The following is a 72,089-nucleotide window of genomic DNA, read 5'->3' on the forward strand; positions in this document are numbered from 1 at the left end:
CTCCATCACTCTGCTCTGAAAGGTTACGCTCCATCACTCTGCTCTGAAAGGTTACGCTCCATCACTCTGCTCTGAAAGGTTACGCTCCATCACTCTGCTCTGAAAGGTTACACTCCATCACTCTGCTCTGAAAGGTTACACTCCTTCCATCACTCTGCTCTGAAAGGTTACACTCCATCACTCTGCTCTGAAAACCACTGACACACATCCACAACAGATCCAATGCCTTTATATGTCTTTATGTTCGTTCATATGGACAAGCTGTGGACAGGTCAACAGCCTAATGATCACATTGTCAATCAAAAAATAGGTTTTAAAACAGTTGTATGTTTCATTTTAACATTGTTACAGTACTTCAGGCCTGCCTAACTACAATCATTTTTGTGCAAAAATTCTCCTGAAAGCATGAGAGAGGAAAACAAGCTAACCTTTTATTCAAACAATACAGTGTATATCAAAAGTTACAAAAGCCTTTTATACTGTCCCCTGTCATAGAAACCATATACTGTCCCCTGTCATAGAAACCATATACTGTCCCCTGTCATAGAAACCATATACTGTACCCTGTCATAGAAACCATATACTGTCCCCTGTCATAGAAACCATATACTGTCCCCTGTCATAGAAACCATATACTGTCCCCTGTCATAGAAACCATATACTGTACCCTGTCATAGAAACCCTATACTGTCCCCTGTCATAGAAACCATATACTGTCCCCTGTCATAGAAACCATATACTGTCCCCTGTCATAGAAACCCTATACTGTCCCTTGTCATAGAAACCATATACTGTCCCCTGTCATAGAAACCATATACTGTCCCCTGTCATAGAAACCATATACTGTACCCTGTCATAGAAACCATATACGGTCCCCTGTCATAGAAACCATATACTGTCCCCTGTCATAGAAACCATATACTGTCCCTTGTCATAGAAACCATATACTGTCCCCTGTCATAGAAACCATATACTGTCCCCTGTCATAGAAACCATATACTGTACCCTGTCATAGAAACCATATACGGTCCCCTGTCATAGAAACCATATACTGTCCCCTGTCATAGAAACCATATACTGTACCCTGTCATAGAAACCATATACTGTCCCCTGTCATAGAAACCATATACTGTCCCCTGTCATAGAAACCATATACTGTACCCTGTCATAGAAACCATATACTGTACCCTGTCATAGAAACCATATACTGTACCCTGTCATAGAAACCATATACGGTCCCCTGTCATAGAAACCATATACTGTCCCCTGTCATAGAAACCATATACTGTACCCTGTCATAGAAACCATATACTGTCCCCTGTCATAGAAACCATATACTGTCCCCTGTCATAGAAACCATATACTGTACCCTGTCATAGAAACCATATACTGTACCCTGTCATAGAAACCATATACTGTCCCCTGTCATAGAAACCATATACTGTCCCCTGTCATAGAAACCATATACTGTCCCCTGTCATAGAAACCATATACTGTCCCCTGTCATAGAAACCATATACTGTCCCCTGTCATAGAAACCATATACTGTCCCCTGTCATAGAAACCATATACTGTACCCTGTCATAGAAACCATATATTGTCCCCTGTCATAGAAACCATATACTGTCCCCTGTCATAGAAACCATATACTGTACCCTGTCATAGAAACCATATACTGTCCCCTGTCATAGAAACCATATACTGTTCCCTGTCATAGAAACCATATACTGTCCCCTGTCATAGAAACCATATACTGTACCCTGTCATAGAAACCATATACTGTCCCCTGTCATAGAAACCATATACTGTCCCCTGTCATAGAAACCATATACTGTCCCTTGTCATAGAAACCATATACTGTCCCCTGTCATAGAAACCATATACTGTCCCCTGTCATAGAATCCATATACTGTCCCCTGTCATAGAAACCATATACTGTACCCTGTCATAGAAACCATATACTGTCCCCTGTCATAGAAACCATATACGGTCCCCTGTCATAGAAACCATATGCTGTCCCCTGTCATAGAAACCATATACTGTCCCCTATCATAGAAACCATATACTGTCTCCTGTCATAGAAACCATATACTGTCCCCTGTCATAGAAACCATATACTGTCTCCTGTCATAGAAACCATATACTGTCCCCTGTCATAGAAACCATATACTGTCCCCTGTCATAGAAACCATATACTGTCCCCTGTCATAGAAACCATATACTGTCCCCTATCATAGAAACCATATACTGTCTCCTGTCATAGAAACCATATACTGTCCCCTGTCATAGAAACCATATACTGTCCCCTGTCATAGAAACCATATACTGTCCCCTGTCATAGAAACCATATGCTGTCCCCTGTCATAGAAACCATATACTGTCCCCTGTCATAGAAACCATATACTGTCCCTTGTCATAGAAACCATATACTGTCCCCTGTCATAGAAACCATATACTGTCCCCTGTCATAGAAACCATATACTGTCCCCTGTCATAGAAACCATATACTGTCCCCTGTCATAGAAACCATATACTGTCCCCTGTCATAGAAACCATATACTGTACCCTGTCATAGAAACCATATACTGTCCCCTGTCATAGAAACCATATACTGTCCCCTGTCATAGAAACCATATACTGTCCCCTGTCATAGAAACCATATACTGTACCCTGTCATAGAAACCATATACTGTCCCCTGTCATAGAAACCATATACTGTACCCTGTCATAGAAACCATATACTGTCCCCTGTCATAGAAACCATATACTGTCCCCTGTCATAGAAACCATATACTGTACCCTGTCATAGAAACCATATACTGTACCCTGTCATAGAAACCATATACTGTCCCCTGTCATAGAAACCATATACTGTCCCCTGTCATAGAAACCATATACTGTCCCCTGTCATAGAAACCATATACTGTCCCCTGTCATAGAAACCATATACTGTCCCCTGTCATAGAAACCATATACTGTCCCCTGTCATAGAAACCATATACTGTACCCTGTCATAGAAACCATATATTGTCCCCTGTCATAGAAACCATATACTGTCCCCTGTCATAGAAACCATATACTGTACCCTGTCATAGAAACCATATACTGTCCCCTGTCATAGAAACCATATACTGTTCCCTGTCATAGAAACCATATACTGTCCCCTGTCATAGAAACCATATACTGTACCCTGTCATAGAAACCATATACTGTCCCCTGTCATAGAAACCATATACTGTCCCCTGTCATAGAAACCATATACTGTCCCTTGTCATAGAAACCATATACTGTCCCCTGTCATAGAAACCATATACTGTCCCCTGTCATAGAATCCATATACTGTCCCCTGTCATAGAAACCATATACTGTACCCTGTCATAGAAACCATATACTGTCCCCTGTCATAGAAACCATATACGGTCCCCTGTCATAGAAACCATATGCTGTCCCCTGTCATAGAAACCATATACTGTCCCCTATCATAGAAACCATATACTGTCTCCTGTCATAGAAACCATATACTGTCCCCTGTCATAGAAACCATATACTGTCTCCTGTCATAGAAACCATATACTGTCCCCTGTCATAGAAACCATATACTGTCCCCTGTCATAGAAACCATATACTGTCCCCTGTCATAGAAACCATATACTGTCCCCTATCATAGAAACCATATACTGTCTCCTGTCATAGAAACCATATACTGTCCCCTGTCATAGAAACCATATACTGTCCCCTGTCATAGAAACCATATACTGTCCCCTGTCATAGAAACCATATACTGTCCCCTGTCATAGAAACCATATACTGTCCCCTGTCATAGAAACCATATACTGTCCCTTGTCATAGAAACCATATACTGTCCCCTGTCATAGAAACCATATACTGTCCCCTGTCATAGAAACCATATACTGTCCCCTGTCATAGAAACCATATACTGTCCCCTGTCATAGAAACCATATACTGTCCCCTGTCATAGAAACCATATACTGTCCCCTGTCATAGAAACCATATACTGTCCCCTGTCATAGAAACCATATACTGTCCCCTGTCATAGAAACCATATGCTGTCCCCTGTCATAGAAACCATATACTGTCCCCTGTCATAGAAACCATATACTGTCCCCTGTCATAGAAACCATATACTGTTCCCTGTCATAGAAACCATATACTGTCCCCTGTCATAGAAACCATATACTGTACCCTGTCATAGAAACCATATACTGTCCCCTGTCATAGAAACCATATACTGTCCCCTGTCATAGAAACCATATACTGTCCCCTGTCATAGAAACCATATACTGTACCCTGTCATAGAAACCATATACTGTCCCCTGTCATAGAAACCATATACTGTCCCCTGTCATAGAAACCATATACTGTCCCCTGTCATAGAAACCATATACTGTCCCCTGTCATAGAAACCATATACTGTCCCCTGTCATAGAAACCATATACTGTCCCCTGTCATAGAAACCATATACTGTACCCTGTCATAGAAACCATATACGGTCCCCTGTCATAGAAACCATATACTGTCCCCTGTCATAGAAACCATATACTGTCCCCTGTCATAGAAACCATATACTGTCCCCTGTCATAGAAACCATATACTGTCCCCTGTCATAGAAACCATATAATGCACCACATTGCTACTGTTAAATGAAATGAGTGCAAATCACATGGAGGTCATTCAAGCCCTGCATTCATACACTGTGATGTAAAGACTAAAGACCTTTTATAGCATGCATGTTTACATTGCGGCACAAGTCAGTAATGATCTATTTAAATTAGAACACTAAGAGAGAGAGAGAGAGTAATTATCTATTGAGATTAGAACCCAGAGAGACAGAAAGCAGTCACGTAGCTGCATGAAAAGTGACTTTTTCAAAATGCCTTTGCTGCAGCAGAGATGCATCCACTTTGAAGCAAATGTTTTTACCTGTTGTGCAGCAACGGCTTTTTAATGTCACTAACTATAGGTTTACCAAATCAGCTCTTAATTAATAAACCAAGCTACTCCGCTGTCACTGACACCTTCCCGGTGGAGATCCTCAGAGGATGTCTCTTGCAGGTGTTGGAGAAGTAAGGGAACACTCTCTGGGTGAACTTGTGTTGGAACTTGTAGATGAGCGTGTTGTCTGAGGCGTCGGAGAAGATGACCCTGCCTCTGTCCCAGTCCAGCTGCACTCTGACCTCCAGGGGCCTTCTCTTCAGGACCAGGGGGGTGGCGGTGGCCGTGCGGGCGCGGTATTCACCTCCATAGTAACAGATGGTCCACAGGCCCCTCTCTAGAATAGAATGCAATAGAATGGAATAGAATAGAATAAAATAGAATGCAATAGAATAGAATAGAATGCAATAGAATAGAATGCAATAGAATAGAATAGAATAGAATGCAATAGAATAGAATGCAATAGAATAGAATAGAATAGAATGCAATAGAATAGAATGCAATAGAATAGAATTCAATAGAATGGAATAGAATAGAATAGAATGCAATAGAATAGAATGGAATAGAATAGAATGCAATAGAATAGAATTCAATAGAATGGAATAGAATAGAATAGAATGGAATAGAATAGAATAGAATGCAATAGAATAGAATATATATATATATTTTATTTATTTAATCTTTATTTAACTAGGCAAGTCAATTAAGAACAAATTGTTATTTACAATGACAGCCTACCCCAGCCAAACCAATAGATACTTTATTGTCCTTTTGAGAAAAGGTTTCTTTTTGCAGAGCTTAACCGCTACACGTACACACATTCACAACGATTGGCACAGGGTCAGCCACAGAGCGGCGCCTCTGGACGGAGAGCTGTTGTTTTGTTGTTGAAGTTATGTGCCTTGCTCAATGGCACAATGGCAGGAGACAGTACCTGGGCTCGGGGGGAACCACTCCTTCCTCGAGACCGTCTCCCGTGCCACGCCCACGGCCCACTCGCTGTTCACGCCCACCTCCACGTCCCAGGTGTGTCGTCCGGAGTTGAAGCCCTCGGAACCCAGGACACACTCATAGTAACAGAACCTCTCTGGGTTGTCAGGGAGTCTCTCCTCCTCCTCTGTGTACCGCAGGCTGGTCAGATCATCAGACAGAGACAGGCAGATATCAGCCGTGTTGGGGTCCAGAGTCACAGGAGCTGGAAGTGAGCGAGGGAGGGAGGGAGGGAGGGAGAGGGAGAGGGAGAGGGAGAGGGAGAGGGAGAGGCAGAGAGAGAGAGAGAGTACATTGAGTTATCATTCCTACAGTACTCAAAACACACATGTATTGTGATCTTATCGTCTCCCTCTACTCACTGTATGTAATGACGTCCTGCATCTTCTCCCAGACTCTGTAGTTGAGACAGCCCAGGTGTTTGGCGACGTCCAGCAGAGCTCCTGCCACCTCCTCTGGCTCCTGTACTGTCACCTGAGTTCTGTCAGAAGAAGGTTCATGTCTCAACAGGTTTACAAAATGTATAATCTCTTGTGACAGACAGACAGAGGTAGCCCATACAAAATGTGGTTATAGGTGAGATTTGGTTGTAGGTGAGATTAGGTTGTAGGTGAGATTAGGTTATAGGTGAGATGTGAGATTAGGTTATAGGTGAGATTAGGTTATAGGTGAAATTAGGTTACAAATGAGATGTAAGATTAGGTTATATGTGAGATTAGGTTATAGGTGAGATTAGTTTATAGGTGAGATTAGGTTATAGGTGAGATTAGGTTGTAGGTGAGATTAGGTTATAGGTGCTGAGATTAGGTTATAGGTGCTGAGATTAGGTTATAGGTGAGAGTAGGTTATAGGTGCTGAGATTAGGTTATAGGTGCTGAGATTAGGTTATAGGTGAGAGTAGGTTATAGGTGCTGAGATTAGGTTATAGGTGCTGAGATTACAAAATGCACAACTACGAAGGAAAAGAATAGAGCAACACACCCACCTCTCAGAGGTCCTCTTGAAGTTCTAATGGAAAAGATGACGTCTTACTTGAAAGGCAAACAATAATATCCTTATATTACAACCTCTTTTCATATCGTGATCTTGTTCTCTGATGAGTCCGTACCTTGAGGAAGGATATGTCATCACCAGTGTCCATGGCCTCCACCGTCGCCTCAATGGCCTCAGCTAGAGAGTTGATCTGGTCTGTTGTTCTGTCTATCCAGTCCCTCATCCTCTGGGTCTTCTCCTGCTCCTCTTCCTTCAGAGCAGAGATCACAGCAGCTTCCTCGTCTCGGAGGAACTGGTGCAGCTTCTCAAACTGCTGCTGCACCAGGCGCTCGGTCTGCTGTGCCTGGCTCTGCAGGGGTAAACGGGGATAAGGGACGACAGGATAAAGAAGGAATGAAAGGAGGAGATGCAGGAGAATCTGAATGACCTCATCTCCATCAATACTTTAGCAGTTTATCAAGTGGGATTAGGAGTAGCTCAGGAAATGATGTAAATGATAATGTATTCTACTGGATCTACTGTCTGATATCAGTGATAATGTACTTCAACTGGATATACTGTCTGATATCAATGATAATGTACTTTGACTGGATCTACTGTCTGATATCGATGATAATGTACTTCTGCTGTATCTACTGTCTGATATCAATGATAATCTACTGTCTGATATCAATGATAATGTACTTCTGCTGTATCTACTGTCTGATCAATGATAATGTACTTCAACTGTATCTACTGTCTGATATCAATGATAATGTACTTCAACTGGATCTACTGTCTGATATCAATGATAATGTACTTCTGCTGTATCTACTGTCTGATATCAATGATAATGTACTTCTGCTGGATCTACTGTCTGATATCAATGGTAATGTACTTCTGCTGTATCTACTGTCTGATATCAATGATAATGTACTCTACTGTATCTACTGTCTGATATCAATGATAATGTATTCTACTGGATCTACTGTCTGATATCAATGATAATCTACTGTCTGATATCAATGATAATGTATTCTACTGTATCTACTGTCTGATATCAATGATAATGTATTCTACTGTATCTACTGTCTGATATCAATGATAATGTATTCTACTGTATCTACTGTCTGATATCAATGATAATGTATTCTACTGGATCTACTGTCTGATATCAATGATAATGTACTTCTGCTGTATCTACTGTCTGATATCAATGATAATGTACTTCAACTGGATCTACTGTCTGATATCAATGATAATGTACTCTGACTGTATCTACTGTCTGATATCAATGATAATGTATTCTACTGGATCTACTGTCTGATATCAATGATAATGTACTTCGACTGGATCTACTGTCTGATATCAATGATAATGTATTCTACTGGATCTACTGTCTGATATCAATGATAATGTACTCTACTGGATCTACTGTCTGATATCAATGATAATGTACTTCTGCTGGATCTACTGTCTGATATCAATGATAATGTACTCTACTGGATCTACTGTCTGATATCAATGATAATGGACTTCAACTGAATCTACTGTCTGATATCAATGATAATGTACTCTACTGTATCTACTGTCTGATATCAATGATAATGTATTCTACTGGATCTACTGTCTGATATCAATGATAATGTACTTCTGCTGTATGATATTAATAATGTATTTTGACTGAATCTACTGTTTCAACATCAATCCCAGTTATTGTGCTGTTACCATTTCACAGTCCTGATGGAAGTATATTTGATCAATGGTATGACACACAACTAGTCACATTCAAACCCAGAAATGATCCATTGTTCTGTCTATCGGATGGATCTGACGCCTTTTGACCCCTCCTAACCTTGATGTGTTCAGCTGACTGCTCGCAGGTCTGTTTGACAGTGTTCAGAGCCTCCAGCTTCTCCTGTAGAGGTCTCAGGGCAGACGTCAGCTCCCTCTGGGGTCAGAGGTCAATGGTTAGAGAGAGGTCAGGGGTAAGTCAACATACACATATGTGTGACAGTGATCAACCCAAGATTGTCTCCATCTCACTTGGTTAGGGTTTCTAACAGCCACGTCAGATCAGTTGTACTGTAGGGGAGAGTGGGGTAAATTGAGCCAAAGGGGTAAGTTGAGACAACCTTGTTTCTAGGAAATGATACAAAAATTTATAATTTGACAGTATATTTAGGAAGAGGTCCTAATTTCATGGAGTCTGTGAAGGAAGAAACCACGTGGGAAAAGTGATAAGAAAGAGGTCCAAAAAACTCGGTTTCATGAAGTTTATATCTAAACCAAAGTAGATAATTTTAAGATTGTTCTATACATCAGCTGGGGTCTCTATCAGCGTCAATATGAGGTCCTAAACCTGGCATTGTTAGATTGTTCTATACATCAGCTGGGGTCTCTATAAGCGTCAATATGAGGTCCTAAACCTGGCATTGTTAGATTGTTCTATACATCAGCTGGGGTCTCTATCAGCGTCAATATGAGGTCCTAAACCTGGCATTGTTAGATTGTTCTATACATCAGATGGGGTCTCTATAAGCGTCAATATGAGGTCCTAAACCTGGCATTGTTAGATTGTTCTATACATCAGCTGGGGTCTCTATAAGCTTCAATATGAGGTCCTAAACCTGGCATGAAAGTGCATCCTTGTAGATGTGTGGGCTAATATAGTCAAAATGTTTTCCTTGTGGTAAGTTGAGCCAATGGTTGAGCCAATGTCAATGTGAGCAAATTGAGGTGTTTTCTTCCCAGGCGTAATCCAAGGCATTATATCTGGGATATGAGGTAACAACAGGGCCTGGCCCGTGTTAAAAGTGTTTTCAAAAGTACAACGTGTTTGTTAGGTGTTAAGCCTGAGTTCAAAGATGCTTAAAATGTTTTTTTTTTAAGTGATTGTGATTTGGGAGAAAAAAAATTGACATGTTTTTAACAAGGTAGTGGTAATATTTAATTCAGTTCATAAATTTGTAGGCGGCTTAACTTACCCTGTCCCAGGCTCAATTTACCTCATACGTGTGCCAAGAGACCAGTTTTTTTTGGACAAGCTATATTTTCAAAACTGTGATGTTATATGAATTCTGGTTATATTCATGGAGCCGTGTTGGTTGGGAGTGTTGGGATGGTGTGCGGCTGGGCTGTGCTTCCCCCGAAGAGCAGATGTAACTATGTCACAATTGGCCAGTCAACTATTGCAGCTCTGCGTTTGTGGACTCTGAATTCCGCTTTCGTCTCTGAGTATCTGTGTAGGTAGTCAGTCACAACACTCTCACCTTGCAGTCGTGCACAGCCTCCTCCGTGGGACGACACCTGTGGTCGTCGTGCTCCTCGCTCTGACACTCCACACACACCATCTCTTTGTCCTCCACACAATACAATGTCAGCCTCTCCCCATGCAGAGGACACATCTCCCTGTCCCCGTCCTCTACCCCTCCATCCCTGGCCCGCCGCGGCTGCCCTTGGAACAGGGAGTCCAGCAGTCTCTTCAGGACGCAGTCCAGCAGGTCTTTGCCGTAGCAGATCGTACAGCCCCCCTGGCCCAGCTCGCCCTCACACAGCCCCAGGCAGGCCTCACACAGGCTGTGGCCACACGGCAGGACCAGGGGCCCTGATCCCTGACAGCCCGGGCACACGGCCTCTTCCCTGGGGAGAGAGGGCTCATCACCCCCTTGCTGCTCAGACGCCATGGAAACAGATTGATCTCTCCTTGATCACTGGATCTTTGATAGGTGCCTCTTGCTACAGTATTATGGTCTGTTGCTCTGCTACTCTCTGCAGCAGCTTGCTTAATGTTTAATGCGTAGCAATGATTACACAATCACTGGTGCTGTTTGGCCACAACAGGAAACCCCCTGGTGGCTATTTATAGTCAGGTGTTACTGTTTTTAGACAGACGGACGGACAGCGCTCAATGGCTAGTCTCAGAAACACGACCCCTTAAACGGAAATGTCAAAATGTTACAACTACGTATTCATCATTTCCAGCACCACCCCAACATCAACATCTGGGTAAACGGTGTGTTTCTAGGTTTTCTAGTAAACAAGATAGAGGAAGATACAGCACACATTCTGAAAGTTTTCAGACTTTTTTCAACATTTTGTTACGTAAGAGTTTTATTCCAAAATGGAATAAATAACTAAATGTCTTCATCAATCTACACACAATACCCCTTAATGACAAAGCGAAAATTGTTTTTTTAGAAATGTATTAAAAACATAAATACCTTATTTACATAAGTATTCAGACCCTTTGCTATGAGAATCGAATTTGAGCTCAAGTGCATCCTGTTTCCATTGATCAGCCTTGAGATGTTTCTACAACTTGATTGGAGTCCACATGCAGTAAATTCAATTGATTGGACATGATTTGGAAAGGTACACACCTGTCTTTTTAAGGTCCCACAGTTGACAGTGCATGTCAGAGCAAAAACCAAGCCATGAGGTCAAAGGAATTGTGCTCCGAGACAGGACTGTGTCGAGGCACAGATCTGGGGAAGGGTACCAAAACATTTCTGCAGCATTGAAGGTCCCCAAGAACACAGTGGCCTCCATTATTCTCAAATGGAAGAAGTTTGGAACCACCAAGACTCGTCCTAGAGCTGGGCGCCCGGCAAAACTGAGCAATTGGGGGAGAAGGGCCTTGGTCAGGGAGGTGACCAAGAACCCGATGGTCGCTCTGACAAAGCTCCAGACTTCCTCTGTGGAGATGGGAGAACCTACCAGAAGGACAACCATCTCTGCAGCACAACACCAATCAGGCCTTTATGGAAGAGTGGCCATACGGAAGCCACTCCTCAGTAAAAAGAACATGAAAGCCCGCTTGAAGTTAAAAAAAAAAAAAAAGCACCTAAAGGACTCTCAGACTATGAGAAACAAGAATCTCTGGCCTGATGAAACCAAGATTGAACTCTTTGGCCTGAATGCCAAGTTTCACGTCTGGAGGAAACCTGGCACTACGGGGAAGCATGGTGGTGGCAGCATCATGCTGTGGGGATGTTTTTTAGCGGCAGGGACTAGAAGACTAGTCAGGATAAAGGGAAAGATGAACGGAGAAAAGTACAGAGATCCTTGATGAAAACTGCAACAAACTGCAGCAAACACTCAAACTGGACAGTTTTATCTCAATCTCTTCATTCAAAGACTCAATCATGGACACTCTTACTGACAGTTGTGGCTGCTTTGCGTGATGTATTGTTGTCTCTACCTTCTAGTCCTTTGTGCTGTTGTCTGTGGCCAATAATGTTTGTACCATGTTTTGTGCTGCTACCGTGTGCAGCTGCCATGTTGTGTTGCTACCATGTTGTTGTTATGTGGTGTTGCTACCATGTTGTTGTTATGTTGTGTTGCTACCATGTTGTTGTTATGTTGTGTTGCTACCATGTTGTTGTTATGTTGTGTTGCTACCATGTTGTTGTTATGTTGTGTTGCTACCATGTTGTTGTTATGTTGTGTTGCTACCATGTTGTTGTTATGTTGTGTTGCTACCATGCTGTTGTTATGTTGTGTTGCTGCCATGCTGTTGTTATGTTGTGTTGCTAACATGTTGTTGTTATGTTGTGTTGCTACCATGTTGTTGTTATGTTGTGTTGCTGCCATGCTGTTGTTATGTTGTGTTGCTACCATGTTGTTGTTATGTTGTGTTGCTACCATGTTGTTGTTATGTTGTGTTGCTACCATGTTGTTGTTATGTTGTGTTGCTGCCATGCTGTTGTTATGTTGTGTTGCTGCCATGCTGTTGTTATGTTGTGTTGCTAACATGTTGTTGTTATGTTGTGTTGCTACCATGTTGTTGTTATGTTGTGTTGCTGCCATGCTGTTGTTATGTTGTGTTGCTACCATGTTGTTGTTATGTTGTGTTGCTACCATGTTGTTGTTATGTTGTGTTGCTACCATGTTGTTGTTATGTTGTGTTGCTGCCATGCTGTTGTTATGTTGTGTTGCTGCCATGCTATGTTGTCGTCTTAGGTCTCTCTTTATGTAGTGTTGTGTTGTCTCTCTTGTCGTGATGTGTTTTGTCCTATATTTTTATTGATTTATTTTAAATGTTTAATCCCAGCCCCCGTCCCTGCAGGAGGCCTTCTGGTAGGCCCTCATTATAAAGAACAATTTGTTCTTAACTGACTTGCCTAGTTAAATAAAGGTTAAGTAACTGCCTTGTTCAGGTGTATAACGACAGATTCTTTCCTTGTCAGCTCGGGGATTCGATGCAGCAACATTTCTGTAACTGGCCCAACGCTCTAACCACTAGGCTACCTGCCGCCCCCTCTAACCACTAGGCTACCTGCCCCCCCCTCTAACCACTAGGCTACCTGCCGCCCCCTCTAACCACTAGGCTACCTGCCGCCCCCTCTAACCACTAGGCTACCTGCCGCCCCCTCTAACCACTAGGCTACCTGCCCCCCCCTCTAACCACTAGGCTACCTGCCGCCCCCTCTAACCACTAGGATACCTGCCGGCCCCCTCTAACCACTAGGATACCTGCCGGCCCCCTCTAACCACTAGGATACCTGCCGGCCCCCTCTAACCACTAGGATACCTGCCGCCCCCTCTAACCACTAGGATACCTGCCTCCCCCTCTAACCACTAGGCTACCTGCCGCCCCCTCTAACCACTAGGCTACCTGCCCCCCCCTCTAACCACTAGGCTACCTGCCCCCCCCTCTAACCACTAGGCTACCTGCCGCCCCCTCTAACCACGAGGCTACCTGCCGCCCCCTCTAACCACTAGGCTACCTGCCGCCCCCTCTAACCACGAGGCTACCTGCCGCCCCCTCTAACCACTAGGCTACCTGCCCCCCCTCTAACCACTAGGCTACCTGCCCCCCCCTCTAACCACTAGGCTACCTGCCGCCCCCTCTAACCACGAGGCTACCTGCCGCCCCCTCTAACCACTAGGCTACCTGCCGCCCCCTCTAACCACGAGGCTACCTGCCGCCCCCTCTAACCACGAGGCTACCTGCCGCCCCCTCTAACCACTAGGCTACCTGCCGCCCCAGTATCCACCACTGTGTTGATGAGAGTGCAACACATTTCTACTCAAGCTCTCCCTGGTAAACTGCCATTGACACTATAATTGAATCATGTAACACTGGCAAATACCTGATATATTCGCCAACTTATTCAAGGAGGGAAATCTCTTATTCAAAACGAGTAAAGACAGATCAGAGCAGAGGTGTCTGGTTCACATGCTAGCACAGTACTCATCAAGGCTATGTTTATTGAATCTCAAAATAACAATGCACGCACACTGCAGAAAAATAGCTTACAAAAATCACATTAACAATTCAGATGAAAAAGTACTTAATGAATTTATGTTCACATACATTCAGTAGGCCGACCTACATTCACCGTGCATTGAAATGTTTCTATATATATTTATGTTCTAATACATGCTTCAGCTGACGTACACTGAGTGGATAGAACATTAGGAACACCTTCCTGATATTGAGTTGCCCCCCCTTTTGCCCTCAGAACAGCTTAAAATCTTTGTGCATGGACTCTACAAAGTGTCGAAAGTGTTCTACAGGGATGCTGGCCCATTTTACACTTTAGCAGACGCTCTTATCCAGAGCGACTTGAGATAAGTGCCTTGATCAAGGGCACATCGACAGATTTATCCCCTAGTCAGCTCGGGGATTCAAACCAGTGACCTTTCAGTTACTGGCCCAATGCTCTTAAGCGCTAGGCTACCTACAGTACCACCCTATGCTTCTCCCAGTTGTTCTCAAGTTGGTTGGATGTCCTTTGGGTGATGGGCCATTGTTGATACACACGGGAAACTGTTGAGCCTGAAAAACCCAGCAGAGTTGCACTTCTTGACACAAACCGGTGCGCCTGGAACGTTATGGGCGGTAGGCGTTATGGGCGGGAACTAGGGGGGCTGGCCCGCCCTACCTACCTCCTTGCCCGTCCAAATAAAATATATAAATATTGAACATTTATTTGACCAAGACGCGCGCCGACAATAAGAGGCATCAATCTCAGATAAAGCATTCGAGCGAGCGAAAAAGCGTCCCTCTGTCTCTGTAAATGATGCTGTCTGGACAAAAGGAGTATGGCATGTAGTACTTTTTCCTGCCAGATAGCATCAGATACATGGTCTACACCTCAGGAAACAGAGGGGCGCTGTTTCTCTCTCTAGTTTCAGCACAGAGGATTAGGGGAAGCGAGAGGGCTCCCTCTCGCCAAAATATATCCTAAATTAACCCAATGCGTTTCTATGGGTATGATATGCAGACCTAAGCTTGTAGCCTACAATCCCGCCTTTGGGACGACTCACATTGTTAGGGCGGAGACATCAGCATCTCGTCATTATATATACTGTATTTATCTCTGGTTTCAGCCACTTGCGAATTAGAAAGGAAAGTTAGCGGGTGCACGGTGCACTGTTCAGATGCTGGCTTCCCCTAAAGTAGTTGATGTTTTACCAACATTATAGAATTACTCCTGTCTAAATAAAATAATTCAAAATACTTTACCAGAGAGCTTAACTTAGCCACAGAGCATCATAAGCGGCAGGTAGCCTATGGCAATAGGCCTAGCTGATTATTGAGTTGTGGCTGCCAGTGAAAAACATCTCAAAGGTGTGAAGCGAATGTGTCTTTGAGACTAATTTAAAATGATGCAACAAGAAGAAGGGGAGGGATGTGTGGCGAAGATATGGGCGTCTCTCTCCAGAATGCATGCTCTCAGCTCTCCAGAATGTCCCCTCTGCTCTCAGCTCTCCAGAATGCATGCTCTCAGCTCTCCAGAATGTCCCCTCTGCTCTCAGCTCTCCAGAATGCATGCTCTCAGCTCTCCAGAATGTTCCCTCTGCTCTCAGCTCTCCAGAATGCATGCTCTCAGCCCTCCAGAATGTCCCCTCTGTTGTCTCCTGGCAATTCTTGCACTTTCATTGTTGTGAATTGTGTGCTCTTCGATTGTTTGTTTTGTTCAATTCTCCATTATATATGTAGCCAGTAGGCATAGTAGATGTACCGTTCATCCCGTCATGTGGTTACATTCATATTAATGCATGTATTACAGTCATTTACCGTTCTCCTTCCCGGAGTGGAAACGTTATTTGCAGAGTTCACAACCTGATACACTTGTGAGAAACAACAAGTACCGGTTTATTTTCTATCCAACTGAGAGAACAAAGAGCATGTATGTGGTTTCTCTGTCCTGACAACGTTGAGTCATAGCTCAAGTCAAGACAGAGAGAGAGGCTGAGTAGAGAGATTCATGAGAACCTGCACTTTCATCAGGATGTTTTACTGTTTTTATTTGTCTTTTATTTTGTCGCTTTAGAACTATGATTTGACTGTTTTTATTTGTCGGCTTTAGGCCTATGATTTGACTGTTTTTATTTGTCGGCTTTAGGCCTATGATTTGACTGTTTTTATTTGTCGGCTTTAGGCCTATAATTTGACTGTTTTTATTTGTCGGCTTTAGGCCTATAATTTGACTGTTTTTATTTGTCGGCTTTAGGCCTATAATTTGACTGTTTTTATTTGTCGGCTTTAGGCCTATGATTTGACTGTTTTTATTTGTCGGCTTTAGGCCTATGATTTTACTGTGTTAAGGTGTTCTTAACGTTTCGTATACTCAGTGTATGTTTATACAGTAAAATCATGAAAGCAGTTTCTCTATGACTGATCCATAGAGGTAAGAGATGGAGGTCAGGGGTTAGTCCTGGGGGGTGTCTAGGGTCTCCAGCGTCAGCCACAGCCCCCCCTCGGCCCTGAGCACCAGCTGGGGTAGCCTCCTCACCTCCACCCCCCCAGGGGTCAAACGGAACCTCCTCAAGGTCAGCGCCACCACCACACGCAGCTCTGCCATGGCAAACTTCTGACCTATACAGTTCCTATAGCACAGAATGATCGGTGACGGTTAATACTGGTCTCCGGATCTGTTTGGACTGTCATGTCAGCACAAACGGATCAGGGAACAGGTTATAAACATTAGGCTGTGTTATGCCTGGGCTGTGATGACGATGTGTATAAAGATAATGTAAATTAGAATCCATACCTAGGTCCTGAAGAGAAGGGTATGAAGGCATGGGATGAACGGTCCTTTGAGTTCTCAGGGTCAAAGCGCATGGGGTTGTAGACCTGGAGAGGAGAAGAGTGAAATGCCATCAGCCTAAAGTGAGCCTGTCAGCGGCACTGTGAGAGGATATTAGGAGCTCGTCAGAGCCCTGAGTGTAGATGTTGTAAACTGTACTAACGTCTGGGTCAGGCCAGATCTCAGGGTTGTGATGGGTCCCATAGATGCTCACCAGACAGATGCTACCTGAGGTAGCAAAAAGACATTAGACAAAAGACATTAGTATTAGCAATGCACATGCTCCGCCCTCCTGAGGATCTGTCTCGTTCAGCTATCTATTTCCTGTGTTTACGTTGCCTTTCCGTTTAGTCTATAAGAACGCTAAAGCTTCGTCAGGGATTTAACGCATCGTCTCCACACGTACAGTACCAGTCAAAAGTTTGGTCACACCTACTCATTACAGGGTTTTCCCTCTTTGCTTATTTGAGCTGTTCTTGCCATAAAAAGGACTTGGTCTTTTACCAAATAGGGCTATCTTCTGTATACCACCCCTACCTTGTTACAACACAACTGATTGGCTCAAACGCATTAAGGAAAGGAATTCCACAAATTCACTTTTAACAAGGCACACCTGTTAATTGAAATGCATTCCAGGTGACTACCTCATGAAGCTGGTTGAGAGAATGCCAAGCGTGTGCAAAAAAACTGTCATCAAGGCAAAGGGTGGCTACTTTGAAGAAACTCAAATATAAAATATATTTTGATTTATTTAACACTTTTTTTGGTTACTACATGATTCCACATGTGTTATTTCAAAATGTTGATGTCTTCAGTCTATTCTACAATGTAGAAAATAGTAAAAATAAAGAAAAACCCTTGATTGAGTAGGTCTGTTCAAACTTTTGACTGGTAGTGTATGTCATAAGAAAGAGAATACATTTTTCGTGGAATTTAAAAAAGTTACAATTTAATATAGTTGAAATGTTTACAAATTAGAGCCGCTGAAATGAAAGCATCTTCGGAAAATGAACACTCGTATTGTTTAAGTAAAGCATGTTTAGATAGGTGTAATCTAGACCCAAGTGTGTTGATTTCTAATCAGAGTGTATACTGCTAATGACACGTTTGTTGAATTATGCAAGAGAACGTGACAACAACAGTAATTCATGAGGTAGACAGAGCAGGTAGGGTAGACAGAGCAGGTAGGGTAGACAGAGCAGGTAGGGTAGGTATGGTAGACAGAGCAGGTAGGGTAGGTAGGGTAGACAGAGCAGGTAGGGTAAACAGAGCAGGTAGGGTAGGTAGGGTAGAGAGAGCAGGTAGGGTAGGTAGGGTAGACAGAGCAGGTAGGGTAAACAGAGCAGGTAGGGTAGACAGAGCAGGTAGGGTAGACAGAGCAGGTAGGGTAGGTAGGGTAGACAGAGCAGGTAGGGTAGACAGAGCAGGTAGGGTAGGTAGGGTAGACAGAGAAGGTAGGGTATACAGAGCAGGTAGGGTAGGTAGGGTAGACAGAGCAGGTAGGGTAGACAGAGCAGGTAGGGTAGGTAGGGTAGACAGAGCAGGTAGGGTAGGTAGGGTAGACAGAGCAGGTAGGGTAAACAGAGCAGGTAGGGTAGACAGAGCAGGTAGGGTAGACAGAGCAGGTAGGGTAGACAGAGCAGGTAGGGTAGGTAGGGTAGACAGAGCAGGTAGGGTGGACAGAGCAGGTAGGGTAGGTAGGGTAGACAGAGCAGGTAGGGTAGGTAGGGTAGACAGAGCAGGTAGGGTAGGTAGGGTAGGTAGGGTAGACAGAACAGGTAGGGTAGGTAGGGTAGACAGAGCAGGTAGGGTAGACAGAGCAGGTAGGGTAGGTAGGGTAGACAGAGCAGGTAGGGTAGACAGAGCAGGTAGGGTAGACAGAACAGGTAGGGTAGACAGAGCAGGTAGGGTAGACAGAGCAGGTAGGGTAGGTAGGGTAGACAGAGCAGGTAGGGTAGGTAGGGTAGACAGAGCAGGTAGGGTAAACAGAGCAGGTAGGGTAGACAGAGCAGGTAGGGTAGGTAGGGTAGACAGAGCAGGTAGGGTAGGTAGGGTAGGTAGGGTAGACAGAGCAGGTAGGGTAAACAGATCAGGTAGGGTAGACAGAGCAGGTAGGGTAGGTAGGGTAGGTAGGGTAGACAGAGCAGGTAGGGTAGGTAGGGTAGACAGAGCAGGTAGGGTAGACAGAGCAGGTAGGGTAGGTAGGGTAGACAGAGCAGGTAGGGTAGGTAGGGTAGACAGAGCAGGTAGGGTACACAGAACAGGTAGGGTAGACAGAGCAGGTAGGGTAAACAGAGCAGGTAGGGTAGACAGAAGGTAGGGTAGACAGAGCAGGTAGGGTAGACAGATCAGGTAGGGTAGACAGAGCAGGTAGGGTAGGTAGGGTAGACAGAGCAGGTAGGGTAGACAGAGCAAGTAGGGTAGGTAGGCTAGACAGAGCAGGTAGGGTAGACAGAGCAGGTAGGGTGGACAGAGAAGGTAGGGTAGGTAGGGTAGACAGAGCACGTAGGGTAGACAGAGCAGGTAGGGTAGGTAGGGTAGACAGAGCAGGTAGGGTAGACAGAGCAGGTAGGGTAGGTAGGGTAGACAGAGAAGGTAGGGTAGACAGAGCAGGTAGGGTAGACAGAGCAGGTAGGGTAGGTAGGGTAGACAGAGAAGGTAGGGTAGACAGAGCAGGTAGGGTAGGTAGGGTAGACAGAGCAGGTAGGGTAGACAGAGCAGGTAGGGTAGGTAGGGTAGACAGAGCAGGTAGGGTAGGTAGGGTAGACAGAGCAGGTAGGGTAAACAGAGCAGGTAGGGTAGACAGAGCAGGTAGGGTAGACAGAGCAGGTAGGGTAGGTAGGGTAGACAGAGCAGGTAGGGTGGACAGAGCAGGTAGGGTATGTAGGGTAGACAGAGCAGGTAGGGTAGGTAGGGTAGGTAGGGTAGACAGAACAGGTAGGGTAGGTAGGGTAGACAGAGCAGGTAGGGTAGACAGAGCAGGTAGGGTAGGTAGGGTAGACAGAGCAGGTAGGGTAGGTAGGGTAGACAGAGCAGGTAGGGTAGGTAGGGTAGACAGAGCAGGTAGGGTAGGTAGGGTAGACAGAGCAGGTAGGGTAGGTAGTGTAGGTAGGGTAGACAGAGCAGGTAGGGTAGGTAGGGTAGACAGAGCAGGTAGGGTAAACAGAGCAGGTAGGGTAGGTAGGGTAGACAGAGCAGGTAGGGTAGGTAGGGTAGACAGAGCAGGTAGGGTAGGTAGGGTAGGTAGGGTAGACAGAGCAGGTAGGGTAGACAGATCAGGTAGGGTAGACAGAGCAGGTAGGGTAGGTAGGGTAGGTAGGGTAGACAGAGCAGGTAGGGTAGGTAGGGTAGACAGAGCAGGTAGGGTAGACAGAGCAGGTAGGGTAGGTAGGGTAGACAGAGCAGGTAGGGTAGGTAGGGTAGACAGAGCAGGTAGGGTACACAGAACAGGTAGGGTAGACAGAGCAGGTAGGGTAAACAGAGCAGGTAGGGTAGACAGAGAAGGTAGGGTAGACAGAGCAGGTAGGGTAGGTAGGGTAGACAGATCAGGTAGGGTAGACAGAGCAGGTAGGGTAGGTAGGGTAGACAGAGCAGGTAGGGTAGACAGAGCAAGTAGGGTAGGTAGGCTAGACAGAGCAGGTAGGGTAGACAGAGCAGGTAGGGTGGACAGAGCAGGTAGGGTAGGTAGGGTAGACAGAGCAGGTAGGGTAGACAGAGCAGGTAGGGTAGGTAGGGTAGACAGAGCAGGTAGGGTAGACAGAGCAGGTAGGGTAGGGTAGACAGAGCAGGTAGGGTAGGTAGGGTAGACAGAGCAGGTAGGGTAGACAGAGCAGGTAGGGTAGGTAGGGTAGACAGAGCAGGTAGGGTAGACAGAGCAGGTAGGGTAAGTAGGGTAGACAGAGCAGGTAGGGTAGGTAGGGTAGACAGAGCAGGTAGGGTAGACAGAGCAGGTAGGGTACACAGAGAAAGTGTTTGGTGGTTGTAGCCCTGTTCCTCCCCTTTATGTTAATGTATTTAAATATGCAAATATACCCACATACACCCTGTGGTATGACCCATCCACCTGCCCTCGCCCTGTGGTATGACCCATCCCCTTCCCCTCACCCTGTGGTATGACCCGTCCCCCTGCCCTCACCCTGTGGTATGACCCGTCCCCCTGCCCTCGCCCTGTGGTATGACCCGTCCCCCTGCCCTCACCCTGTGGTATGACCCATCCCCTTCCCCTCACCCTGTGGTATGACCCGTCCCCTTCCCCTCACCTTGTGGTATGACCCATCCCCTTCCCCTCACCTTGTGGTATGACCCATCCCCTTCCCCTCACCCTGTGGTATGACCCGTCCCCTTCCCCTCACCTTGTGGTATGACCCATCCCCTTCCCCTCACCTTGTGGTATGACCCATCCCCTTCCCCTCACCCTGTGGTATGACCCGTCCCCTTCCCCTCACCTTGTGGTATGACCCGTCCCCTTCCCCTCACCTTGTGGTATGACCCATCCCCTTCCCCTCACCCTGTGGTATGACCCATCACCTGCCCTCACCCTGTGGTATGACCCATCCCCTTCCCCTCACCTTGTGGTATGACCCGTCCCCTTCCCCTCACCTTGTGGTATGACCCATCCCCTTCCCCTCACCCTGTGGTATGACCCATCACCTGCCCTCACCCTGTGGTATGACCCATCCCCTTCCCCTCACCCTGTGGTATGACCCATCCCCTTCCCCTCACCCTGTGGTATGACCCATCACCTGCCCTCACCCTGTGGTATGACCCATCCCCTTCCCCTCACCCTGTGGTATGACCCATCCCCTTCCCCTCACCCTGTGGTATGACCCGTCCCCTTCCCCTCACCCTGTGGTATGACCCATCCCCTTCCCCTCACCCTGTGGTATGACCCATCCCCTTCCCCTCACCCTGTGGTATGACCCGTCCCCCTCCCCTCACCCTGTGGTATGACCCGTCCCCTTCCCCTCACCCTGTGGTATGACCCGTCCCCCTTCCCTCACCCTGTGGTATGACCCGTCCCCTTCCCCTCACCTTGTGGTATGACCCATCCCCTTCCCCTCACCTTGTGGTATGACCCGTCCCCTTCCCCTCACCCTGTGGTATGACCCGTCCCCCTCCCCTCACCCTGTGGTATGACCCGTCCCCCTTCCCTCACCTTGTGGTATGACCCATCCCCTTCCCCTCACCTTGTGGTATGACCCATCCCCTTCCCCTCACCTTGTGGTATGACCCATCCCCTTCCCCTCACCCTGTGGTATGACCCGTCCACCTGGCACCGTGATGTCCTTAGTGTATCGTCTGGTGACAGCAGACACGGGGGAGTGCAGTCTCAGAGACTCTTTGATACACATGGTGGTGAAGGGGAGGCTGCTCAGGTCCTCCCTACAGAAACACAACACACCACTCTTTTATGGATCATTCACACATACAGAAAGGACTGGTCTGTTTTGGGAGTCTTGGACTACAGAGATACCAGACTTGACCCGGCCCCCTCGCCCTGTGGTATGACCCGTCCCCCTCCCCTCGCCCTGTGGTATGACCCGTCCCCCTCCCCTCGCCCTGTGGTATGACCCGTCCCCCTCCCCTCGCCCTGTGGTATGACCCGTCCCCCTCCCCTCGCCCTGTGGTATGACCCGTCCCCCTCCCCTCGCCCTGTGGTATGACCCGTCCCCCTCCCCTCCCCCTGTGGTATGACCCGTCCCCCCCCCCCTGTGGTATGACCCGTCCCCCTCCCCTCGCCCTGTGGTATGACCCGTCCCCCTCCCCTCGCCCTGTGGTATGACCCGTCCCCCTCCCCTCGCCCTGTGGTATAACCCGTCCCCCTCCCCTCACCCTGTGGTATGACCCGTCCCCCTCCCCTCGCCCTGTGGTATGACCCGTCCCCCTCCCCTCACCCTGTGGTATAACCCGTCCCCCTCCCCTCGCCCTGTGGTATGACCCGTCCCCCTCCCCTCGCCCTGTGGTATGACCCGTCCCCCTCCCCTCGCCCTGTGGTATGACCCGTCCCCCTCCCCTCGCCCTGTGGTATGACCCGTCCCCCTCCCCTCGCCCTGTGGTATGACCCGTCCCCCTCCCCTCGCCCTGTGGTATAACCCGTCCCCCTCCCCTCGCCCTGTGGTATGACCCGTCCCCCTCCCCTCGCCCTGTGGTATGACCCGTCCCCCTCCCCTCGCCCTGTGGTATGACCCGTCCCCTTCCCCTCGCCCTGTGGTATGACCCGTCCCCCTCCCCTCGCCCTGTGGTATGACCCGTCCCCCTCCCCTCGCCCTGTGGTATGACCCGTCCCCCTCCCCTCGCCCTGTGGTATGACCCGTCCCCCTCCCCTCACCCTGTGGTATGAACCGTCCCCCTCACCCTGTAGTATAACCCATCCCCCTGACAGAAACAAAGACAGACAGACAGACAGACAGACAGACGGACAGACGGACAGACAGACAGACGGACAGACAGGTGCTGACCAGTTTAAGTCCTCTGTCTTTCGGTCTTGTAGCAGGTCGTTGACCTCGGCTCTACAGCGGTCCTGGTAGTCCTGATGCTGAGACAGGTTATACAGAACCCAGCTGATCCCGCTGGCCGTGGTGTCATGACCTGAGAGAGAATAAAGTCTCAAATTAAGTAGTTTATGATAGGATATACTGCCAGGGTAAATACAGTAGTTTATGACAGGATATACTGCCAGGGTAAATACAGTAGTTTATGACAGGATATACTGCCAGGGTAAATACAGTAGTTCATGACAGGATATACTGCCAGGTTATATACAGTAGTTTATGATAGGATATACTGCCAGGGTAAATACAGTAGTTCATGACAGGATATACTGCCAGGTTATATACAGTAGTTTATGATAGGATATACTGCCAGTGTATATACAGTAGTTTATGTTAGGATATACTGCCAGGTTAAATACAGTAGTTTATGATAGGATATACTGCCAGGGTAAATACAGTAGTTTATGATAGGATATACTGCCAGGGTAAATACAGTAGTTTATGTTAGGATATACTGCCAGGTTAAATACAGTAGTTTATGATAGGATATACTGCCAGGGTAAATACAGTAGTTCATGACAGGATATACTGCCAGGTTATATACAGTAGTTTATGATAGGATATACTGCCAGGGTAAATACAGTAGTTTATGTTAGGATATACTGCCAGGTTAAATACAGTAGTTTATGTTAGGATATACTGCCAGGTTAAATACAGTAGTTTATGATAGGATATACTGCCAGGTTAAATACAGTAGTTTATGTTAGGATATACTGCCAGGTTAAATACAGTAGTTCATGATAGGATATACTGCCAGGGTAAATAAAGTATTTGTGATAGGATATACTGCCAGGTTAAATACAGTATTTGTGATAGGAAATACTGGCAGGTTAAATACAGTAGTTGTGATAGAATATACTGCCAGGTTAAATACAATAGTTGTGATAGGATATACTGCCAGGGTAAATACAGTAGTTGTGATAGGATATACTGCCAGGGTAAATACAGTAGTTTATGATAGAATATACTGCCAGTGTAAATACAGTAGTTGTGATAGGATATACTGCCAGGGTAAATACAGTAGTTTATGATAGGATATACTGCCAGGTTAAATACAGTAGTTTATGATAGGATATACTGCCAGGGTAAATACAGTAGTTGTGATAGGATATACTGCCAGGGTAAATACAGTAGTTTATGATAGGATATACTGCCAGGGTAAATACAGTAGTTTATGTTAGGATATACTGGCAGGTTAAATACAGTAGTTTATGTTAGGATATACTGCCAGGTTAAATACAGTAGTTTATGATAGGATATACTGCCAGGTTAAATACAGTAGTTTATGTTAGGATATACTGCCAGGGTAAATACAGTAGTTCATGATAGGATATACTGCCAGGGTAAATACAGTAGTTTATGATAGGATATACTGCCAGGGTAAATAAAGTATTTATGATAGGATATACTGCCAAGGTAAATACAGTAGTTTATGATAGGATATACTGCCAGTGTAAATACAGTAGTTGTGATAGGATATACTGCCAGGGTAAAATACAGTAGTTTATGATAGGATATACTGCCAGGGTAAATAAAGTATTTATGATAGGATATACTGCCAAGGTAAATACAGTAGTTTATGATAGGATATACTGCCAGGGTAAATAAAGTATTTATGATAGGATATACTGCCAAGGTAAATAAAGTATTTATGATAGGATATACTGCCAAGGTAAATACAGTAGTTTGTGATAGGATATACTGCCAGGGTAAATACAGTAGTTTATGATAGGATATACTGCCAGGGTAAATAAAGTATTTATGATAGGATATACTGCCAAGGTAAATACAGTAGTTTGTGATAGGATATACTGCCAGGGTAAATACAGTAGTTTATGATAGGATATACTGCCAGGGTAAATAAAGTATTTATGATAGGATATACTGCCAAGGTAAATACAGTAGTTTATGATAGGATATACTGCCAAGGTAAATACAGTAGTTTATGATAGGATATACTGCCAGTGTAAATACAGTAGTTGTGATAGGATATACTGCCAGGGTAAAATACAGTAGTTTATGATAGGATATACTGCCAGGGTAAATACAGTATTTGTGATAGGATATACTGCCAAGGTAAATACAGTATTTGTGATAGGATATACTGCCAGGGTAAAATACAGTAGTTTATGATAGGATATACTGCCAAGGTAAATACAGTATTTGTGATAGGATATACTGCCAAGGTAAATACAGTAGTTGTGATAGGATATACTGCCAGGGTAAATACAGTAGTTTATGATAGGATATACTGCCAGGTTAAATACAGTAGTTGTGATAGGATATACTGCCAGGGTAAATACAGTAGTTTATGATAGGATATACTGCCAGGGTAAATACAGTAGTTTATGATAGGATATACTGCCAGGGTAAATACAGTAGTTTATGTTAGGATATACTGGCAGGTTAAATACAGTAGTTTATGTTAGGATATACTACCAGGTTAAATACAGTAGTTCATGATAGGATATACTGCCAGGGTAAATACAGTAGTTTATGATAGGATATACTGCCAGGGTAAATAAAGTATTTATGATAGGATATACTGCCAAGGTAAATACAGTAGTTTATGATAGGATATACTGCCAGTGTAAATACAGTAGTTGTGATAGGATATACTGCCAGGGTAAAATACAGTAGTTTATGATAGGATATACTGCCATGGTAAATACAGTAGTTTGTGATAGGATATACTGCCAAGGTAAATACAGTATTTGTGATAGGATATACTGCCAAGGTAAATACAGTAGTTCATGACAGGATATACTGCCAGGTTAAATACAGTAGTAAAGGATAGGGTGGATCTAAACACTCGAGGATCACCTCCAAACATGAAAGTGTCTGCCTCTGCTTTTATCTCCTCATCTGTGAGACCATGGCCTTCCTCATCCTTTGACAGCAGTAACAAATCAATGAAGTCTGCTACTCTTTTCCTCTTCTCCTCCCCTCCTGTGTTGTCAGTGTGGCTCTCTGGCTCCCCCTGGTGGAGAAGCTGTGCTCTGCGCTCCTGGACAACAGTCCTGGTGAACCTGTGTATAGGGTTGTAAGAATTTGAGTAACTTTCTGAAAATTCCCAAGTATTCCAGAAATCCTGTTTGGAGGAATCTTGGATTTCCAGCTTCCAGGAATCTTCCAAAAGGAATTTCAGGAAAACCTCAGAATTTCAGGAACATCTTCAGCCAATTCCTACCTGTGTACTACACTGCAGGCCTGTTTGAAGCGCTGTCCCTCTGGGGACTTCCAGTACAGCCAGTCCCAGTGGTGCAGGATACGTCCTCTCCGCTCGATCACCAAGGTGCTCAGCTCAAAAATGGCTGCTATGTACTCACTGGAGCTCCTGGACGAAAGGAGCCATCAGACATTAGAGTTAGATAGAGGAGGAGGGTAGAGGGGAGTATGGAGACAGAGTTAGACAGAGTTAGATAGAGGAGGAGGGTAGAGGGGAGTAGACAGAGTTAGATAGAGGAGGAGGGTAGAGGTGAGTATGGAGACAGAGTTAGATAGAGGAGGAGGGTAGAGGGGAGTATGGAGACAGAGTTAGATAGAGGAGGAGGGTAGAGGGGAGTATGGAGACAGAGTTAGATAGAGGAGGAGGGTAGAGGGGAGTATGGAGACAGAGTTAGATAGAGGAGGAGGGTAGAGGGGAGTATGGAGACAGAGTTAGATAGAGGAGGAGGGTAGAGGGGAGTATGGAGACAGAGTTAGATAGAGGAGGAGGGTAGAGGGGAGTATGGAGACAGAGATAGATAGAGGAGGAGGGCAGAGGGGAGTATGGAGACAGAGTTAGATAGAGGAGGGAGGGTAGAGGGGAGTATGGAGACAGAGTTAGATAGAGGAGGAGGGCAGAGGGGAGTATGGAGACAGAGTTAGACAGAGTTAGATAGAGGAGGAGGGTAGAGGGGAGTATGGAGACAGAGTTAGATAGAGTTAGATAGAGGAGGAGGGTAGAGGGGAGTATGGAGACAGAGTTAGACAGAGATAGATAGAGGAGGAGGGCAGAGGGGAGGATAGAGACAGAGATAGAGGAGGAGGGCAGAGGGGAGTATGGAGACAGAGATAGATAGAGGAGGAGGGTAGAGGGGAGTATGGAGACAGAGATAGATAGAGGAGGAGGGCAGAGGGGAGTATGGAGACAGAGTTAGATAGAGTTAGATAGAGGAGGAGGGTAGAGGGGAGTATGGAGACAGAGTTAGATAGAGTTAGATAGAGGAGGAGGGTAGAGGGGAGTATGGAGACAGAGATAGATAGAGGAGGAGGGTAGAGGGGAGTATGGAGACAGAGTTAGATAGAGGAGGAGGGTAGAGGGGAGTATGGAGACAGAGTTAGATAGAGTTAGATAGAGGAGGAGGGTAGAGGGGAGTATGGAGACAGAGTTAGATAGAGTTAGATAGAGGGGAGTATGGAGACAGAGTTAGATAGAGTTAGATAGAGGAGGAGGGTAGAGGGGAGTATGGAGACAGAGTTAGATAGAGGAGGAGGGCAGAGGGGAGTATGGAGACAGAGTTAGATAGAGGAGGGCAGAGGGGAGTATGGAGACAGAGTTAGTTAGAGGAGGAGGGCAGAGGGGAGTATGGAGACAGAGTTAGTTAGAGGAGGAGGGCAGAGGGGAGTATGGAGACAGAGTTAGATAGAGGAGGAGGGTAGAGGGGAGTATGGAGACAGAGTTAGATATAGGAGGAGGGTAGAGGGGAGTATGGAGACAGAGTTAGTTAGAGGAGGAGGGCAGAGGGGAGTATGGAGACAGAGTTAGTTAGAGGAGGAGGGCAGAGGGGAGTATGGAGACAGAGTTAGATAGAGGAGGGAGGGTAGAGGGGAGTATGGAGACAGAGTTAGTTAGAGGAGGAGGGCAGAGGGGAGTATGGAGACAGAGATAGATAGAGGAGGAGGGTAGAGGGGAGTATGGAGACAGAGTTAGATAGAGGAGGAGGGTAGAGGGGAGTATGGAGACAGAGATAGATAGAGGAGGAGGGTAGAGGTGAGTATGGAGACAGAGTTAGATAGAGGAGGAGGGTAGAGGGGAGTATGGAGACAGAGATAGATAGAGGAGGAGGGTAGAGGTGAGTATGGAGACAGAGTTAGATAGAGGAGGAGGGTAGAGGGGAGTATGGAGACAGAGTTAGATAGAGGAGGAGGGTAGAGGGGAGTATGGAGACAGAGATAGATAGAGGAGGAGGGTAGAGGTGAGTATGGAGACAGAGTTAGATAGAGGAGGAGGGTAGAGGGGAGTATGGAGACAGAGTTAGATAGAGGAGGAGGGTAGAGGGGAGTATGGAGACAGAGTTAGATAGAGGAGGAGGGCAGAGGGGAGTATGGAGACAGAGTTAGATAGAGGAGGAGGGCAGAGGGGAGGATAGAGACAGAGTTAGATAGAGGAGGAGGGTAGAGGGGAGTATGGAGACAGAGTTAGATAGAGGAGGAGGGTAGAGGTGAGTATGGAGACAGAGTTAGATAGAGGAGGAGGGTAGAGGGGAGTATGGAGACAGAGTTAGATAGAGGAGGAGGGCAGAGGGGAGGATAGAGACAGAGTTAGATAGAGGAGGGAGGGTAGAGGGGAGTATGGAGACAGAGTTAGATAGAGGAGGAGGGCAGAGGGGAGTATGGAGACAGAGTTAGATAGAGGAGGGAGGGCAGAGGGGAGTATGGAGACAGAGATAGATAGAGGAGGGAGGGCAGAGGGGAGTATGGAGACAGAGATAGATAGAGGAGGGAGGGCAGAGGGGAGGATAGAGACAGAGATAGATAGAGGAGGAGGGTAGAGGGGAGTATGGAGACAGAGTTAGATAGAGGAGGGAGGGCAGAGGGGAGGATAGAGACAGAGATAGATAGAGGAGGAGGGTAGAGGGGAGTATGGAGACAGAGTTAGATAGAGGAGGAGGGCAGAGGGGAGTATGGAGACAGAGTTAGATAGAGGAGGAGGGTAGAGGGGAGTATGGAGACAGAGTTAGATAGAAGAGGAGGGTAGAGGGGAGTATGGAGACAGAGATAGATAGAGGAGGGAGGGCAGAGGGGAGTATGGAGACAGAGTTAGATAGAGGAGGGAGGGTAGAGGGGAGTATGGAGACAGAGTTAGATAGAGGAGGAGGGTAGAGGGGAGGATAGAGACAGAGATAGATAGAGGAGGAGGGTAGAGGGGAGTATGGAGACAGAGTTAGATAGAGGAGGAGGGTAGAGGGGAGTATGGAGACAGAGTTAGATAGAGGAGGAGGGCAGAGGGGAGGATAGAGACAGAGTTAGATAGAGGAGGGAGGGTAGAGGGGAGTATGGAGACAGAGTTAGATAGAGGAGGGAGGGCAGAGGGGAGTATGGAGACAGAGATAGATAGAGGAGGGAGGGCAGAGGGGAGTATGGAGACAGAGTTAGATAGAGGAGGGAGGGCAGAGGGGAGTATGGAGACAGAGATAGTTAGAGGAGGGAGGGCAGAGGGGAGGATAGAGACAGAGTTAGATAGAGGAGGAGGGTAGAGGGGAGTATGGAGACAGAGTTAGATAGAGGAGGAGGGTAGAGGTGAGTATGGAGACAGAGTTAGATAGAGGAGGAGGGTAGAGGGGAGTATGGAGACAGAGTTAGATAGAGGAGGAGGGCAGAGGGGAGGATAGAGACAGAGTTAGATAGAGGAGGGAGGGTAGAGGGGAGTATGGAGACAGAGTTAGATAGAGGAGGAGGGCAGAGGGGAGTATGGAGACAGAGTTAGATAGAGGAGGGAGGGCAGAGGGGAGTATGGAGACAGAGATAGATAGAGGAGGGAGGGCAGAGGGGAGTATGGAGACAGAGATAGATAGAGGAGGGAGGGCAGAGGGGAGGATAGAGACAGAGATAGATAGAGGAGGAGGGTAGAGGGGAGTATGGAGACAGAGTTAGATAGAGGAGGGAGGGCAGAGGGGAGGATAGAGACAGAGATAGATAGAGGAGGAGGGTAGAGGGGAGTATGGAGACAGAGTTAGATAGAGGAGGAGGGCAGAGGGGAGTATGGAGACAGAGTTAGATAGAGGAGGAGGGTAGAGGGGAGTATGGAGACAGAGTTAGATAGAAGAGGAGGGTAGAGGGGAGTATGGAGACAGAGATAGATAGAGGAGGGAGGGCAGAGGGGAGTATGGAGACAGAGTTAGATAGAGGAGGGAGGGTAGAGGGGAGTATGGAGACAGAGTTAGATAGAGGAGGAGGGTAGAGGGGAGGATAGAGACAGAGATAGATAGAGGAGGAGGGTAGAGGGGAGTATGGAGACAGAGTTAGATAGAGGAGGAGGGTAGAGGGGAGTATGGAGACAGAGTTAGATAGAGGAGGAGGGCAGAGGGGAGGATAGAGACAGAGTTAGATAGAGGAGGGAGGGTAGAGGGGAGTATGGAGACAGAGTTAGATAGAGGAGGGAGGGCAGAGGGGAGTATGGAGACAGAGATAGATAGAGGAGGGAGGGCAGAGGGGAGTATGGAGACAGAGTTAGATAGAGGAGGGAGGGCAGAGGGGAGTATGGAGACAGAGATAGTTAGAGGAGGGAGGGCAGAGGGGAGTATGGAGACAGAGATAGATAGAGGAGGGAGGGCAGAGGGGAGTATGGAGACAGAGATAGATAGAGGAGGGAGGGCAGAGGGGAGTATGGAGACAGAGTTAGATAGAGGAGGGAGGGCAGAGGGGAGTATGGAGACAGAGATAGATAGAGGAGGGAGGGCAGAGGGGAGTATGGAGACAGAGTTAGATAGAGGAGGAGGGCAGAGGGGAGTATGGAGACAGAGTTAGATAGAGGAGGAGGGCAGAGGGGAGTATGGAGACAGAGATAGATAGAGGAGGAGGGCAGAGGGGAGTATGGAGACAGAGTTAGATAGAGGAGGAGGGTAGAGGGGAGTATGGAGACAGAGATAGTTAGAGGAGGGAGGGCAGAGGGGAGTATGGAGACAGAGATAGATAGAGGAGGGAGGGCAGAGGGGAGTATGGAGACAGAGATAGATAGAGGAGGGAGGGCAGAGGGGAGTATGGAGACAGAGTTAGATAGAGGAGGGAGGGCAGAGGGGAGTATGGAGACAGAGATAGATAGAGGAGGGAGGGCAGAGGGGAGTATGGAGACAGAGTTAGATAGAGGAGGAGGGCAGAGGGGAGTATGGAGACAGAGTTAGATAGAGGAGGAGGGCAGAGGGGAGTATGGAGACAGAGATAGATAGAGGAGGAGGGCAGAGGGGAGTATGGAGACAGAGTTAGATAGAGGAGGAGGGTAGAGGGGAGTATGGAGACAGAGATAGATAGAGGAGGGAGGGCAGAGGGGAGTATGGAGACAGAGTTAGATAGAGGAGGGAGGGTAGAGGGGAGTATGGAGACAGAGTTAGATAGAGGAGGAGGGTAGAGGGGAGGATAGAGACAGAGATAGATAGAGGAGGAGGGTAGAGGGGAGTATGGAGACAGAGTTAGATAGAGGAGGAGGGTAGAGGGGAGTATGGAGACAGAGTTAGATAGAGGAGGAGGGTAGAGGTGAGTATGGAGACAGAGATAGATAGAGGAGGGAGGGCAGAGGGGAGTATGGAGACAGAGTTAGATAGAGGAGGGAGGGTAGAGGTGAGTATGGAGACAGAGTTAGATAGAGGAGGAGGGTAGAGGGGAGTATGGAGACAGAGTTAGATAGAGGAGGAGGGTAGAGGGGAGTATGGAGACAGAGATAGATAGAGGAGGAGGGTAGAGGACAGTGAAAGATAGGATCTGCTGTACTAAACAGTTGTATTTGAGGATGAGCTGTATAAACCAATAGATGAAACACATTAACGTGCCCTGCTAAGAAAGACTGGCCAAAATGCTGCAACATACAACACACAACACCTGGAAATAATGTGTCCTTGAGGTCACTTGAGGTCGTCCTTCCACAGTACAGTAAATATCACGTATATGACAGCCTTATATTACAGCCTGGAATACAACTCTGATCTTATAGAATAGAAGTGTAGTGAGATGGACTCTTGTCTCAGTCAGGAACAGAGGTAGAAGGTTACAGGGCTCTTGTCTCAGTCAGTAACAGAGGTAGAAGGTTACAGGGCTCTTGTCTCAGTCAGTAACAGAGGTAGAAGGTTACAGGGCTCTTGTCTCAGTCAGTAACAGAGGTAGAAGGTTACAGGGCTCTTGTCTCAGTCAGTAACAGAGGTAGAAGGTTACAGGGCTCTTGTCTCAGTCAGTAACAGAGGTAGAAGGTTACAGGGCTCTTGTCTCAGTATCAGAGGTAGAAGGTTACAGGGCTCTTGTCTCAGTAACAGAGGTAGAAGGTTACAGGGCTCTTGTCTCAGTAACAGAGGTAGAAGGTTACAGGGCTCTTGTCTCAGTCAGTAACAGAGGTACAAGGCTACTCACTGCTTCTGTATCAGTCATATTAAACATAGACTACTCACTACTTCTGTATCAGTCATATTAAATATAGACTACTCACTACTTCTGTATCAGTCATATTAAATATAGACTACTCACTACTTCTGTATCAGTCATATTAAACATAGACTACTCACTGCTTCTGTATCAGTCATATTAAATATAGACTACTCACTACTTCTGTATCAGTCATATTAAACATAGACTACTCACTGCTTCTGTATCAGTCATATTAAACATGGACTACTCACTCCTGGCAGTTGCTGTTGTAGCTGAAGGTACATCTGAGCAGACTGTCCAGAGTCATCAGGCTGATGTGACTGAACATGTCCTGGTGGCTCTCTCCCTCGGCCACCAGGCGGCGCCACTTAGACTGACGCCAACCAACAGGGGAGAGACCAAAGAGTTAGAGGAGTCTTCTTTGTATCTGTCCCATTAAGGTGTCTGTGACAGCACGGGCAGCGTCACTGCGGCTATCTCCATTTTGAAGTAGTCCATTTTCTTATTTCTTAGTGTTTTTAAAAAGCATAAAGCTAATATTAGTGATTTACAGCCACCTGCAGTGCTGGAGTCCTGAATCATATCTTGTGTCATTCATTTATTGTGGCCACTAGATAGCAGTGATATAGCTTAAAGCCATTTACAAACAATGCAACCAGGCGACAATGCTCTGATATTTGGCTGATCACTTAGAACTAATAGGAATCCCCACCAAGTTCACTTCTTTAAAATGGTGGAATCCCTCAATGGCAATGTACATGCTAAAACGGGTTATGTCCATGATGAGTCCTCCAACTAACTCTATATGGGAGACATTTTTGTTGTCTACCTCGTCACACTACCTCTTACACCAGGTGAGGCTGGTGGGAGGAGCTATAGGAGGACGGGCTCATTGTATTGGCTGGAATGGAATCGACATAGCTCTTCCCACCAGCCGCCTCTGTCTGACACACTGTATCAATGAATAAGTTTAAAAACAATAATTTGCTCTCACAAATTGCAAAAGCGTAGACATGTAAACGTTCCTAAATGTCCCTTTTTTGTAACTGTGGCAAAGCTTCTACACTCATGTAGAAGTGTTTAGAAACATGTTCTATTCTTATATACAACAAAAGTGACCACAAAATGATACAATATATTATTTACCATTCATTTCTATTGGGCACAAAATAATCTGAAACCCAACCAAAAGAAAAAGCAAATGCATCCAACTAATTTGATGTAGTCATTGCGTGTTATGAATACGGGACCAAATACTTCACTTTTTACTAGTTTGCTCCCCTAAAATGGGAGGACTATGTACAAAAACTGCTGTAATTTCTAAACGCTTCACCCGATATGGATCCAAAGTGTTCAAGTATAGAGCCAAAAGAAGTAAAAATGCTTCACTATCACAATACTTAAACAGGGCAGTTTAAAAACAGAGAAGCTGCTGCTGCAAAAAAGAACTTGTAAACTATACACCTTGTTTCTCTAACATATTTAACGTTACCGGCCAAATTAGTTTACTTGATTGCTACTCAAATGAACCCATGTAATCGCGGCTGTTGCTCCATAGACTCACATGCATGATGTCGGAGAAGTGGTTGAACCCACGTAATCGCGGCTGTTGCTCCATAGACTCACATGCATGATATCGGAGAAGTGGTTGAACCCACGTAATCGCTGCTGTTGCTCCATAGACTCACATGCATGATATCGGAGAAGTGGTTGAACCCACGTAATGGCTGCTGTTGCTCCATAGACTCACATGCATGATATCGGAGGAGTGGTTGAACCCACGTAATGGCTGCTGTTGCTCCATAGACTCACATGCATGACGTCGGAGGAGTGGTTGAAGATCTTCACATAGTTCTTGAGGATGTCGAAGTGGAATGCAGGAGTGAGTAGACGTCTACGACGAGACCAGTCCTCTCCGTTACTCAGGAGAAGACTCTGTCCTGTATGACAATATTACTGTAACTGTGACCAGGATAGACAGTCTGAAAGTACTGTATATAGTATAGGAAATATTTCTGTAACTTTGACTAGGATAGAGGATTCTAAAGTACTGTATATAGTACAGGAAATGATACTGTAACTGTCACTAGGACAGAGGGTCTGAGAGTACCCTATATAGTATAGAAAATATTACTGTAACTTTGACTAGGATAGAGGATTCTAAAGTACTGTATATGGTATAGGACATGTTACTGTAACTGTCACTAGGACAGAGGATCTGAAAGTACTGTATATGGTATAGGACATATTACTGTAACAAGGACAGAGGATCTGAAAGTACTGTATATGGTATAGGAAATATTACTGTGACTGTGAGAGAGGATTTGATTTGAGAGTGTATTGTATAGTCCTGGGAAAAGTAAATGAAAGGTGTTCATGTTTTGTACTTACCCAGCCATGGTCTCAGGAACCCATAGAACAGCTCATCTTTGACTGTGATGGAAGCTGCAAGAATGGACAAATGGTGAAGGCAATTCAGAAAAATAGTCACTGTAGTGAGTGTGTAACTGTAACAAGTGTGTTTTTCTCATTTACTTTGCTAGGGAGAAAAGCAGACAGCATGGCAGCAGGAAGAAGGGGTGCAGAGGGTGCGGCAGCACCACCTGGTGGTGAGATGGTAAAACCATGCAAGGGAGTTCTTTTTTCCACAAGTCTTTTTCTCATGACAAATTAACTAAACTGTAAACACACTGGCTAGCTAGCACACTAGATCCAGGTAGCACAATAGACAACCAAATGTTTAGACCTATCTTCTCTGTCTAAACCGACAAACACTTAAGCCTAATTGAGATGTGAGGTAGCCTACCTAATTTGCTAAATGAAGGCCTGCAAGAGTCAATTGAGCCACAACTCGCGCTCCCGAAACAAGTGTGTTTTTCTCATCGACATCACTGTTCACACTAGCAACCTGTTCTCAATGACAAACTAGCAGTTAGGGGGGTTATAACTCATTCTAAATGACACACTAGCAGTTAGGGGGGTTTAACTCATTCTAAATGACACACTAGCAGTTAGGGGGGTTTTAACTCATTCTAAATGACACACTAGCAGTTAGGGGGGTTTTAACTCATTCTAAATGACACACTAGCAGTTAGGGGGGTTTTAACTCATTCTAAATGACACACTAGCAGTTAGAGGGGTTATAACTCATTCTAAATGACACACTAGCAGTTAGGGAGGTTATAACCTGTTCTAAATGACACACTGGCAGTTAGGGGGGTTATAACCTGTTCTAAATGACAATCTAGCAGTTAGGGGGGTTATAACCTGTTCTAAATGACACACTGGCAGTTAGGGGGGTTATAACCTGTTCTAAATGACAATCTAGCAGTTAGGGGGGTTTTAACTCATTCTAAATGACACACTAGCAGTTAGGGGGGGGGGGTTATAGCCTATTCTAAATGACACAATAGCAGTTAGGGGGGGTTATAACCTATTCTAAATGACACAATAGCAGTTAGGGGGGGTTATAACCTATTCTAAATGACACAATAGCAGTTAGGGGGGGTTATAGCCTATTCTAAATGACACACTAGCAGTTAGGGGGGTTATAACCTGTTCTAAATGACACACTAGCAGTTAGGGGGGTTATAACCTATTCTAAATGACACACTAGCAGTTAGGGGGGTTATAACCTGTTCTAAATGACACACTAGCAGTTAGGGGGGTTATAACCTATTCTAAATGAGACACTAGCAGTTAGGGGGGTTGGTACATTCCCCAGTTTCTGTGTTGTGGGTGTGTTTGTATGTGTGTTTCAGGATGGCTTCCTGAAATTCTAAGCAGGTGTTTGGTTGGCCCCATTGATGATTGGAGCTCTGACCCCACCCTCTCATCAGGAGATACAGCTGTCTGCAATTACCGACTCCTTCTGCAGCTTTAAAAGCCAGTGTTCCTTTGTTAGGAAAAGAGAGCTTCTTGGTATGTCCTGTGTTTCATTGTTGTTAGGGGGGTTATAACCTATTCCAGTTAGGGGGGGGGGGGTTATAACCTGTTCTAAATGACACACTGGGAGTTAGGGGGGGTTATAACCTGTTCTAAATGACACTGGCAGTTAGGGGGGTTATAACCTGTTCTAAATGACACACTGGCAGTTAGGGGGGTTATAACCTGTTCTAAATGACACACTAGCAGTTAGGGGGGTTATAACCTGTTCTAAATGACACACTAGCAGTTAGGGGGGTTATAACCTGTTCTAAATGACACACTAGCAGTTAGGGGGGTTATAACCTGTTCTAAATGACACACTAGCAGTTAGGGGGGTTATAACCTGTTCTAAATGACACACTAGCAGTTAGTAAAAAAAGCCAAAACTAGACGAGATGCATATTTTATTCCAAAACTTGAGCTCGTGATTGGAACACACATTTCCCTACTTTAATCAATCAGTACATTTTGAATGTGTGATAAGGCTGTCGTGATTTGGCAAAAAAAATGTAGCTTGTCCTGTTTGTGTATCCTATCAGTGTGTTTTTGTAGGCAGTCATGTCTGTAGGCCTAATGGGAGCTTGGGTGAGCAGGACGGGTGAGTGTATGGGAGCGATCAGCACCCCCCTTACTCAAAACATGTTGCCGCGGCTACGACAGACAGCCTATTAGTCTATGGGCCAGTGGAAAAATGGATCCACTTTATAGTGGCAAAGCTTTGATGGTATTCAAGCCCCTGATCAAATTCATATATAACCGCTCCAAAACAAATAGTTTTTCACACATTTATATATCTTGTTGAATGTGAGTCTAAAATGTTTGAAGGCTGATTAAAGAATGTTGAAGAGAAGTTGGAACGTTCACATGCTCATTGAAAATGACTGTATCAAACAGCAATGGATCCTCCTATTGGATGGATGTTAGGTTAAAAACCAAGGGATTGGTCCATTTTTGTCTGTTGTATCTGATGATTTACCTCGACTGATTCACCATTGAAATAACAGTGTTTCAAATAGCAGAACACAATACTTGTTTTAGGGAAGTTGGTCATGGAAATAAGTTGAAGAGATCCAGATCTGTTGTTTTTATAGTTGTCACAATGCTCTGTTGTATATTAATACCCAGCATGCTGACATGAAAGGTGTGATCTGTAAGATATCACAATACTCTGTTGTATATTAATACCCAGCATGCTAACATGAAATGTGTGATCTGTAAGATATCACAATACTCTGTTGTATATTAATACCCAGCATGCTAACATGAAATGTGTGATCTGTAAGATATCACAATACTCTGTTGTATATTAATAACCAGCATGCTAACATGAAATGTGTGATCTATAAGATATCACAATACTCTGTTGTATATTAATACCCAGCATGCTAACATGAAATGTGTGATCTGTAAATATTACCCACAGACATGGACCTTACTGAAAATCGTTGTTAGACTTTGTCACCCCAAAGTAGACAAATATGTGAAATGTGGGCCTCTGGACTAAATGAAGTGGTGTTCTGTATACAGGGCACACTGTTCATTAGGGCACACAAGTAAAAACGTTTTGAAACATTTAGCAATGGGAAATGAAAATTAGCACTTCTTATTGGACAATTCCAGTTAGTCCCTCCCCGGTTTCAGTTGGTTTTCTTCAGTTTGGTGCCCTAATGAACAGGACCCAGGAGGGAAAGATTTATGTACCTGGTGCCAGCAGCAGAGGCTTGATGTAGTCAGGGTGGAAGAGTCGTACCAGGGAGTAGAAGGGGCCCAGAAACCAGGAGCAGGAGTGGCTGTAGGTTCTTACCAGCTGATCTACCGCCTGCAGGCCCTCCTCCGTGCTCCGCATCTACACACACACACACACACACACACACAGACGCACACACACACAGACACAGACACAGACACAGACACAGACACACACACACACACACAAACACACACGTAGGTAGAAACACGCACGCATGCGCACACGCAGACACACACACACATTTTGTTTATAATATATGAAAGATAAAGATATTATATTTCATGAGTGAAACAAAGAAAGGCCTACAGTGAAGGCAACATTAGGGAGGCTGGGGGGGGGGGGGGGGGGGTTCCTCCAGCATTGGGAAATTTGAAGGTAATGTTTCATGCTGTACTATTGCTGAAACCAAACTTCCGTGTGCAATATCCAGTTCCGGGTGTCACAAAAACACACTGCTGAAACAACCGCAGGACTGATACAAAGCTACTCCTTCATAACCACAGGCTGGGAGAGAGTGGTGTGGAATGAGTTGCCAATAAAGACTTTAGAAGGAGATGTATTGTACTGTAAAGGGCAGGACGACTGCAGTTGTAAAGACAGACTTTAGTTTTCACTGTTGACAACTGGAGTTGTAAAAGACTTACTTTAGTTTTCAGTGTTGACAACTAGAATTGTAAAGTCTGACTTTAGTTTTCAGTGTTGACAACTAGAATTGTAAAAGTCTGACTAGTTTTCAGTGTTGACAACTAGAGTTGTAAAGACTGACTAGTGTTCAGTGTTGACAACCAGAGTTGTAAAGACTGACTTTAGTTTTCAGTGTTTGTGGTGGAAGGGACACTTACAGTAGCTTACACTTCTGAACCACAGGAAGAACCTTTTCCTGTAAACAAAGCACTGTTGCCTAACAGTCAGCTTCACTAGTCTAATACAAAATGGTGGTCACTGAGACTTAAAACATCCACTGAATTCACAAAAAAAATATTTCCTTTCCCTGGAGCAACATACGTTTAAATTAATTAGCTTTAAAATAATTAGCTTTATTAACCAAAGTCAATTTTTTTTCAGCTCAACATGCAGGTTGTAGTGTAGGGGTCCTATCAATTCCATCCATTAATTCAGTCTGTACACACACACACACACACACACACACACACACACACACACACACACACACACACACACACACACACACACACAGAGTGCTTTCTCACCTCTCCTAGGTGTCCCATTAGCCAGTTTTGTGTGGGGGGCTTACTGAAGCACCGGAGACGTCTGGTGAACTGAGCATGGCTCCACAGCAGACAGACGACACGGAGGGACAGGAGGAGGAGGACAACCAGAGCCGAGAGCTGGAGGAGAACAAAGAGGGAGCAGAGAGGAGACAGGAGACGACCCAGACCCAGGAGTCCATCTAGCAGACGATCCAGCACTGCATCAATAACAGCCATCCTGTATAGAAACAACACCATCAACCTTAAATCAAATAAAGCTATTCTACTGTTTTCTATTCTACTCTATTCTACTGTTTTCTATTCTACTCTATTCTACTGTTTTCTATTCTACTCTACTGTTTTCTATTCTACTCTATTCTACTGTTTTACATTCTACTCTACTCTACTGTTTTCTATTCTATTCTATTCTACTGTTTTCTATTCTACTCTATTCTACTGTTTTCTTTTCTACTCTACTGTTTTCTATTCTACTCTATTCTACTGTTTTCTTTTCTACTCTATTCTACTGTTTTCTATTCTACTCTATTCTACTGTTTTCTATTCTACTCTATTCTACTGTTTTCTATTCTACTCTACTGTTTTCTATTCTACTGTTTTCTATTCTACTCTATTCTACTGTTTTCTATTCTACTCTATTCTACTGTTTTCTATTCTACTCTACTGTTTTCTATTCTACTCTACTGTTTTCTATTCTACTCTATTCTACTGTTTTCTTTTCTACTCTACTGTTTTCTATTCTATTCTATTCTACTGTTTTCTATTCTACTCTACTGTTTTCTATTCTACTCTATTCTACTGTTTTCTATTCTACTCTATTCTACTGTTTTCTATTCTACTGTTTTCTATTCTACTCTATTCTACTGTTTTCTATTCTACTGTTTTCTATTCTACTCTACTGTTTTCTATTCTACTCTACTGTGTTCTATTCTACTCTACTGTTTTCTATTCTACTCTATTCTACTGTTTTCTATTCTACTCTACTGTTTTCTACTCTACTCTATTCTACTGTGTTCTACTCTACTATATTCTACTGTTTTCTATTCGATTCTATTCTACTCTATTCTACTGTTTTATTTTCTACTCTACTGTTTTCTATTCTACTGTATTCTACTGTTTTCTATTCTACTCTATTCTACTGTTTTCTATTCTACTCTACTGTTTTCTATTATACTACTCTATTCTACTGTTTTCTACTCTATTCTACTCTACTGTTTTCTATTCTACTCTACTGTTTTCTATTATACTACTCTATTCTACTGTTTTCTACTCTATTCTACTCTACTGTTTTCTATTCTACTCTATTCTACTGTTTTCTACTATATTCTGTTCTACTCTACTCTACTCTAGTCTAATCCATCCTGTATGATAGAGAGTAGAGACACAACAAGAGTTGAGAACACATAGAAAGACGTCCCGCTTGGTCGACAGAAACAGCAGCTCTTCAACACGATGTATCTCAACTGATGTAGTACTGTGCTCATAGAATCACTTGAAATCGGTGAATAACAATATATCCTAAACCAACGTAGTACTCTCGGTATGATGGCTTTTCTCGCGTCAACACATAAAGACGGACATCTATAGTAGTCCTAATTATAGCTGGTAGTCTGCTCACACAGATACTTGCCTTTCTTAGAAGATCTGACTGGCTTGTTTTAGTTCCTCTCGTGCTCTGAGACAGTCTCCCCCCAGCACCCGTTCAACATCTCTTTATCTTAACCTCTAACACCACAGACTGACTCAACACCCAACAGGAACCGACAACAGGAACCTACATGCTCTAACCCCATAGGGCCCTGGTCAAAAGTAGTGCACTATAAAGGGAATAGGGTGCCATTTGGGAGACAGGCCTGGAAAGCAGAGAACCACTGTCACCATGTGGGTGTTGCTATTTTAATGGATGTGTTGCTCTGTATGGTTACATTATACAGTTACATTGCATACTGTAGGCATGTAGGCTATTGTTTTACCACTGGCCTCCTTAAAACTACAACTCCCATATAGCCTACTCTGTGATTCTCCACTGCTCTCCCACACTAGAGGAGGTTTACCTTCAAGCTACCCGACTGGTCATTCTGACCCCAGAGGCATCATTTTTATCATAGCCCAAAGGTGGTTTATTCAATTCTTCCAATGTTTCATGACTTTTGCCAATCAACTTGTTCTTAACAAAACTGAATAATTGTTTCATGTTTTTGTATCAATATGGACTTTAAAAAAAAATCGCTTTGGGGTCATCTTAATTCCACTTATAGTAATTTCATGAATATAAACTTTATTTCAATCTCGGTTTCTCTGGATGTCATGCCCGCTCTTCCCTCCAGGCTCCCCAGCATTACGCACTCCAGCCACCATCATCACGAACACCTGCCCGCCCCCGTCACGCGCATCACGATTATTGGACTCACCTGGACTCAATCACAATCTGCTTCTCATCTCCAGCGTCAGTCCTTACAGAATGTTGAAGCCACCAAACGAAGCATCCGGGAGTGCTTGCTTTCCGGTTGGTGGTGACGTCGGGGGGCCCGCCACCGATGGAACCGGGGATGTAAGCAAGCGCGCCGGGCTGTCACGCCCTAGCTGGCTCGAGAGGTTTCTTACCACGGTTGGCTCGGAAGGCGCCCATCCCACGCCAGTCCCCAGCCGGCTCGTCGCTACGCCTCCACGGGTGTTTCCCCCCCCCCCCCGCCGCCAGAATTCGCCCCTTCACGTGGACGCGCACACACTCAATTCTTCACTGTTGCGACTTGCTTGCTAGTTGAGATTTCTGCTCTTCACTCCGTTGTCAGTTCAGCCTACATTTCACTGATCTTAGTAGCAGAAAGCATGTTTTATTTGTTTCCTTCAAGGCAGCTGTCAATGATAATGTTAAGCTGCGTTTCATACGAGGCACAAGTAATGTCTGCGGTTTTCGGTTTGGCTATTTGTTTTTAAGTTTATTAGTCTATAAATCTCTTTGCCACAATTCGTCATCTCGCCCATGTCTTATTTGACTAGTAGTTCTAAAATGTTTATTGCTTGCCTACATTTTACTCCCTCTGTTTAATATAACACATACTTTGATGAATTTCGGTTGCCTATCCTGACTGAAGTTTGTTCTGTATAAAGCGTTTGACTGTGTGCCACAGAAAGTATGACTCTGGTGACAAAATTAAGTTAATTACGGGGTGGTATTTTGGCAAGGCCATTTATATTCTTTGTAGCTGTTTACATACCACCACAGTCAGAGGCTGGCACTAAGATAGCAATGAATGAACTGTATTCCGCCATAAGCAAACAAGAAATCGCTCACCCAGAGGCGGCGCTCCTAGTAGCCGGAGACTTTAATGCAGGGAAACTTATATCAGTTTTACCAAATTTCTATCAGCATGTTAAATGTGCAACCAGAGGGAAAATAACTCTGGACCACCTATACTCAACACACAGAGATGCATACAAAGCTCTCCCTCGCCCTCCATTTGGCAAATCTGACCATAATTCCATCCTCCTGATTCCTGCTTACAAGCAAAAATTAAAGCAGGAAGCACCAGTGACTAGATCAATAAAAAAGTGGTCAGATGAAGCAGATGCTAAGCTACAGGACTGTTTTGCTAGCAGACTAGAATGTGTTCCAGGATTCCTCCGGTGGCATTAAGGAGTACACCACATGTCATTGGCTTCATCAATAAGTGCATCGATGACGTCGTCCCTACAGTGACCGCACGTACATACCCCAACCAGAGGCCATGGATTACAGGCAGCATCCGCACTGAGCTAAAGGCTAGAGCTTCCGCTTTCAAGGAGCGGGACTCAAACCCGGAAGCTTATAAGAAATCCCGCTATGCCCCCCGACGAACCATCAAACAGGCAAAGCGCCAATACAGGACTAAGATCCAGTCATACTACACCGGCTCTGATGCTCATCGGATGTGGCAGGGCCTGCAAACCATTACAGACTACAAAGGGAAGCACAGCCGAGAGCTGCCCAGTGACACGAGCCTACCGGATGAGCTAAACTACTTCTATGCTCGCTTCGAGGCAAATAACACTGAAACACGCATGAGAGAACTAGCTGTACCAGAAGACTGTGTGATCACACTCTCCGCAGCCAATGTGAGTAAGACCTTTAGACAGGTCAACATTCACAAGGCCGCAGGGCCAGACGGTTTACCAGGATGTGTACTGCGAGCATGGGCTGAACAAATAGCAACAAATCGCTATTTGTTGATTTTCCATTGGGTTTTCCATTGGGTTCAGGTCTGGAGACTGGCTAGGTCACTCCAGGACCTTGAGATGCTTCTTACGGACCCACTCCTTAGTTGCCCTGGCTGTGTGTTTCGGGTCGTTGTCATGCTGGAAGACCCAGCCACGACCCATCTTCAATGCTCTTACTGAGGGAAGGAGGTTGTTGGCCAAGATCTCGCGATACATGGCCCCATCCATCCTCCCCTCAATACGGTGCAGTCGTCCTGACCCCTTTGCAGAAAATCATCCCCAAAGAATGATGTTTCCACCTCCATGTTTCACGGTTGGGATGGTGTTCTTGGGGTTGTACTCATCCTTCTTCTTCCTCCAAACACGGCGAGTGGAGTTTAGACCAAAAAGCTCTATTTTTGTCTCATCAGACCACATGACCTCCCATTCCTCCTCTGGATCATCCAGATGGTCATTGGCAAACTTCAGACGGGCCTGGACATGCGCTGACTTGAGCAGGGGGATCTTGCGTGCGCTGCAGGATTTGAATCCATGACGGCGTAGTGTGTTACTAATAGTTTTCTTTGAGACTGTGGTCCCAGCTCTCTTCAGGTCATTGACCAGGTCCTGCCGTGTAGTTCTGGGCTGATCCCTCACCTTCCTTATGATCATTGATGCCCCACGAGGTGAGATCTTGCATGGAGCCCCAGACCGAGGGTGATTGACCGTCATCTTGAACTTCTTCCATTTTCTAATAATTGCGCCAACAGTTGTTGCCTTCTCACTCACCAAGCTGCTTGCCTATTGTCCTGTAGCCCATCCCAGCCTTGTGCAGGTCTACAATTGTATCCCTGATGTCCTTACACAGCTCTCTGGTCTTGGCCATTGTGGAGAGGTTGGAGTCTGTTTGATTGAGTGTGTGGACAGGTGTCTTTTATACAGGTAATGAGTTCAAACAGTTGCAGTTAATACAGGTAATGAGTGGAGAACAGGAGGGCTTCTTAAAGAAAAACTAACAGGTCTGTGAGAGCCGGAATTCTTACTGGTTGGTAGGTGATCAAATACTTATGTCATGCAATAAAATGCAAATGAATTACTTAAAAATCATACCATGTAATTTTCTGGATTTTTGTTTTAGATTCCGTCTCTCACAGTTGAAGTGTACCTATGATAATAATTACAGACCTCTACATGCTTTGTAAGTAGGAAAACCTGCAAAATCAGCAGTGTATCAAAAACTTGTTCTCCCCACTGTATGCATATTATTAGTAGATTTGGATAGAAAACACTCTGAAGTGTCTAAAACTGTTTGAATGATGTCTGGTGAGTATAACAGAACTCATATGGCAGGCGAAAACCTGAGAAAAATCCAACCAGGAAGTGGGAAATCTGAGGTTTGTAGTTTTTCAACTCATTGCCTTTCTAATATACAGTGTAAATGGGGTCATATTGCATTTCCTAAGGCTTCCACTATATGTCAACAGTCTTTAGAACATTGTTTCAGGCTTCTACTGTGATGGGGGAGAGAATGAGAGCTGTTTCAACCAGGTGTCTGGCAGAATGCCATGAGCTGGTCATGCGCGTGGCCGTGAGAGCGACCTGCGTTCCATTGCATTTCTAAAGACAAAGGAATTGTTCGGTTGAAATATTATTGAAGATTTATGTTAAAAACATCATAAAGACTGATTCTATACATCGTTTGACATGTTTCTACGAACTGTAATATAACTTTTTTGACTTTTTGTCTGAACTTTCGCCTGGACTTGCCTGCGCCTCGTGAGTTTGGATTTGTGAACTAAACGCGTTAACAAAAAGGAGTAATTTGGACATAAATATGAACTTTATCGAACAAACATACATGTATTTTGTAACATGAAGTCCTATGAGTGCCATCTGATGAAGATCATCAAAGGTTAGTGATTCATTTTATCTCTATTTCTGCTTTTTGTGACTCCTCTCTTTGGCTGGAAACTGGCTGTATGTTTTTTGTGACTAGGCTCTGACCTAACATAATCATATGGTGTGCTTTCGCTGTAAAGCCTTTTTGAAATCGGACACGATGGGTAGATTAACAAGAAGTTAAGCTTTTACTTTTAATTTGGTGTATTGCACTTGTGAATGTATGAAAGTTAAATATTTCAAAAAAATATTTTTGAATTTCGCGCTCTGCCTTTTCAGCGGATGTTGTCGAGGGGTTCCGCTATTAAGATGGTGAGGAAAGCACTTTTAAAGAGCAACCAGGCATCCCCTACTGACGGGATGAGGACAATATTCTTCCAGGATACCCGGGCCGGGTGGATTAGAAAGGCCTGCCCACTAAAATGATCTCCTGCCGTACTTTGAGGAGGCTCTGGCCGTCTAAATTTAGTTTTCTATGATTGGGACTGGGAATGGGACTAATGTTTACATATTGTATATCTATAGTGGGACTGGGAATGGGACTAATGTTTACATATTGTATATCTATGAGTGGGAATGGGACTAATGTTTACATATTGAATATCTATGAGTGGGACTGGGAATGGGACTAATGCTTTACATATTGTATATCTATGAGTGGGACTGGGAATGGGACTAATGTCTACATATTGTATATCTATGAGTGGGACTGGGAATGGGACTAATGTTTACATATTGTATATCTATGAGTGGGACTGGGAATGGGACTAATGTTTACATATTGTATATCTATGAGTGGGACTGGGGATGGGACTAATGTTTACATGTTGTATATCTATGAGTGGGACTGGGAATGGGAATAATGTCTACATATTGTATATCTATGAGTGGGACTGGGAATGGGACTAATGTTTACATATTGTATATCTATGAGTGGGACTGGGAATGGGACTAATGCTTTACATATTGTATATCTATGAGTGGGACTGGGAATGGGACTAATGATTACATATTGTATATCTATGAGTGGGAATGGGACTAATGTCTACATATTGTATATCTATGTGTGGGACTGGGAATGGGACTAATGTCTACATATTGTATATCTATGAGTGGGACTGGGAATGGGAGTAATGTCTACATATTGTATATCTATGAGTGGGACTGGGAATGGGACTAATGTTTACATATTGTATATCTATGAGTGGGACTGGGAATGGGACTAATGTCTACATATTGTATATCTATGATTGGGACTGGGAATGGGACTAATGTTTACATATTGTATATCTATGAGTGGGACAGGGAATGGGAGTAATGTTTACATATTGTATATCTATGAGTGGGACTGGGAATGGGACTAATGTTTACATATTGTATATCTATGAGTGGGACTGGGAATGGGACTAATGCTTTACATATTGTATATCTATGAGTGGGACTGGGAATGGGACTAATGTTTACATATTGTATATCTATGAGTGGGACTGGGAATGGGACTAATGTTTACATATTGTATATCTATGAGTGGGACTGGGAATGGGACTAATGTTTACATATTGTATATCTATTAGTGGGACTGGGAATGGGACTAATGTTTACATATTGTATATCTATGAGTGGGACTGGGAATGGGACTAATGTTTACATATTGTATATCTATGATTGGGACTGGGAATGGGACTAATGTTTACATATTGTATATCTATGAGTGGGACTGGGAATGGGACTAATGTCTACATATTGTATATCTATGAGTGGGACTGGGAATGGGACTAATGTTTACATATTGTATATCTATGAGTGGGACTGGGAATGGGACTAATGTTTACATATTGAATATCTATGAGTGGGACTGGGAATGGGAGTAATGTCTACATATTGTATATCTATGAGTGGGACTGGGAATGGGACTAATGATTACATATTGTATATCTATGAGTGGGACTGGGAATGGGACTAATGTTTACATATTGTATATCTATGATTGGGACTGGGAATGGGACTAATGTTTTCATATTGTATATCTATGAGTGGGACTGGGAATGGGACTAATGTTTACATATTGTATATCTATGAGTGGGACTGGGAATGGGACTAATGTTTACATATTGTATATCTATGAGTGGGACTGGGAATGGGACTAATGTTTACACATTGTATGAGTGGACTCACCCTCTGTGCCGTCTGGCTCGGCCTGCTCCTCACGCTGCTTCTGCTTGAATTTCAAGTTGCCATGGTGCAGTACAGCTCCTGTCAGCTTGTAGATGCTCATCTTTTCATCATTACTGAAGCCCAGGACTGTAATGGCATCCTGGCATTAGACAGGAAGTACAACAGTGATGAACTGAACGGTAGTTATCTCACATACAGTACACTACAGTTCTGTTCTGTCAGCAGAACAAATGGGATGGATCCATTTGACTGGCTTCTCAGATCCACGTGATTACACTTGGCCAACACTGGTTGACGACAGCACAACATACATTTTACACAGTTCCACAGGGACTTAGTGACACTCTCTTGTGGATGTATTACATGTACAGTATGGGCCTCAAGGTTGAAGTGTGAAGGCATGAAGAGTTCCTTGAGGCACATGCCTAACTAACAATAAGGCAGAATGGTTGAAACTGCCAACCAAGCAAAAGTTAATAATGGACCGCTCTGGTAAAGGAAATGGATTGGATGAGAGACCTCTGTATTTCTATGTCTCACTAGCGCCACCAACTTGCAGGAGAACCACACTCCAATTACATTACTTTTTAATGCAATATTTATCTCTAAATTAAATTGAGTTGACATCAATAAGAGATGTCATTACTAATAATTATGACAGTATCAAAAGTTTGAGATATCAGATTGACTCCAATGTTTCTACCATTGCCCCTGAAATACTGTAATGGAGTTCCTGTTCACCCAATACCATTAAAAACATTTCAGAATAATCTCACCTTATTTAATTCAATTTTAGTTACATTCATCTTTATCAACAACTTAATATGTGTATTTTGACCCATTTTTTAAATGTATTTTGCTTGTAAATAAATCTGAGCTGTCTCCTCCGTCTCCTCATACTTTTGATCTATCATACTAAATACATATTTAAAAGTTCTGGTGGCAGGTAGCCTAGTGGTTAGAGCGTTGGACTAGGAACTCAAAGGTTGTTAGATCGAATCCCCGAGCTGACAAGGTAAACATCTGCAGTTAACCCACTGTTCCTAAGCTGTCATTGTAAATAAGAATTTGTTCTTAACTGACTTGCCTAGTTAAATAAAAAATAATGAAAAGCTTCAACAGAAACATTTAGGCTTTCAGTTACAACTCATAAAAGTGTTAAATCAACTATGTAGTTATTTATCTACAATATGATCTATTGAAGATGCTGCAGGAGCTTTTATTTGTCTCACGTTTCAGTTGTCTAAAACGGTCCAGGAGGATTCTTAAGGCTTACATAACATCAGTACAGTATTTCAATCATCTTATCCACTCATATTTCTGACAGGCATGTAGCTGCCACAAACTTTTATTACACTCTGAGGTAAATTGTTTAGCAGCTGGCTTCTATAAAACCGCTTTAAAATGAATAGGGTATAGTTACAATAAAGTAACAGATACCTTTCCATTTCCATTACATTTGAATTAATCCTTTACGTTACAGTTTTCATATCTTTCTGAAAGACAGCTCTATCAAATCAAATCAAATTGCATTGGTCACATACTGTACACGTGGTAAGCAGATGTTGTTGCTGGGTGTAGCGAAATGCTTGTGCTTCTAGTTCCCGACAGTGCAGCAATATCTAACAAGTAATATCTAACAATTTCACAACAATACACCCAATACAACTTGTGAAGGATGCCATCAGCCGAGGCATTGCTTTCAATTCTGTTTAATACATGTATTTGATCAAGGTCTTCTTTAAGGACAGGCATTTCACATTCTTCGATCTCTATCAAATCTTTTGTGTTTCAAAACCTCTGCATTTAATATTTGTTTAAATGATCTTTGTGTCTAATATGGTTCCAGCTAAATTAATGTTCAATAGGGTGACGTTCAGACAGAAATGTATTGTGTAGAACAGATATGACTGTCTGTCAGGTAGAATATAGAATCATGTCAGCTCTATTCAATACGTTTCTATCAGCAATGTTGAGAACATTTCACCTGAATACCTCCTGTTTGTTCTGTGAGCAGTGTCCACCCAGCACATCAGTACCAGAAGCCCCATAGGGGAGAGTTGCTGGATGCACTAGTTGAGCGGTGTCCACCCAGCACATCAGTACCAGAAGCCCCATAGGGGAGAGTTGCTGGATGCACTAGTTGAGCGGTGTCCACCCAGCACATCAGTACCAGAAGCCCCATAGGGGAGAGTTGCTGGATGCACTAGTTGAGCGGTGTCCACCCAGCACATCAGTACCAGAAGCCCCATAGGGGAGAGCTGCTGGATGCACTAGTTGAGCGGTGTCCACCCAGCACATCAGTACCAGAAGCCCCATAGGGGAGAGTTGCTGGATGCACTAGTTGAGCGGTGTCCACCCAGCACATCAGTACCAGAAGCCCCATAGGGGAGAGTTGCTGGATGCACTAGTTGAGCGGTGTCCACCCAGCACATCAGTACCAGAAGCCCCATAGGGGGGAGCTGCTGGATGCACTAGTTGAGCGGTGTCCACCCAGCACATCAGTACCAGAAGCCCCATAGGGGAGAGTTGCTGGATGCACTAGTTGAGCGGTGTCCACCCAGCACATCAGTACCAGAAGCCCCATAGGGGGGAGCTGCTGGATGCACTAGTTGAGCGGTGTCCACCCAGCACATCAGTACCAGAAGCCCCATAGGGGAGAGCTGCTGGATGCACTAGTTGAGCGGTGTCCACCCAGCACATCAGTACCAGAAGCCCCATAGGGGGGAGCTGCTGGATGCACTAGTTGAGCGGTGTCCACCCAGCACATCAGTACCAGAAGCCCCATAGGGGAGAGCTGCTGGATGCACTAGTTGAGCGGTGTCCACCCAGCACATCAGTACCAGAAGCCCCATAGGGGAGAGTTGCTGGATGCACTAGTTGAGCGGTGTCCACCCAGCACATCAGTACCAGAAGCCCCATAGGGGGGAGTTGCTGGATGCACTAGTTGAGCGGTGTCCACCCAGCACATCAGTACCAGAAGCCCCATAGGGGGGAGCTGCTGGATGCACTAGTTGAGCGGTGTCCACCCAGCACATCAGTACCAGAAGCCCCATAGGGGGGAGCTGCTGGATGCACTAGTTGAGCGGTGTCCACCCAGCACATCAGTACCAGAAGCCCCATAGGGGGGAGCTGCTGGATGCACTAGTTGAGCGGTGTCCACCCAGCACATCAGTACCAGAAGCCCCATAGGGGAGAGCTGCTGGATGCACTAGTTGAGCGGTGTCCACCCAGCACATCAGTACCAGAAGCCCCATAGGGGGGAGCTGCTGGATGGACTAGTTGAGCAGAGCTGCTGACCATCTGGGTTGATCATCAAGGCCTTTTAATTCCTTGGACTGTGCTCTCGTCTTCACTGGTATATCTGCCAACACTTCCTAAATCTGGCACCGATGCCACTGTTATTAGACAGAATATATTTACTTGGCGTGTTTGTGGGTGGAGAGAACATCAACACCATGCAGACTAAGAGTTTATGACATTCAAAGTTATTTTAATGTGCAAAGATCTGGCATGATATTCGACCTGTGTTTTTGTATCTGAGGGACATAGTGCCAGTGTGGAATAAGAGCCTGCGCACCATGCAGATGGGCTGTCCAGAACAGGAGTTCTGCAGGCTTCTAACATACTGTTAACTGCCAGATGTCATTAAACCGTCATTGTACATATTTAACATATTTTGGCAGGACCTTGGGAGGATCAGACAATAACTCTTGATCCAAGACATTTTAATGGTGCTTTCAACGACTTAGGCTCGCAAAGTAGTTTAATCACCACAGAGTTTGCCTGAGACACGCAAGAGCCTTGGCACACGGCACCACTTTTTACATGATTCAATCCATGAAAATGTCACAGCCAGTCAAAATATATGACATGTCACATGCCATGGCATGGATCCACAAAACAACCGAGCTGGACTTCATTCAGATCTTATTTTTCAGGTCACAAATCAATTCAATTCAGTTCAAATCAAATCAAAGGGCTTTATCGGCCGAAGCAAGTGAAATAGATAATAAACAAAAGTGAAATAAACAATAAAAAATGTCCAGTTAACATTACACTCACAAAAGTTCCAAAAGAATAAAGACATTTTAAATTACATAGTATGTCTATATACAGTGTTGTAATTATGTGCAAATAGTTCAAGTCCAAAAGGGAAAAGAAATAACATAAATATGGGTTGTATTTACTATGGTGTTTGTTCTTCACTGGTTAACCTTTTCTTGTGGTAACAGGTCACAAATATTTGTATATATACTGCTGTGATGGCACACTGTGATATTTCACCCAATAGATATGGGAGCTTGTCAAAATTGGATTTGTTTTAAAATTCCTTATGGGGCTGTGTAATCTCAGGGAGATATGTGCCTCTAATATATCTTGGTAAGTCTATTATGGGGGCCAGTGTCAGCAATGTGAGGACCTCGTGGTCGACTAATAAGGTCTACATAATGTGCTGTTCTGTAGCGGATCTCTCTGTGGTCCACATTACAGGTTATGAGGTCTTTTCAGCCTGCAGTGTGAAGTCAATGGAGGGCTAAATGGAATATTCATCTCAGACATTTACAAGGAAAAAACACATGGATCAAATAGCTGTTGTGTTTTTCTAGCGAGCTTTACAGACCTTTAGACAAACATACAACATGTTACAAGAAGTAGTCCAGATAATTACCCCCCTGTCAGTGAACCTCTCCAGCCAATGGTCACGTTCCAAAACTGGCTGTCACAATTACATGCAGCCGAAAGCCGTTTTGGAATGTGACCCTCTGACATAGAAATGTCAAAGTATCAAATCCCAACTGCTGAGCTGTTGTTGACACTCCAATTTCATCCCATACAGTCGATGGCAGAGTTACAGGAAGTATACCAAAGCAACAGATGATTTACGAGCCCAATATGGCCATGTTCAGTATCAGAAATACATCCAGCTTCCACAGCAATCTCTAAGGTAATTTAGCATTGCTTCATTGCTTTGTTGGCAGATCTACTGCCATTTGAGCCGTGTTCCAGAGGATACGGCCTGCTTCTTTATGGACCGCTTTATTTTTACACTCACCAACTTGTTCATGGAATTAGGATCAGGCCACACCGTCCCCGCTCTCATCCTCCCAGAGCATGCCAACCTGTACACAGACACAGGGAAAATACTGGCCATTTAATGGTAAAACCCTGCCCCACTCTAACATCTAGCACCTGGAAATAATCACAGTAGGTGACGCATGTCACACAGAGAACATTCATAAAACTGAGAATCCCACACACATAAGAGTCTGGGGGAGCAGGGGACTCGTCCTAGCCAGGCCTTTAGAAGAGTCAGGACAAGTGACAGCCCAATCCACTAGATGGCCCGAGGCCAATGATCAACGTTTACAAGTGAAACACTTCACATCCAGGCACACTATTGGAAGACTGATTTAAATAATGGTGGAAATGCAAAGTGTTCCTGTCTACCTGTGAATGAGTTGAAAAGAAGGAGTTGAATAGGAGTTGAATAGAAGGAGTTGAATAGAAGGAGTTGATTAGAAAGAGTTGAATAGTAGGTTTTGAATAAAAGGTGTTGAATAGAAGGAGTTGAATAGAAGGAGTTGAATAGAAGGTGTTGAATTGAATAGAAGGTGTTGAATAGAAGGAGTTGAATAGAGTGAGTTGAAAAGAAGGAGTTGAATAGAAGGTGTTGAATTGAATAGGTGTTGAATAGAAGGAGTTGAATAGAAGGAGTTGAATAGAAGACGTTGAATAGAAGATGTTGAATAAAAGGAGTTGAATAGAAGGAGTTGAAAAGAAGGAGTTGAATAGAAGGAGTTGAAAAGAAGGAGTTGAATAGAAGGTGTTGAATTGAATAGAAGGTGTTGAATAGAAGGAGTTGAATAGAAGGAGTTGAAAAGAAGGAGTTGAATAGAAGGAGTTGAATTGAATAGAGTGAGTTGAATAGAAGGAGTTGAATAGAGGGAGTTGAATAGAAGGAGTTGAATAGAAGGAGTTGAATAGAAGGAGTTGAATAGAGGGAGATTAATAGAAGGAGTTGAATAGAAGGAGTTGAATAGAAGGAGTTGAATAGAGGGAGATTAATAGAAGGAGTTGAATAGAAGGAGTTGAATAGAAGGAGTTGAATAGAAGGAGTTGAATAGAGGGAGTTGAATAGAAGGAGTTGAATAGAAGGAGATGAATAGAAGGAGTTGAATAGAAGGAGTTGAATAGAAGGAGTTGAATAGAGGGAGTTGAATAGAAGGAGTTGAATAGAAGGAGTTGAATAGAAGGAGTTGAATAGAAGGAGTTGAATAGAGGGAGTTGAATAGAAGGAGTTGAATAGAAGGAGTTGAATAGAAGGAGTTGAATAGAAGGAGTTGAATAGAAGGTGTTGAATAGAAGGAGTTGAATAGAAGGAGTTGAATAGAAGGAGTTGAATAGAATAGAAGGAGTTGAATAGAAGGAGTTGAATAGAAGGAGTTGAATAGAAGTTGTTGAATAGAAGGAGTTGAATAGAAGGAGTTGAATAGAAGGAGTTGAATAGAGGGAGTTGAATAGAAGGAGTTGAATAGAAGGTGTTGAATAGAAGGAGTTGAATAGAAGGAGTTGAATAGAGGGAGTTGAATAGAAGGAGTTGAATAGAAGGAGTTGAATAGAGGGAGTTGAATAGAAGGAGTTGAATAGAAGGAGTTGAATAGAAGGAGTTGAATAGAGGGAGTTGAATAGAAGGAGTTGAATAGAAGGAGTTGAATAGAAGGAGTTGAATAGAGGGAGTTGAATAGAAGGAGTTGAATAGAAGGAGTTGAATAGAAGGAGTTGAATAGAAGGAGTTGAATAGAAGGAGTTGAATAGAGGGAGTTGAATAGAAGGAGTTGAATAGAAGGAGTTGAATAGAAGGAGTTGAATAGAGGGAGATTAATAGAGGGAGTTGAATAGAAGGAGTTGAATAGAAGGAGTTGAATAGAAGGAGTTGAATAGAAGGAGTTGAATAGAGGGAGATGAATAAAAGGAGTTGAATAGAAGGAGTTGAATAGAGGGAGTTGAATAGAAGGAGTTGAATAGAAGGAGTTGAATAAAAGGAGTTGAATAGAAGGAGTTGAATAGAGGGAGATGAATAGAAGGAGTTGAATAGAAGGAGTTGAATAGAAGGAGTTGAATAGAGGGAGATTAATAGAAGGAGTTGAATAGAAGGAGTTGAATAGAAGGAGTTGAATAGAGGGAGTTGAATAGAAGGAGTTGAATAGAAGGAGTTGAATAGAAGGAGTTGAATAGAAGGAGTTGAATAGAAGGAGTTGAATAGAAGGAGTTGAATAGAGGGAGTTGAATAGAGGGAGTTGAATAGAAGGTTGTCCAGTTTATCTGCCCGTTGTGGTACTTGACCTCTATGACCTCTATGGCAGCTGTTATATCTGGGATTACTGATGATAGGAGCCTCTGCTTTATAGTCCTGCAACGTTTCCCACGGAAAGGGACATATTCTGAGGGATTTATATCAAACTGTCATAATAACAGTCAACTTTAATATCACAATCATCTCAATAATGATCGGAATCAGCGTTCTTGACTGGGCATATTTTTTTGTAAGAGTGTATATATGTATGTACAGTACTAGTCAAAGGTTTGGACACAACTACTCATTCAAGGGTTTTTCTTTATTTGTACTATTTTCTACATTGTAGAATAATAGTGAAGACATCAAAACTATGAAATAACACATATGGAATCATGTAGTAACCAAAAAAGTGTTAAACAAATCAAAATATATTTTAGATTTTAGATTCTTCAAAGTAACCGCCTTGATGACAGCTTTACACACTCTTGGCATTTTCTCAAAAGTCTTGAAGAAGTTCCCACATATGCTGAGCACTTGTTGTCTGTTTTTCCTTCACTCTGCGGTCCAACTCATCCCAAACCATCTCAATTGGGTTGAAGCTGGGTGATTGTGGAAGTCAGGTCATCTGATGTAGCACTCCATCACTCTCTTTCTTGGTCAAATAGCCCTTACACCGCTTGGAGGTGTGTTGGGTCATTGTCCTGATGAAAAACAAATGATAGTCCCACTAAGCACAAACCAGATGGGATGGCGTATTGCTGCAGAATGCTGTAGTAGCCATGCTGGTTAAGTGTGCCTTGAATTCGAAATAAATCAGACAGTGTCACCAGCAAAGCACCCCTACACCATCACACCACCTCCTCCATGATTCACAGTGGGAACCACGCGTGCGGAGATCATCCGTTCACCTACTCTGCGTCTAACAAAGACATGGCGGTTGGAACAAAAATCTAAAATTTGGACCAAAGTCTCTTCTCCTTCTTTTTGGTGTCCTTAAGTTGTGGTTTCTTTGCAGCAATTCGACCATGAAGGCCTGATTCACACAGTCTCCTCTGAACTGTCGATGTTGAGATGTGTCTGTTACTTGAACTCTGTGAAGCATTTATTTGGGCTGCAATTTCTGAGGATTGTAACTCTATTGAAGTTATCCTCTGCAGCAGAGATAACTATGGGTCTTCCTTTCCTGTGGAGGTCCTCATGAGAGACAGTTTCATCATAGCGCTTGATGATTTTTTTGCAACTGCACTTGAAAAAACTTTCAAAGTTCTTGAAATTTTCCGGATTGACTGACCTTCATGTCTTAAAGTTATAATGGACTGTCATTTTTCTTTGCTTATTTGAGCTGATCTTGCCATAATATGGACTTGGTCATTTACCAAATAGGGTCATCTTCTGTATACCACTCCTACCTTGTCACAACACAACTGATTGCCTCAAACACATTAAGAAGGAAAGAAATGCCACAAATGAACTTTTAACAAGGCACACCTGTTAATAATTGAAATGCATTCCAGGTGACTAGCTCATGAATCTGGTTGAGAGAAATGCCAAGCGTGTGCAAAGATGTCATCAAGACAAAGGGTGTCTTTCATAGTTTTTGATGTCTTCACTATTATTCTACAATGTTGAAAATGGTAAAAAAATAAAGAAAAACACCTTGAATGAGTTGGTGTCCAAACTTTTGACTGGTACTGTATATCTTAAATGAGCACATTTTCATGAATTTGTCGATGTAATCATCAAGCCCATTCAAAGGATTAGGGGACAGGACCCGGAAGTATGACGTAGGACGACACAACTTGCACATCGTATTAAGAGCAGCTGCAGTGGGGCTTGGGTGGCATGACGGTGCTGAAGGGAAGTCATGAATAAATCTAGCATCACCATCAGTACCCCCAGCATCACCATCAGCACCCCCAGCATCACCATCAGCACCCCCAGCATCACCCCCAGCATCACCATCAGCACCCCCAGCATCACCATCAGCACCCCCAGCATCACCATCAGCACCCCCAGCATCACCGTCAGCACCCCCAGCATCATCACCATCAGCACCCCCAGCGTCACCATCAGCACCCCCAGCATCACCATCAGCACCCCCAGCATCACCATCAGCACCCCCAGCATCACCATCAGCACCCCCAGCATCATCACCATCAGCACCCCCAGCATCATCACCATCAGCACCCCCAGCATCACCATCAGCACCCCCAGCATCACCATCAGCACCCCCAGCATCACCATCAGCACCCCCAGCATCATCACCATCAGCACCCCCAGCATCACCATCAGCACCCCCAGCATCATCACCATCAGCACCCCCAGCATCACCATCAGCACCCCCAGCGTCACCATCAGCACCCCCAAGAAATCATGTGTTTTTCACGCATTAACTCCATATGCTGCAAACACCCCTACGCAACGACCCTCAGTTACCCTGCTGCCTCCACGTCCTCACACACTCTCTGATCCTTTTAACACACACACACACACACACACACACACACACACACACACACACACACACACACACACACACACACACACACACACACACACACACACACACACACACACACACACACACACACACACACACAAACCACAGTAGTCCAGCCCATGGAGAAGCAATAGCTGAGTCCTGCATTGATCCCTGTATCCTAAAACACTAACACACTTTGTCTATAAATAAACTAGCCAACCACCTGTCAGGGGATGCCTTCCCTACATGTTGACTCACAGAGGTCAGGGTGGAGAGGTTAACTGTGGTTATTTAACTGTTTGTTTTGGACATTCTTCAGGCTCCTCCCATTTCCCTCCAGAATCTCTTTCAGGGATTCTACTAATCTGACATATGGAATTGTTTTAAGATGGTCATACCATGGATCATTTAGCTGTATGATTTGGAATTTTAGGACCTCTGTAGGTATACAACATATATTTAAAATGTGGCCTCTACTACAGTACTATAGCCCATAGATGCGGAAATGCGACATAGTCAGATGCGGTGGTTTGAGACACGTCCAATGCAAAAAAACGGATATATCTAGATTAAATTGACAGATATGTATGGGTAGTTTTTATTATGCTAATTACATTTATATCGGGGGCAGGGACATTGACCTTAGGGTGTAAACAATCTAGTTTGCTAGCACATTTTCTCGTCAAACTGTCAACTGAGTAGCTAGCGCTCAACACGTAAGAGACAAAAAAAAAAACATGAGAGCAAATAGATCAAATTTAACCGTTCATGACCATGAATTTGATATGTTTCTGATTTCAAACCACCTATGAATGTGGTTCAAATCTGATTTGAAAATGGTCTGTGATATCCAGCATCCTTGGGACGTCCCTAATCCCGTTGAAGTTTACATTTAAAATGGTTTAAGTTAAGGGTTAAGGTTAGGGTTAGGGTAAGGATAAGGGTAGGGGTTAGGGTTAGAGTTTAGGGTAGGGATTAGGGTTAGGGTAAGGATAAGGGTAGGGATAAGGGTTAGGGTTAGGGTTAGAGTTTAGGGTAGGGAATAGGGTTAGGGTAAGGATAAGGGTAGGGGTTAGGGTTAGAGTTTTGGGTAGGGATTAGGGTTAGGGTAAGGATAAGGGTAGAGGTTAGGGTTAGGGTTAGGATAAGGGTAGGGGTTAGGGTTAGGGTTAGAGTTTAGGGTAGGGATTAGGGTTAGGGTTAGGATAAGGGTAGGGGTTAGGGTTAGAGTTTAGGGTAGGGATGTCCCAAGGACCCCAGGTAGCACTGACCATTGAACATTTCAGATTCTATGTGTTTTTGGGCTTTTCAGACTGCAAGAAAAAGATCTGATTCGTGTCAGATATGCGAACAAATAGGATTATGGAGTGCGAGGGCAAGTTGAGCAGACACATTGATGCCATTTCAATGTTGTTGTTTTTTGATAGTTTCAGATTTAGTGTTCAACGTGTAAATAGGAAGAGTGAAGTGGATTATGAAAAGGTTCTGAAAGAGAAAACATGAACTACCTGAGAAAGGAAGGTTAGCTAGAAAGCCACAGTCTGTATGCCACATTATAGTAGCTATTACAAAGCTATACATACATGCATACATACAGTTGAAGTCGTAAGTTTACATACACCTTAGCCAAATACATTTAAACTCAGTTTTTCACAATTACGGACATTCAATCCTAGTAAAAATTCCCTGTCTTAGGTCAGTTAGGATCACCACTTTGTTTTAAGAACGTGAAATGTCAGAATAATAGTAGAGAGAATGATTTATTTCAGCTTTTATTTCATTCATCACATTCCCAGTGGGTCAGAAGTTTACATACACTCAATTAGTATTTGGTAGCATTGCCTTTAAATTGTTTAACTTTGGTCAAACATTTCGGGTAGCCTTCCACAAGCTTCCCACAATAAGTTGGGTGAATTTCGGCCCATTCCTCCATACAGAGCTTGTGTAACCAAGTCAGGTTTCTAGGCCTCCTTGCTCGCACACGCTTTTTCAGTTCTGCCCAAAAATTGTCTATAGGGTTGAGGTCAGGGCTTTGTGATGGCCACTCCAATACCTTGACATTGTTGTCCTTAGGCCATTTTGCCATACTTTTGGAAGTATGCTTGGGGTCATTGTCCATTTGGAAGATCCATTTGCGAACAAGCTTTAACTTCCTGACTGATGTCTTGAGATGTTCCTTCAATATATCCACATAATTGTCCATCCTCATGATGCCATATATTTTGTGAAAATCACCAGTCTCTCCTGCAGCAAAGCACCCCCACAACATGATGCTGCCACACCCGTGCTTCACGGTTGGGATGGTGTTCTTCGGCTTGCAAGCCTCCCCCTTTTTCCTCCAGTTGTGAATCTGATGCAGCCGAAGAGCTACTGCCCCCTTACCCGGGAAAGCACCGAACAACAGACAGGGACGTTGGACCATCGAAGAGGCGCAAATATGATGAGAACTACATTGATTTGGGGTTCACTTATATTGGGAGCAGTGCCTTTCCTCAGCCACAGTGTGTTATATGTGCAAAGTACTACCTTCTCTCATGCGCAGACATTTAAAAAATAAACATGACAATTTGAAAAATAAGCCACAGGAGTTTTTTGAGCGAGAATTAAAACGACTTTCAAAGTAATAATTCATGTATAAAAGCAACAGATACCATTTATAAGAAGGGGCTAGAAGTGTCTTATATGGTGAACTACCGAGTGGCTAGGACAGGCAAGCCCCATACTATTGTGGAGGACTTAATTCTTCCAGCTGCCGCGGAAAAGGCTGGGACAATGCTGGAGGAAAAGGCCAAAAAAACTACACAGACAATGCCTTCATCAAACAACACCGTTTCACGACGCATCGGTGACATGGCAGGAGATGTTTTGAAACAATTACTGCTTTGCATACAAGCCAGTGAATTCTATGCGTTACAGCTGGACGAGTCAACAGATGTGACGGGCCTGGAACAGCTCCTGGTGTATGTCCATTACGTTTATGGGGGGTCAATTAAGGAAGACATCCTCTTCTGCAAACCACTGGAAACCAGGACAACATGAGAGGATATTTTTAAAGTACTGGACAGAGTTGTGACATCAAATGTACTTTGTTGATCAAGATGTGTTGGTATCTGTACTGATGGCGCAAAAGCCATGACAGGGAGACATAGTGGTGTGGTAACGCGAGTGCAAGCAGTTGCTCCCGATGCCACTTGGGTACACTGCAGCATCCACCGAGAGGCTCTTGCTGCTAAGGGAATGCCGGACAGCTTGAAAGACGTTCTGGACACTACAGTGAAAATGGTTAACTTTGTTATAGCAAGGCCCCTGAACTCTCATGTATTTTCTGCAATATGCATAGATATGGGCAGCGACCATGTAACGCTTTTACAACATACAGAAGTGCGCTGGTTATCAAGGGGCAAAGTATTGACACGTTTTTTAAAATTGAGAGACGAGCTTAAAGTTTTCTTTACTGACCAAAATTTTCACTTGTCTGACCGCTTGCATGATGACGAGTTTCTCACACAACTAGCCTATCTGGGTGATGTTTTTTCTTGCCTGACTGATCTGAATCTAGGATTACAGGGACTCTGCAACTATATTCAATGTGCGGGACAAAATTGAGGCTATAATTAAGAAGTTAGAACTCTTCTCTGTCTGCATTAACAAGGACAACACACAGGTCTTTCCATCATTGTATGAATTTTTGTGTGCAAATGAACTCAAGCTTACGGACAATGTCAAATGTGATATAGAGAAGCACCTGAGTGAGTTGGGTGCGCAATTACGCAGGTACTTTCCCAAAACGGATGACACAAATAACTGGATTCGTTCTCCCTTTCATGCCTTGCCTCCAGTCCACTTACCAATATCTGAACAAGACATCAATAAGAGATCATAGTTTCACCTGGATTCCCCTGGATTCACCTGGATTCCCCTGGATTCACCTGGATTCACCTGGATTCACCTGGATTCACCTGGATTCACCTGGATTCCCCTGGATTCACCTGGTCAGTCTATGTCATAGAAAGAGCAGGTGTTCATAATGTTTTGTACACTCATCCTTGTTTGTATTTAAGTTATTTATTAGGTTTATTAGGTTTAACCAAAGAAGAAAAGTTATTTATTAGGTTTAACCAAAGGGGAAAAGTTATTTATTAGGTTTAACCAAAGGGGAAAAGTTATTTATTAGGTTTAACCAAAGAAGAAAAGTTATTTATTAGGTTTAACCAAAGGGGAAAAGTTATTTATTAGGTTTAACCAAAGGGGAAAAGTTATTTATTAGGTTTAACCAAAGAAGAAAAGTTATTTATTAGGTTTAACCAAAGGGAAAAAGTTATTTATTAGGTTTAACCAAAGGGGAAAGTTATTTATTAGGTTAAACCAAAGAAGAAAAGTTATTTATTAGGTTTAACCAAAGGGGAATAGTAAGTTGAGTGTTGAAATAAATAGGTTGCAACTTGAAATATACCGTAGGTTGGTTAATAATAAAGTACGTTTCATTGTCACACACCAGATAGGTGCAGTGAAATGTGTTGTTTTACAGGTACAGCAAATTAGTGCCTTGCTCAAGGTCACTTTGACAGTTTTTACACCTTGTCAGCTTGGGTATTAGAACCAGCGACCTTTCAGTTACTGGCCCGACACACTAACTGCTAAGCTACCTGCCGCCCCAGATGGCATTGAATCATATATTTGGGATCAACAAACATCGTTTTTTTCAACTGAGAAAACCCAATTAATTTACGTCTAACCAGTTGACACCACTTTTAAAGGTCGATTCAAATAGTAATTTATTACATATCCTATTACCCTATCATCAGGTCTTCAGGCTTCCCAGATATAACAGCTGCCATAGAGGTCCAGGATATTACCACAACAGCAGTTAGACTGGACAACCGTCTACTCAACTCCCTCTATTCAACTCCCTCTATTCAACTCCCTCTATTCAACACCTTCTGTTCAACACCTTCTATTCAACTCCTATTCAAAACCTTCTATTCAACTCATTCACAGGCAGACAGGAACACTTTCCATTTCGCCCATTATTTAAATCAGTCTTCCAAATAGAGTGCCTAGATGTGAAGTGTTTCACTTGTAAACGTTGATCATTGGCCTCTGGCCATCTAGTGGATTGGGCTGTCACTTGTCCTGACTCTTCTAAAGGCTTGGCTAGGACGAGTCCCCTTCTTCCCCAGACTCTTATGTGTGTGGGATTCCCAGTTTTATGAATGTTCTCTGTGTGACATTTATGAATGTTCTCTGTGTGACACCTACTGTGATTATTTCCAGGTGCTAGATGTTAGAGTGGGGCAGGGTTTTACAATTAAATGCCCAGTATTTCCCCTGTGTCTGTGTACAGGTTGGCATGGTCTGGGAGGATGAGAGCGGGGATGGTGTGGCCTGATCCTAATTCCATGAACAAGTTGGTGAGTGTAAAAATAAAGCGGTCCATAAAGAAGCAGGCCGTATCCTCTGGAACACGGCTCAAATGGCAGCAGATCTGCCAACAAAGCAATGAAGCAATGCTAAATTACCTTAGAGATTGCTGTGGAAGCTGGATGTATTTCTGACACTGAACATGGCCATATTGGGCTCCTAACTCATCTGTTGCTTTGGTATACTTCCTGTAACTCTGCCATCGACTGTATGGGATGAAATTGGAGTGTCAAGAACAGCTCAGCAGTTGGGATTTGATACTTTGACATTTCTATGTCAGAGGGTCACATTCCAAAACGGCTTTCGGCTGCATGTAATTGTGACACCCAGGTTTGGAACGTGACCATTGGCTGGAGAGGTTCACTGACAGGGGGGTAATCATGTAATTGAAATGTCTTTATTCTTTTGGAAGTTTTGTGAGTGTAATGTTTACTGGACATTTTTTAAAAGTTTATTTCACTTTTGTTTATTATCTATTTCACTTGCTTCGGCCGATAAACCCCTTTGAATTGAATTGAATTGATTTGTGACCTGAAAAATAAGATCTGAATGAAGTCCAGCTCGGTTGTTTTGTGGATCCATGCCATGGCATGTGACATGTCATATATTTTGACTGGCTGTGACATTTTCATGGATTGAATCATGTAAAAAGTGGTGCCGTGTGCCAAGGCTCTTGCGTGTCTCAGGCAAACTCCTGTCTGTGGTGATTAAACTACTTTGCGAGCCTAAGTCGTTGAAAGCACCATTAAAATGTCTTGGATCAAGAGTTATTGTCTGATCCTCCCAAGGTCCTGCCAAAATATGTTAAATATGTACAATGACAGTTTTATAATGACAGTTTACTCAACGGTTTAATGACATCTGGCAGTTAACAGTATGTTAGAAGCCTGCAAACTCCTGTTCTGGACAGCCCATCTGCATGGTGCGCAGGCTCTTATTCCACACTGGCACTATGTCCCTCAGATACAAAAACACAGGTCGAATATCATGCCAGATCTTTGCGCATTAAAATAACTTTGAATGTCATAAACTCTTAGTCTGCATGGTGTTGATGTTCTCTCCACCCACAAACACGCCAAGTAAATATATTCTGTCTAATAACAGTGGCATCTGCTCAACTAGTCCATCCAGCAACTCTCCCCTATGGGGCTTCTGGTACTGATGTGCTGGGTGGACACCGCTCACAGAACAAACAGGAGGTATTCAGGTGAAATGTTCTCAACATTGCTGATAGAAACGTATTGAATAGAGCTGACATGATTCTCTATTCTACCTGACAGACAGTCATATCTGTTCTACACAATACATTTCTGTCTGAACGTCACCCTATTGAACGTTAATTTAGCTGCACCATATTAGACACAAAGAACATTTAAATGACTATTAAATGCAGAGGTTTGAAAACAGCAAAGATGAGATAGATATTGAAGAATGTGAAATGCCTGACTTGAAAGAAGAACTTCCTGATTTGATTTATTAGGATCCCTATTGGCCGACGCCAATGGTGACAGCTAGTCTTACTGGTGTCCGACACATAACCAAAAAAGACATTACAGACAAAAGACTTTTCAATTTACATGCATTTAAATATGTTAACATCTAGTGTGTGTGCATTACATTGCTGAATTACATGTATTAAAAATAGTTTAAAGAAATGTCTCTGCTGATGGTGGCTCCCTCACAAGTTGCTAGAGCTGTCTGTTAGAAAGATATTAAAACTGTATTGTAAAGGATTAATTAAAATGTAATGGAAATGGAAAGGAATCTGTTACTTTATTGTAACTATCCCCTATTCACTTTATAGCAGTTTTATAGAAGCCAGCTGCTAAACGGTTTACTTCAGAGTGTAATACAAGTTTGAGGCCGCTACATGCCTGTCAGAAATATGAGATGATTGAAATACTGTACTGATGTTATGTAAGCCTTAAGAATCCTCCTGGACCGTTTTAGACAACTGAAATGTGAGACAAATAAAAGCTCCTGCAGCATTTTCAATAGATCATACTGTAGATAAATAAGTACACAGTTGATTTAACACTTTTATGAGTTGTAACTGAAAGCCTAAATGTTTCTGTTGAAGCTTTTAAATATGTATTTAATATGATAGATCACAAGTATGAGGTGACTGAGGAGACAGCTCAGATTTGTTTACAAGAAAAATATAAAAAAATCGGTCAAAATACAAATATTAAGTTGTTGATAAAGATGAATGTAACTAAAATTGAATTAAATAAGGTGAGATTATTCTGAAATGTTTTTAATGGGTTTGGGTTAACAGGGACTCCATTAAAGTACTTCAGGGGCAATGGTAGAAACATTGGAGTCAATCTGATACCTCAAACTTTTGATACTGTCATAATTATTAGTAATGACATCTCTTATTGATGTTAACTCAATTCAATTTAGAGATAAATATTGCATTAAAAAGTCATGTAATTGGAGTGTGGTTCTCCTGCAAGTTGGTGGCGCTAGTGAGACATAGAAATACAGAGGTCTCTCATCCAATTCATTTCCTTTACTAGAGTGGTCCATAATTAACTTTTGCTTGGTTGGCAGTTTCAACCAGATATAAGCAGGCAGAGACCCCAGCATCCATAAGTCAGACACCTTCTTCCTCTGTGGTAAGACTCTCCACCTCCTTAGATGTTTACATTTGTGTCATCTTAGCACTCAGCATGTGAGGCGGTAGCTAACTGCACTGTTTCAGTTGACTTCTGCATTTAGCTATTTACATTATTTCTGCATTGTCAGATTTTACAATATGCAATCAATTGGCATTCATTTAAAATGTTTTTACTTTAAATGTGTTTTACTTGAAACATGTAGCTTTTATTTACGGGCCAAAGTGGTGCTCCTGCTGTTTGTAAATTGAGGGGTTGGTCTATAATGCAACTGGGTTTTCAGGGGTATTTATTTGAATTCTTGACCGAATGTGTAGTTAAGTGAGTTGTCACCAGGAAAATGAAAGTTACCAGTTGAACCTGTAGCTGAATTGGACAAGGCTGTAATGATTGTGTTGAATTATACCATTCTAAATGTTTTCTACCTCTTCGGGGGCTAAATGAAATAGCTTTAGATTTGTGCGTATTCACAACAACCTAATGTTTCCCAGGGTTCTCCAAGAAGTACAAATTCATCTGTAGAAGGGGAAAAACAAGGTGAGACATAGTTTGAGTCTTCATAAGAAAAGTGACAAATGTTCTGTGAGAGATGCCACTCACAACTCTGTTGACTGTGGAGGAAGCACCACAGAGTCAATCATGTTTCTTGTTTCGTCTCTTTCCTAGTGATCCGTCACCATGAGTACGGACGCGGAGATGCAGATCTACGGCAAGGCTGCCATATACCTCCGTAAGCCTGAGAAGGAGAGGATGGAGGCACAAACCGCACCCTTTGATTCAAAGAACGCCTGCTATGTGGCAGACACCAAGGAGCTTTACCTTAAGGGTTTGGTCACTGCCAGGACTGAAGGAAAGTGTACTGTAACAGTCATCAATCCTAACGGCACTAAGGAGGTAAGCCTGATTTGAAAAGTATTGAAGATTGTGCAGACACACTTTTTCATTTTTATCATGCCAATTGTAAAAAATTAAATAAGTAAAAAAAGATTGATTAATAAGCATTTCTTTGTTTTTTTGGTAAGCAGAATATAACCTTCAAACACGTCCTTTTATCCCTGCTAATTAAAATAGAATGTTCTATATTGACTAGTTAAGTATCACCATGCATGCATCAGTGGTTGATAACAAAGTAGTTGGATTAGATGGGGGGGATGCAGTTTTATTTAAAGATTTGTTTTTTTAAAGCATTCAGTCCTGTCCAGTTTGATCTGTGTATAATCTAGATTTCTGACTGTTTCAGGAAGGAAAAGAGTTCAAAGAAGCAGATGTCTACCAGATGAACCCCCCTAAGTATGACAAGATTGAGGACATGGCCATGATGACCTACCTGAATGAAGCCTCTGTGTTGTATAACCTCAAAGAGCGTTATGCAGCATGGATGATCTATGTAAGATACCTGTATAAACATACACACTCATACAGTACTACACATAAAGTAATGGTAGACACCAAAACATACCAATACAGTAGACCTACATTACTATGCCATAGTACACCCACATCCTCACATAAATCCAGGTAAACGTCAAGCTGATTTTTCTAATCCCCTAATTGAATCTCTTTCATCCAGACCTACTCTGGTCTGTTCTGTGCCACGGTGAACCCCTACAAGTGGCTTCCTGTGTACGACATGGAGGTTGTTAACGCCTACAGAGGGAAGAAGAGGATGGAGGCTCCACCCCATATCTTCTCCGTCTCTGACAACGCCTTTCAGTTCATGCAGATTGGTATGAGCTCTAATGGATGGATGGATGGATGGATGGATGGATGGATGGATGGATGGATGGATGGATGGATGGATGGATGGATGGATGGATGGATGGATGGATGGATGGATGGATGGATGGATGGATGGATGGATGGATGGATGGATGGATGGATGGATGGATGGATGATGGATGGATGGATGGATGGAAGTTAAAATGTGCTTTAGAGAGGTATCTGCTGTTTTCTAGTCTACGTTAGAACAGTTTGCTGGTAATATCTGATATCACTGGCCTTGAATGGAAAATGTTCCAAAATGAAATCCATGATGATGCTATGAATTCAATAATGTCCCCATAATGTTGCTTGAGTATGATAATCAATATGTTGTTTTGTTACAGACCAGGAGAACCAGTCCGTCCTGATTACGTAAGTTGTTTACTAAAATCTCATTTGAGAAAGGGTTTCTACTGCAATATGTTGTGTCACTTGGGTATGATTAAAATACATGACATTATGAATGGATTAGGCAATGCATAGAAATGAGTCGATGAGTGGGGATATTTGTTAATTTATGTAGGAAAACAGTGTATTTTTCAAGGCTATTTCTTAGTGTAAGTCAATGTGACATTCAAACATGTTACTAAAACCCCTGTTTCTCTGTCATATTAATAACCAGTGGAGAATCCGGTGCAGGAAAGACTGTAAACACCAAGCGTGTTATCCAGTACTTTGCCACCATTGCAGTGTCTGGTGCCAAGAAGGAAGCAGAGCCAGGCAAAATGCAGGTAGGTTGTACCTTTCTAACACATTTCAGTTTGGTGGGCTGTGTTCAAGCAATCGAGAATAACTAACTTTACTACTTTACCAGTTTCTGAGCAACTTGTGTTTGTCTCAATCAGGGGTCTCTTGAGGATCAGATCATTGCTGCTAACCCTCTGCTGGAGTCTTACGGTAATGCCAAGACAGTGAGGAACGACAACTCGTCTCGCTTTGTAAGTATGAAGGGCATACTGTGAAAGTGATCTAATATTGGACAAATGTATTTCAGTATTTCCCATTTGTTATATCAATGGATGCTCAACAAATTGTAACATTTAAAGGAGTCTATCAAAGTAAAATGTTAGATGTATTTAGTTATCCTCTTTCTAACCCCCGTGCTCTACTTTAGGGTAAATTCATCAGGATTCACTTCCAAGGTAGCAAACTGGCTAAAGCTGACATTGAGACCTGTGAGTTGATTTTGATTGTTTCTCAATTCTTTACTAAATTCACACAGATTTTCAGGGGAGATAATCTTTATCTAATGTTCACTCTCTCTGTCTCTCTCTCTCTCTCTCTCTCTGTCTCTCTGTCTCTCTCTCTCTCTCTCTCTCTCTCTCTCTCTCTCTCTCTCTCTTTCTCTCTCTCTCTCTCTCTTTCTCTCTCTCTCTCTCTCTCTCTCTCTCTTTCTCTTTGTGTCAATCTCTCTCTCTTTCTCTCTCAGACCTGCTAGAGAAGTCCAGAGTGTCCTTCCAGCTTCCCGATGAGAGAGGCTACCACATCTTCTTCCAGATGATGACCAATCACAAACCTGAGGTTGTTGGTAAGGCAAAGTAGAGTTACAGGATAAATTATTCCCACCCCCATCTGTGGAATTCATTGTCCACACTATTAATACTATTCCAATGAGTACATCCAACGTAACAAGGCATCTAGATATGAGTCAGGTCTTTGGGGAAGATGTATCAAGTAATGCACTCTGATAAGTATTGTGAAAGTATCTTTCAAGGATTTGATGTAATCTATCATACGACATCCAGTGGCCCTTTGGGGTATTTCAGATGATCCCGGAGGTCTGTAATTATCTCTGACCCTCTGTGTGGCATTATCACATGTCAGATATATTAAGTAACCTAATACTATGATTTAAAATAGAATGACGAAGCTGTAAAACATTATCCTAGATATGAACCATCAACTTAATGAATACCATTGGTGTTTAAGAAGGGTTTCAGCATGAAATATCATTTATTTTATTATTTTACACATTCGGTTTTATTATATGTGTTTGTTGTCAATGTTTAGGCATCAAGCTGGGGGCAGTTGTTAAACAAAAGTAAATATTTTGAAGAATTGTAATATAAAATGAATACATTTTTTAAAAGTTATTAAAAAATGAATTACCAAAGTTACGATATGTTGCCATAGATTTTCTGTTAATTGCCAAAATTACTGAAGATTACGGTAACTTTGGTAAATTACCGCCGATAGCTTTGAAACCCTAACCGTGATATAAAATACTTGAGTCCATCTACTGAGTAAAGGAGAGAGAGAGAAACTGTAAAGGTAGAACAGCAGAAATCTAAGAGATTTAACTGACAAGACATTCTCTGTTGTCCATAGAAATGGCGCTCATCACCACCAACCCCTACGACTTCCCCATGTGCAGCCAGGGCCAGATCACTGTGGCCAGCATCAACGACAAGGAAGAGCTGGATGCCACAGACGTGAGTCAAACAAAGGGTTCATCATATTCTAGATATGGAATGGGTAGGACCACCGTACACACTGAATGCACTGTGCAATTCCAACTTGGTGGCAGCTGGGAATTTTCATGTATTTTTTAAAAATTTTATTCTAAATGCCTTGAGTTAGTTAGGCATGTACCTCAAGGAACTCTTCATGCCTTCACACTTCACCTTGAGGCCCATACTGTACATGTAAGACATCCACAAGAGAGTGTCACTAAGTCCCTGTGGAACTGTGTAAAATGTATGTTGTGCTGTCATCAACTAGTGTTGGCCAAGTGTAATCACGTGGATCTGAGAAGACAGTCAAATGGATCCATCCCATTGGTTCTGCTGACAGAACAGAACTGTAGTGTACTGTATGTGAGATAACTACAGTTCAGTTCATCACTGTTGTACTTCCTGTCTAATGCCAGGATGCCATTACAGTCCTGGGCTTCAGTAATGATGAAAAGATGAGCATCTACAAGCTGACAGGAGCTGTACTGCACCATGGCAACTTGAAATTCAAGCAGAAGCAGCGTGAGGAGCAGGCCGAGCCAGACGGCACAGAGGGTGAGTCCACTCATACAATATGTAAACATTAGTCCCATTCCCAGTCCCACTCATAGATATACAATATGTAAACATTACTCCCATTCCCAGTCCCAAACATAGATATACAATATGTAAACATTAGTCCCATTCCCAGTCCCACTAATAGATATACAATATGTAAACATTAGTCCCATTCCCAGTCCCACTCATAGATATACAATATGTAAACATTAGTCCCATTCCCAGTCCCACTCATAGATATACAATATGTAAACATTAGTCCCATTCCCAGTCCCAAACATAGATATACAATATGTAAACATTAGCCCCATTCCCAGTCCCACTCATAGATATACAATATGTAAAGCATTAGTCCCATTCCCAGTCCCACTCATAGATATACAATATGTAGACATTAGTCCCATTCCCAGTCCCACTCATAGATATACAATATGTAAACATTAGTCCCATTCCCAGTCCCACTCATAGATATAAAATATGTAAACATTAGTCCCATTCCCAGTCCCACTAATAGATATACAATATGTAAACATTAGTCCCATTCCCAGTCCCACTCATAGATATACAATATGTAAACATTAGTCCCATTCCCAGTCCCACTCATAGATATACAATATGTAAACATTAGTCCCATTCCCAGTCCCACTCATAGATATACAATATGTAATCATTAGTCCCATTCCCAGTCCCACTCATAGATATACAATATGTAAACATTAGTCCCATTCCCAGTCCCAAACATAGATATACAATATGTAAACATTAGCCCCATTCCAGGCCCACTCATAGATGTACGACACGTAAGACAGACAGAGCCTCATCAAAGTCCGGCAGGAGATAATTTATGGAGACCAAATTCCAACCTCCAGAAATGCTTTAAACTGATGGATGTGGGTTCATATCAAAACGTAGCCCCCAAAACAACTTGTCCGAAACCTTTTGTCAGTGTGACATCAGAAACAAGTGATCTTGTGTTTCTGAGTCTGTTGATGTTGGTTCTCTCTCCAGTGGCTGATAAAATCGGCTACCTGCTGGGCCTGAACTCAGCTGAGATGCTGAAGGCTCTGTGCTACCCCAGAGTGAAGGTCGGTAACGAGTATGTGACCAAGGGACAGACTGTGCCTCAGGTAAGGCGGCCAAACACGGCTTCTACCATCTTCTGAGCACCATACATCTTTTGGTGATGAGTGCATTGCTTGTTTTGAAGAGTGATGTTGTTTTCCCCAAAGCTCTTTTCACCTCATCACTTGACATGGTCAACATCTCATGTATTCATTAGAGGTATTATCATTGCAGGTTAATAACTCAGTCTCGGCTCTGGCAAAGTCCATCTACGAGAGGATGTTCTTGTGGATGGTCATCCGTATCAACGAGATGTTGGACACCAAGAATCCAAGACAGTTCTATATCGGTGTGCTCGACATTGCTGGGTTTGAGATCTTTGATGTGAGTCTGAGACCAGAACAAGACAATGAGTTGTGATTGAGAGGGATT

At 43.6% G+C, this 72,089-nt stretch overlaps 3 protein-coding genes across 4 annotated transcripts in view; 1 reads left to right on the forward strand and 2 right to left on the reverse strand.

Annotated features, from left to right (window-relative positions):
• Window positions 1-5,016: 5,016 nt before the first annotated feature.
• LOC120041255 (zinc-binding protein A33-like) lies at window positions 5,017-10,602 on the reverse strand. The gene is made up of 7 exons (XM_038986192.1): window positions 10,189-10,602; window positions 8,772-8,867; window positions 7,053-7,286; window positions 6,930-6,952; window positions 6,307-6,425; window positions 5,889-6,149; window positions 5,017-5,291 (listed from the first exon to the last, which is right to left on the reverse strand). The coding sequence occupies exons 1-7, from the start codon at window positions 10,600-10,602 to the stop codon at window positions 5,017-5,019; spliced, it is 1,422 nt and encodes a 473-aa protein (XP_038842120.1).
• Window positions 10,603-14,490: 3,888 nt separating this feature from the next.
• LOC120041254 (cytochrome P450 4F3-like) lies at window positions 14,491-41,460 on the reverse strand. Of its 2 annotated transcripts, XM_038986191.1 has the most exons (13): window positions 41,380-41,460; window positions 39,732-39,969; window positions 38,472-38,616; window positions 35,235-35,288; window positions 34,656-34,783; window positions 33,095-33,216; window positions 26,701-26,847; window positions 26,334-26,539; window positions 23,418-23,547; window positions 22,208-22,341; window positions 17,123-17,187; window positions 16,924-17,006; window positions 14,491-16,759 (listed from the first exon to the last, which is right to left on the reverse strand). In XM_038986191.1, exons 2-13 carry the CDS (start codon window positions 39,966-39,968, stop codon window positions 16,582-16,584), a joined length of 1,629 nt encoding a protein of 542 aa, XP_038842119.1. In that variant the 5' UTR covers window position 39,969; window positions 41,380-41,460; the 3' UTR covers window positions 14,491-16,581. The 2 variants fall into 2 exon arrangements, 1 of the variants encoding a protein (XP_038842119.1); XR_005475867.1 differs by lacking the exon at window positions 17,123-17,187 and having other exon boundaries at window positions 16,643-16,759.
• A 25,041-nt stretch (window positions 41,461-66,501) lies between these two features.
• LOC120041251 (myosin heavy chain, fast skeletal muscle-like) overlaps window positions 66,502-72,089 on the forward strand; it is a 22,704-nt gene continuing 17,116 nt past the window's right edge. The window contains exons 1-12 of the mRNA XM_038986188.1: window positions 66,502-66,717; window positions 67,064-67,210; window positions 67,394-67,550; window positions 67,929-67,956; window positions 68,207-68,315; window positions 68,430-68,522; window positions 68,699-68,759; window positions 69,014-69,112; window positions 69,913-70,016; window positions 70,454-70,592; window positions 71,604-71,722; window positions 71,892-72,041. Of these exons, the coding sequence (XP_038842116.1) occupies window positions 66,502-66,717; window positions 67,064-67,210; window positions 67,394-67,550; window positions 67,929-67,956; window positions 68,207-68,315; window positions 68,430-68,522; window positions 68,699-68,759; window positions 69,014-69,112; window positions 69,913-70,016; window positions 70,454-70,592; window positions 71,604-71,722; window positions 71,892-72,041 (1,422 nt within the window). The remainder of the gene's footprint in view (window positions 66,718-67,063; window positions 67,211-67,393; window positions 67,551-67,928; window positions 67,957-68,206; window positions 68,316-68,429; window positions 68,523-68,698; window positions 68,760-69,013; window positions 69,113-69,912; window positions 70,017-70,453; window positions 70,593-71,603; window positions 71,723-71,891; window positions 72,042-72,089) is intronic.

This window comes from Salvelinus namaycush, unplaced genomic scaffold (genome assembly GCF_016432855.1).
Source record: "Salvelinus namaycush isolate Seneca unplaced genomic scaffold, SaNama_1.0 Scaffold425, whole genome shotgun sequence".
NCBI classification, from domain to species: domain Eukaryota; kingdom Metazoa; phylum Chordata; class Actinopteri; order Salmoniformes; family Salmonidae; genus Salvelinus; species Salvelinus namaycush.

Coding starts and splice junctions, on each gene's coding strand:
- LOC120041255 (XM_038986192.1), bottom strand. CDS start 10,602: ATGGCGTCTGAGCAGCAAGGGGGTGATGAGCCCTCTCTCCCCAGGGAA. Junction 8,868..10,188: donor AGGCTGTGCACGACTGCAAG/GTGAGAGTGTTG, acceptor CTCTGACCCCAG/AGGGAGCTGACGTCTGCCCT. Junction 7,287..8,771: donor AGTCAGCTGAACACATCAAG/GTTAGGAGGGGT, acceptor TTACCCCTGCAG/AGCCAGGCACAGCAGACCGA.
- LOC120041254 (XM_038986191.1), bottom strand. CDS start 39,968: ATGGCTGTTATTGATGCAGTGCTGGATCGTCTGCTAGATGGACTCCTG. Junction 22,342..23,417: donor AAGACAGAGGACTTAAACTG/GTCAGCACCTGT, acceptor GTGTTTCTGTAG/GGAGGACCTGAGCAGCCTCC. Junction 17,188..22,207: donor TGGACGGGTCATACCACAGG/GTGAGGGGAAGG, acceptor TTGCTACCTCAG/GTAGCATCTGTCTGGTGAGC.